General features: G+C 41.4%; 4 protein-coding genes, 1 long non-coding RNA gene and 1 pseudogene across 5 annotated transcripts; 4 read left to right on the plus strand and 2 right to left on the minus strand.

Annotated features, from left to right (window-relative positions):
* Nucleotides 1-15,144: 15,144 nt before the first annotated feature.
* LOC130690714 (uncharacterized protein K02A2.6-like) lies at nt 15,145-19,288 on the plus strand. Its single transcript, XM_057513646.1, has 2 exons — nt 15,145-15,796; nt 15,909-19,288. The coding sequence occupies exons 1-2, from the start codon at nt 15,145-15,147 to the stop codon at nt 19,286-19,288; spliced, it is 4,032 nt and encodes a 1,343-aa protein (XP_057369629.1).
* Nucleotides 19,289-22,701: 3,413 nt separating this feature from the next.
* On the minus strand, nt 22,702-23,161 carry LOC130690734 (pupal cuticle protein Edg-78E-like). Its single transcript, XM_057513657.2, has 2 exons — nt 23,124-23,161; nt 22,702-23,061 (listed from the first exon to the last, which is right to left on the minus strand). Exon 2 carries the CDS (start codon nt 23,007-23,009, stop codon nt 22,740-22,742), a length of 270 nt encoding a protein of 89 aa, XP_057369640.1. The 5' UTR covers nt 23,010-23,061; nt 23,124-23,161; the 3' UTR covers nt 22,702-22,739.
* A 723-nt stretch (nt 23,162-23,884) lies between these two features.
* LOC130690715 (ATP-binding cassette sub-family C member 2-like) lies at nt 23,885-24,982 on the plus strand. The gene is made up of 4 exons (XM_057513647.2): nt 23,885-23,893; nt 23,984-24,174; nt 24,265-24,562; nt 24,639-24,982. Exons 1-4 carry the CDS (start codon nt 23,885-23,887, stop codon nt 24,750-24,752), a joined length of 612 nt encoding a protein of 203 aa, XP_057369630.1. The 3' UTR covers nt 24,753-24,982.
* Nucleotides 24,983-25,544: 562 nt separating this feature from the next.
* Nucleotides 25,545-26,067, minus strand: LOC130690735 (annexin A8-like). Its single transcript, XM_057513658.2, has 3 exons — nt 25,988-26,067; nt 25,745-25,926; nt 25,545-25,648 (listed from the first exon to the last, which is right to left on the minus strand). Exons 1-3 carry the CDS (start codon nt 26,010-26,012, stop codon nt 25,598-25,600), a joined length of 258 nt encoding a protein of 85 aa, XP_057369641.1. The 5' UTR covers nt 26,013-26,067; the 3' UTR covers nt 25,545-25,597.
* Nucleotides 26,068-30,259: 4,192 nt separating this feature from the next.
* On the plus strand, nt 30,260-31,925 carry LOC130690716 (uncharacterized). The gene is made up of 4 exons (XR_009421834.1): nt 30,260-30,524; nt 30,604-31,038; nt 31,109-31,817; nt 31,892-31,925. It is a non-coding gene; the product is annotated as an uncharacterized LOC130690716 (long non-coding RNA).
* A 141-nt stretch (nt 31,926-32,066) lies between these two features.
* Nucleotides 32,067-36,014, plus strand: LOC130690717 (zinc finger SWIM domain-containing protein 8 homolog; annotated as a pseudogene).
* The last annotated feature ends 35,619 nt before the right edge of the window (nt 36,015-71,633 follow it).

Raw genomic sequence — 71,633 nt, forward strand, 5'->3', positions numbered from 1 at the left:
CAAATTATTTGGTAGAAGTTAGTTATTCCTTGAATTTATGTAACCCTAGAGATGGGGCGTATATCCTTCACGAGAGTATAAAACCCCACACATTTTTAACCCTAGTTCAGTTCTTGAGTTCTTAAGTTCTCTTCAAGTTCTCCTACAGTTCTCTTCACGTTCAAGTTAAGTAAAAATGTAGTTATTCTTTATTTCTGCTATGACTTGTATTTCTTCTTAAAATTCAATACAATTCATTAACAAAGTAAAGTCCAGTGTGACAATTGGTGGAGACACAGCTCGTTACCCGTAGTTAACGAATTAGTGCTGCTTTAAAAAATAGTCGATGCAGAAGAAGAATAGATCACGTTTACCTAGTTGCCCCCGGGATCCAAGTAGACGATTGCACCCGCTTCTTGACTTGCCCACTGCGCTGTCTGGTAACGAGACCACAGCAACTAACGAGGCACAAGATTCGGAAATTTCTACGTCAAGAGAAGATTTGGCGACATCAAGTTCAGAGACGGTTGGCCTGAGAGGGTTTGAAAATCCTGCAAGACAGTCAGAATCAAGCTCTGACTCTGAACAAGATTTAATAGAGCCCACCACACCCGGTTGTTCCTGTAGTTGAACAACGTGATTTTAGACCTCCAAGACAATTGCAAACGACAGCCATGGCAGCTGCACGAAAGTATGTAAGTCCACCTATCTATAGAGGTAGCCTAACCGAAGACGCTCGTCAGTGGTTAGAGTGCTACGAGATAATTGCTAACCACAACAGCTGGGGTGACGCGGACAAAAAAAAAAAAAAAATTTTGCTATGTACTTGGATGACGCCGCAAGAAATTGGTTCCTGTGTGCAAGAGTACCGAATGACTGGCAAGACGTGCCAGCTCAACCGGCTATTGGAGAAGAGCCAGCTAGGCCAGCAGTTCCTGGTCTTCGCTCAATATTTTTGAAAGAATTTCAACCAAACACGTATAGTCTGTTTCAAGAATCTAGACTCGGGAGTAGAACCCAAGGAGTGGACGAGCCGACCACTACGACTACGAAATAATTCATCTTTGCAGATCTGGTTGATCCAGATATATCGGAAACCACCCGACTAGAGCACCTTTTTAGAGGTTTCCGGGCAACACTTTTTAAACAGCTTTATCAAATGGAACCAAAAACGTGTGAACAATTTCTGGAATTAGCAAAAACCTACACGGAAGCATCGGTTATGTCCGATGCTAGGGGCTGGAGGGATCCGATGGTAGAAGTTCAGAAGCCAATTGAGCAAGTACCAAGTCTTGCAGTGGTCTACCCGGATCCGCAAGCAGATCTTAGAAAAACGGTGCACGAAGTCGTTCAAGAAATGCTTAAGCAAAATGGTCAAGAGCAAGTGAAATCACCATTCAGACCCGATTGGACCATTCAGACCCAAAGGACGCACAACAAGTGGTAAACCACAGTGTTTTTACTGCAAAAGAGCTGGGCACATTGCCCGAAACTGCTTCAGAAACCCTGAATCTGAGCAGTATAAAGGCCCAGCAAAGGACGCTGGGACCGGAGCAACATCAAGAGAGAATCCATCTGTAAATTCAGTGGTTCAAGAGTTGGTGATGCCAGAAGAAAACGAGGGTGGTTCAGAAGACTATATTCTAAATTTAAACCCTGCAAGATTGATAAAAGAAAAAGTGAAGAGCGGCAAAGAAACTGCAATGGCGTTGATTGATACAGGAGCTGCAGTTACAGTGATTTCCCCTGAATTGTTGAAAAAGACAGGATTCGTGGAAAAGCCCCGCAATGGCCCGAAGGTTCGTCTTGTAAACGGCCATACTCTGTCCCCACAGAGTACAGCTGACATTGTAGTAACCCACAAGGGCAAAACTATCAAAGGAAACGCGATAGTCATGCCAATGTCAGGTTTTGAACTACTACTGGGAAATGATTTCCTACAGCAATTTTGAGCAATCCACATAGACTACGAATCACAAGAATCGTCGCTTACGACAGGGAAGTCACCACTTGCAGAAATTTCGCTGATTCAAGCAGAAGAAGTCAAGGATAGCCGGCTGGTCAAAAGAGATCGTCAAGAGATACCAGCCTACTCAATCAAACAAATTTCAACAACAGTTTCCAGCAACATGGAAGGTTGCTGCATTGTGACTCCCTCAGAGTCATTGCTAGCGACAAGTAGCCTATCGACTGGTCATGCACTAGTACAAAAAGATTTAGAAAAAATCCCTGCTGCTAACTGGTCACCGAAAACGGTTTGGCTAGAAAAAGGAGTGACCTTAGGGACGTTAGAAGAACACCCTGAGGCAAAAGAGGTAGAAACAAGCCAAGCAGTCCTAGCAATGGACAACTCGTTCGAGGAACAAGATTTGAATCAATATGAAAAGCAATTGTTAGAACACCTAGAAGGAAGAATTGGAACGGGTCTAACAAAAGAAGAAAAAGAGGAAACAAAAAAAAAATTCTCAAAGAGTTTATCCATTGCTTCGCTCTAAATAAAGATGATTTGGGATACTGTGCAGTGGTCAAACATGACATTAACACTGGAATTGCTTCCCCAATTCATCAACTTCCGTACAAAAGTGCTTGGAAGGAAAGAGCTATAATTCAAAATCAAGTGGAAAGAATGTTACGTCGAGGAGTAATCGAACCGTCTGACAGCCCTTGGTCTTCCCCAGTGGTTCTGGTGAAGAAGAAAGACGGCACTTGGCGTTTTTGTGTAGATTACCGCAAGCTCAACGCGGTAACAGTTAAAGATTCCTACCCCTTACCACGCATAGCTGATACACTGAGTCAGTTGGAAGGGGCTACATTTTTTTCAAGTATGGATTTGCAAGCAGGATAGCACCAAGTTCCAGTGGTTAGCAATGATAGACCGAAGACAGCCTTCATCACTGCAGACGGATTGTACCAGTTTCGCACTCTTCCGTTTGGTCTAACTAATGCCCCTGGCACTTTTCAAAGAGCCATGGACATTATTTTGGCTGGACTTCGCTGGACAACATGCCTGATAAACCTGGATGACGTCATAATTTACTCAGCAACATTCCAGCAACACTTTGAACGCCTTCGCTTCGTGCTGAGTTGCCTTGTGAAAGCTGGTTTGAACCTAAAGTGGTCAAAATGCTCATTCTTGGAGCACACTCTGAAAGTGTTGGGACATCTGATTCCAAAAGACGGTGTAGCACCAGATCCTGAAAAGCTCGAGGCAGTCTCGAACTTCCCATCACCAGGTGAAACCATTCTACAGCAAACAAAGTAAAACGAGTGCAAAGTTTTTTGGGCCAATGTTCTTACTACCGACGTCATATCCAAGGTTTTGCTTCAATCGCTCGCCCACTCACATCACTCACGAAGAAAGAAATTCCTTTTGTGTGTGGGAGAAAATCAGGCTAACAGTTTCAATGCCCTGAAAAAAGCGCTCACCTCATCTCCAGTTTTGGCCCATCCCAACTACGACTTGCCGATGGATATTTTTCCTGACGCCTGCGGACGGGGTAAGAGGTGAACTAGCCCAGCGCATAGAAGAAGCAGAACGTCCCATAGCATACGCCAGCCGTCTACTGACTAAATCGGAAGTGAACTATTCGATAACTGAAAAAGAGTGTCTTGCATTAGTGTGGTGTCTCTCCAAGTTCAGATGTTTTGTGTGGGGCTGTAAAGTGAAAGTCGTCACAGATCATCAAGGTCTATGTTGGTTGATGAGCAAAAAAGACCTGGCAGGTCGTCTAGCACGTTGGAGCTTATCGCTACAAGAATACGATATCACGATTGTATATCGCAGTGGAAAAACGCATGACAACACAGATTGTCTTTCCAGAAATCCATTACCAAAAACGGAGGAGCAAGAAGACGATCGCTGTGTCGTCATAGGGGCACTAACTGATGACTCAACACTCTCCGAAGAAGAAAACGAGTCCCTAGCAGACAAGCAAAAAGCCTGCAGTAATTGGAATCAGCTAATTCAAAAAATCCAAAGTGGAAAAGCAAGAGTGAAAAATTTCGTGATGAACAATGGAAAACTCTACAAAGAAACTATAAAGAATGGAAAAAGTTACAGAAGATTGTGCGTACCTGTTGACTATCGTGAAAGAATCCTATACGCCTACCATGACGGCATCGTCTCCGGTCACCTTGGAATCGGTCGCACTCTACAAAAAATTTGTGATCGTTTCTACTGGCCGAAGATGACACTGGACATAGTTCGTCATGTGCAGAGTTGCGTACACTGTCAGAGCAGAAAAAGAAGTAGTTCCAGATAAACCTCCAGGACTTCTACAATGCATCAAAGTGGAAAGACCGTTTCAAAGAGTAGGAATGGACCTTCTAGGGCCATTCCCGCTCTGAGCAGTGGAAAGGATGAACCATACATTGGCAGCAACGCTCTCAATGTATGTCAGCAGTGATCAACGAGATTGGGATGAAACTCTGCAGTATGTTTGCTTTGCATACAACACAGCTAGACAAGAGTCTACTGGATATTCACCATTCTTCCTCCTCTACGGACGTGAACCCAGACTTCCTATTGACTTGGAGCTGGAAGCAGATCCAAACCCATTGCTGGAAGAAGAGGAAACGACAATGGGATATGCAGATCGCCTAATAACTGACCTAGCAGCAGCTAGAGAAAAAGTGAAAATTAGAATGGAGCGTGTACAGCAAAAGCAAAAAGAAACTTACGATGCACGCCATAGAGAATTGTCATTCAACGAAGGAGATTTAGTGTTGGTCTACAAGCCTGTGCGTAAAGTAGGAAAATCAGAAAAACTTCTTCATCGTTGGCTAGGACCATTCAAAGTGTTGAGACAGACCACACCAGTGAACTATGAAGTGATATCGGCAACTGGCCGAGGTAAAACAGATATCGTTCACGTGATGTGCGTATGAAATCATTCCATGAAGCTGTGTCGGGCCCTAGCATCACCGAAGAAACCTCAAAGAAAGAAAATGAAAATCAGCAGGAAAAAGAAACACAAGAGATAGCTGCTTTAAGTGATCCACAACCTCAGGCCGATCCAGAAGAAACACTAGTTGAACAGAGCAATGAATCACCGGACATCAAAGAAAATGATGTGGTCACGCCCACTCCAGAAATAATCACGCCAACTTCAAGTAGAAGACCCACTCGTAGCAAAAGACCTCCAGCCAGATATTTAACTCTATTGGTGCCGTTCCTCATTTTCCTGATTGGGCCGCTGTCAACGAACTCACTGATCCTGAGAGAAAATGCAATATTCAAACAGCAAACTGATGTGGCGTTCAGTGAATCATCGTGGACCATCGTAACAGACCTTGACTTGGGAGTAGCTGATACAGCAACAGCATACTTAAAGCAGAAGATAACCCAACAACAGGAAGTGGCAGAGAAGTTGAAGAATACAGGTTAACGACCACAACGGATAGCAGCCAGAAGAATCGCTAGCAGAACGGAAACAATCCTAAAAGGAATGGAAAATGTAGCAGATCGATTCATAAACATCAGAAAAGCCTTGAATACTAATCAAAGAAGTCGTCGAAGTCTCGTCGACGGTGGAGGATCAATCCTGAAATGGCTGTTTGGAGTTTCAACACAAAAAGATTTAGAAGAATTAAATAATCAAGTACAACTTGTTGCTCGAGATCAGATAGAAGTAGTTCACATCATCGATAAGCAAGCAACAATGGTAAACGAATCACTTTGGGAGTCAAGAACAAACGCAAAACTCACCAGAGAGCTGCGAGGCCAGTATTCCATGTTAAGCAATGTGACAACAAACCTCATGGACAGAATGGTGAAGATAGAAGAGCTAGAACTAAATCACTTCGAGTATTACATCCAAATGGATGAAACATTTGAAGCGATGAACCAGATCTTGCAGTGGCTACAACATTTGGCCGATAGTCTCGACGTCGGCTTTAGTCTGTTGGCCAACGGACATTTGGCACCACGAATTGTCTCTCGAGCAAGATTCAACAAAGTTATTAAAATAATAAACGAGAAATTACCAAGAGGATGGTCTATCTCAAGTGATGAGCTTTGGGTCGCCTACAGAGAATCACCGTCACCGTCACTGTGGCGGCCATGCAAAACTCGTTTCGCCTCTTCATAAATTTTCCCATCTTCGATCACAGCCAGCAGTACAAGCTCTTCGAAATCATCAACCTTCCGGCAGCTACAGACGATGGAACGCATGATGTCTTGTTTGGAAATTTACCGGACTACTTTGCTGTGTCTGCCGACCTCGAAACGTATCTGGAATTATCCAAAGAAGATGTTAAAGATTGCTCTAAGATAGGACGACCACTGTGTAAATTTCATACCGGCATCAGATAGAGAACAGCCCAAAAGTCTTGTGCAATAGCTGTCTTTCTAAATGATTCGGCCCGAATCAACACACAATGCAAAAAGAAGTTCACAGACTGGCGCGGACCTGAAGTGGTTTACATGGGATCCAATCAATCGGTCTATTCAGCAAAAAAGCCACACGAAATTGTGTTTTCATGTCCAGCAGGAGGAGAGCAGCCACCTTTGAGAACAACAACAATGTTACCAGCTGTAGGAATGTTTGAAGTACCTTTGGGATGCACCGCTCGAACCGAAGAATGGGTATACCCAGCCAGCATGGAAGGAAGTGTAATGGCGCCAAAACTACAAGCAATTGTTCTTCCAACAGTGAAAATTTTTGCTCAAGATGTCCAAGCAACGGATGGCAAAAAGCACACTTTCGTCGAGCTTCCACGAGAAAATACGTCGTCTGTAGACATTATTAGTCAGCTGCTTCATCGCAACGCACAAGCAACGTTGTGATCTGAAATGACTGGAGAGCAAATTCATAATTTAATTATGGAAAAAGAAAAACAAAAAGAGTTTTACCTTACCCGTTATCCTTACGAGTTAGTGGCTTCCAACGTTCTTCTAATGTGCGGAATAGCGTTCTTAGTGCTTAAATTCTACATGTTACATAAGCGTCTTATCGCTCATGAACAGTGTGAAAACGCTCCACCCGAAGACGGCGGGAGGAAGGAAATGGAGACTGAAAATCTCTAAAAAAGAAAATTGCTAGTGATAGAGTGAAAGAAAAACAACTGCTGTGTGAAAAGTGAAAAAAGTTTATTGTTAAAAAACAAAAATGTACAATTATTCTGCACGATTAACAGTATAATCTAAAAAATCGTGATCTTCGACGCCGTGATCTTCAGCTTCGGCGTTTAGAACATCAAGCTGAACAAGTCGGGCATCCTCCCTTGCTTGCATTTCAGCTTGGGTGACTTCCTCATAGAAGTCAGAGCGGTGAGGAGTCGGATGGTAAATGTCTTCATCGGACCCAAACCACCAAAGAAGACGCGCATGGAAATGTGAAAAATAATCCCGGTACCTGGCATAACCAGGATATGTGCTGAAAAGGAGGGAGAAAAATTAGTATGAAACAAAATAGAAAAAATTATGAAAGGATTACTACCTGTAGTAATAGTCATTTACCCATGGAGCCGAGAAGGGTAACGGAGAATCCAAAAGAACATTGTCTTTATACACTCTTGTGAAAATATCCAGAAACTCCGCACATCATACGGAGAAAAACGACCAAAACGGCTCCGATCACTGGGAAAATTACAATCAATAAAACACATAAGATCACATACAAAAAAGCGAAGCTTTTGAAGAATTAAATCGAACGTAAACATTTTTGGGCTGAGGCAAAAAACGAACTGAAGATGGATGCCAGCAAATGAATTTCTTATGCATCATAACGTTGTAGTTTATCTTTTTTCACACCTATGTATGAATTGCTAATTATAGTCGTCTTTCTTACGCTTGTATTGTTCCGTAGTTATAGCAAATTCCTTTTCGATAAAAGCACGTTGACCGCGCTTCATTGTATGTCTGACTTCTACTATAGTTGTCCCTTTACCTCTCTAAAGCGACCGCGCTCTATCGTATGTTTGATTCCTACTGTAGTTGTCCCTTTACCTCTCTAAAGCGACCGCGCTTTATCGTATGCTTGACTTTTGCTATAGTCCTTCCTTTACCTTAATAAAGCGACCTCGCTCTTTCGTATGCTTTCATTACTATAGCTCTTGATGAATTTTGGAAAATCACGGTTTTCCCCAATATTTTGTTATGCCATTGATTTCCTTTTAATGATTGTTAGTACAGTCGGGTCGCCTGTCTTGAAGAAGGGGGACCTGTCGCGAGGGGAAAATAGTGACGTGGTAGTCATTTCTGAAAATGACGTGACAACCAGTCAAATGGCGTACAATGCAGCTTCTCTTGAAAAGAAGTTGCAACACGCAAATTATTTGGTAGAAGTTAGTTATTCCTTGAATTTATGTAACCCTAGAGATGGGGCGTATATCCTTCACGAGAGTATAAAAGCTCACACATTTTTAACCCTAGTTCAGTTCTTGAGTTCTTAAGTTCTCTTCAAGTTCTCCTACAGTTCTCTTCACGTTCAAGTTAAGTAAAAGTGTAGTTATTCTTTATTTCTGCTGTCTTGTATTTCTTCTTAAAATTCAATACAATTCATTAACAAAGTAAAGTCCGGTGTGACAATATGATACTTCATGAATGTCACTTACCTAAGTACTGTTCTAGTAAGTCAATTCGACAGCAAGATTTGGTTTCCGAGCACTAATTGAGGCAGAGCGCCCGACTGCTTTCACACAAATTACAACGTATAACTGCAAAATGTGCATATAAAAACAAAATTCAGAATGAAATAATAGGCTGTATACATACCATGTTGCGGTGTAAAGTTGTAGCATCGAAATTTCAACAAAGCATCCATATGTAAGGCAATCCTTAAATTAGACTTCCAATGACACCACGCCAATGACACCTTTATTAAAAACGATAAATGTCTTAGAAGCTACTTACTGTGATTTCGAATCGAAAAGACTATCGAACCTCGCAGATGATGTGCAATGAAGCGTGGCGTATGAAAACGTTCCGCATATCTTTCAAAGCGTACTCTGGCAGCAATAATTATTTTGGTAGTCAGATACCAGGTGGCGTTTGTGACTTGTACGTGTTTTCAAAATTCCGATCTCATAGCTCCAATACACGGCTTCTCCCATTCCCCGCCAGGCGGCAGCATAGCTTTGGCGAATAGCTTTAAAAATAGCCTTTCGCGATAGCTTTTCTAATAGCCCGTTTGTATAGCGGGGTGAGGCATAGCATGCCAGGTTGAGGGGCGGGTGCTGGATAACATCCAAGGTTGAGGTGCAGGTGCTGGATAGCATGCTAGGTTGAGGTGATGGCTTATCAGGTGCGGGTGACAATAATGGCACTAAAAACTTGCCATAGTGATCAAGCTGCCGTAATTGCGTTTGGTTATGCAAAATGAAGCACGCAAAGCTACACAATGAGCGAATCGTCAATAACCAACAAAATGTACGTAACTGAAATAGGAAAGGGTATTTGGTAAAAAAAAAGTAAAAAAAGAAAGTTATTTCATTTTACTTCATCGACGCATCGCACTTCGTTTGAGCACAGTATGCTACATACGCAAGTTATGGGCCCATGATAGGAAACTTTGTGTGCAGTAAGTTTCCCCATTGTTCTTTTTACTATGATTTTTTTCTAGCTAACTTGTTGGTACTCGCTAAACAAATCTCCCCCTTCCTTTTAAAAAAATATGCTTAGGTAACGTATAGTATTGTCACACTGGACTTTACTTCGTTAATGAATTGTATTGAACTAAGAGGGGGAAAATACAATGCATAACAGAAAGGAAGAGTAACTACACTTTACTTAACTGAAATACAGGAACGTGAAGAGAACTCACTTGAGTACTTGAGAAGAACTTAAGAACTACAGAACTGACAAGAACTAACTTAGGGTAAAAAATGTGTGGGCTTTTATACCCTCGTGAAGGGTATACGCCCCATCTCTAGGGTTAAACGAATTCTAGGGAATGCCACACTTTGCTAATTATCGGCGTGTCGCAGCGTCTTTTTCAAGGGAAGCTGTATTGCAAACAATTAAACGTTGGCTGACGCCTTTTTTCAGAAATGGCAACCACAACGAGATTTTCCCCTCGCGACAGTATTCTAGTAGAAAAGGCACGGTGTAAACAAATAAAAATTAAAGACTTTATACCAAACATAACTATACAACGACAATGAAAATGTTATATTTATTGTGCGAAAAATCCTTTTTGTTAATTATTCGTGGAATCCAAAAACTAATCCATTGGGAAATAAAAGCGTCATCTACTCAGCACCACTTGGGTCGAATTAAAATGCCGTATAATGGAAACGAAGCCCGACTCCGAATCATGTGGATGTGTGGGAAATGTCTCCTTGAAAAAGTCCGTAAATCAATTTCTTGTTGACGTGTCTTTAAAACAAGCTGTACATAACTGTCTGTACTATAACTTTTTACAAAATGTATTTTTTTTTCTTTTTAACAACTTTTTTACAACCGGCAATTCCTGCTCTACTTTTAGTTCGTTTTGCAACAAGAATTGCAAAACCAAAAATTTTAACCTCGTAAACCTGTTTTATTTTCCTTAAATCGCTGTGCAATATGAGACTCTGGCCGATCATTTAAGTTGATCTGATAACGAACTTAACCAGCCACGCTAAGGATTTTTAGATTTTATCGATTTATGCTCTTCCTGCCTTTTTTCCTCACGCGGTTTTAGCGAGAGGCAATGGCGGATGAGAATGAGGATGGATTATGTGATGATGGATAGCCCGCTTGCCCTCCGCTCCCTCAATTGCCGCTAGAGATCAGCACATTCCATTTCCTAGATTTTCAGTGTTAAAAACCGTAGTTTTTCCTTAATTGGAAGCTTAGCTAAGGGTTGTAATTTTCCATTGAGCCATAAGAATAAAATTGTCAGCCACGCTTGCATTCTATACAACTGCGATTCCTTTGTATATAATTCTCCTGATTTATTCTAACCAATTATGAATTCAGAATTTACAGCATTCGTGCAATTACGACATTAGATAATCGGATTGATAATCAGCTCACAGGTTTTAATACTAGGAGTGAGGATCGAACTCACGTCTTCATCCGAAGACCAGATCTTAAGTCTGGCGCCCTAACCGCTCGGCCAACCTAGTGCTATCGATTTAGAGAAGTTTGATTCCTATTTTTGCATTCGTGATAAGAAAACTTAATTTACAGTTCATCATCAGCGTTTGGCTGTGTCAGACCTTTAACTAATGCAATTCCAAGACCAATGGAAATAAAGGAGATTAAACTATTATACAACGCACTGTAGTCCTATTTGCTTCTCAATTTAAAACCTTGAGATTGATAACATTTCCTTCCTGATATTCTCACCTCCAACGAATGTGTAGCACACCCAAAACGTCATCTCGTTTTACTTCTGTCTTGTAGAGCCTGGTTTTCAATGGGCCTACAAGATGAAAAAAACACTGTGCGATTGAATCAAGTAATGAAGGTTTAAGGAGAAAACAAAAATAACTGAAAGTGCAACGTACCTGCCTGTATCCGATTAAGCTTCAAAGGCTTATCAGTTAGAATGTCAAACATCTACATCATCCATGTGGCTGCTTGTTGTCCAGCAAAAAAAAAAAAAAAAAGAGGAGGAAGGGATTACGGATGAACTTTTGGCGAGACCGTGGGCAATAGAAGTGAAGAAGTTTTTAAAAATCATCCCCATGGTTGCGCTATTTCAGCCAATCCAGTTAAAGGCTCCCATGAATATGCAACGAGTATTTCATCAACTAAGAGGAAGTTACTTGCCGTTTTTTACCATCAAACTCGCAAAGCGTACAGAGTGAGCCACTGGCTACAAGAATTAAGTCACGGGTTTTATTTTTGTTACGGACGCAATGGCAGGGTGATTAAAGGAAAGGATACAAACTTGCTATTGCTTGCAACTGTTTCAACTTATATTCGCGGCAACATGTACCATTTTCTGCCACTTCATCACAAACCGACTAGGTCCGTGACGGGAGGCACTCACGCACGCTCATACCCCACCTAGGAGTAGACACCTACAACCACAAACGCACAAAATAAGAAAGAATAAACAAGCTATGCTAGATGGCTTTGCCTACTTATGACTTAGCAAATTTTAATAAAAACATTTTTTTTGCTTATGTTGGGGAATAACGTCGTTGCCGTAGAACTAAACTTCCTGTCCCTAGATCTTTGGTACCATAATCTCGTCAGTTCATCTAATTAATTGAATGCGAAGAAAAACAAGTTGCAAAACTAGGAAGCTTGTCACGCATTAGTTAACTAACTTACCTGCTCTGGGTAAAAGTTTGGAATTACAAGTCATGAAATGAGCTAGCAGTAAATAAGTCTTTGAATGCCAAATGATGAAGACAGGAAAATGGGCGTATTGGTTTGTCCATCTTTCTGAAGTTCCGCATCTTGCCTGTCCTTTTGGAAAACCCTGTTGGCATCAAATATCAGTAAAAAATCCGAAAAAATCCGTCACGCAACACCAAACGATTTCATATACCTTCTACAAGGTTTCAGAAAGTGATTTTGTTACTGCCACATCAAACAACAAAGAGCCTTATTTTATGCTAGTACAATAACTTTCACGAAAAGGCAATGAAAGAATTATTTACTGCGGACTTCAACGATATATGATTATCTTCTCCAAAAAAAAAACAACACAAAATGTAAAATTTTGAATATCATATAAAAATTGCGAATTACAAAACAACTGGCAGCAAATTCACATTGTTTTAATCAACAATGAATTTGCTTATTCGTCGATTAGGAAGCGCTTCCATCGGTCAGCTCAAAATGAAGAAAAAGAACTTATTAAAAACACACAAAATAAAACTAAAAAACACAATCACAGGGCGTCGCCGTTCCAATTGCCATATTGGTACATTGACGTGTAGAAATCGTACATCTCGACAGGTAAAGGGTCCAGTCCTCGTTCTTTCAATGCCTTGTGGGCGCTTTGAATTGATTTCAATACCAGCAAATGTTGTCTCTCCGAATAAGGATTCCTAATTGGCAAACGAATAAGTTAAAAACCATGATTGGCAAAAATAAACAAAAATTGAATTGTATTACTTTGGATAATTTTTCGAACGAGATTCGCTCCGTTTAAATGTGTTGTCCTGATTGTGACGAAGAACGCAATCTAGTCGATCTTTATTCACGTTTGAAATGCCCAGCATCTCGGCCATCCGCAACAGCTGCGGACCCGTGTCCCGATGCAGTTTCTCGTAGTAGACGGCGCCACCGCATTTCAATCATCTGATCCCAACAGTTGCCAACATTTCCCAACTAGCGACGCTGCGGCTGATGAACTGATCCCACGCTGAAAATCATCGTATCAAAATGTAGCTGTTAATTTCCTTTAGATTTAAAAGAAAAACAATCCCAGCTGATTGTGTACTCACTGGATATTTTTCGGTCTCCAATCCGTACGGGTTCAAGTCCTTAAGACAAAACTTCGACTGGAGCCTGATTTTCGGCTGCTACCATTGAAAATCTATTTTCAACCCAACGTTTTGGCAGTGTATGTGGTACATGTTGTATCTTACTAGTTAAGGACGTTTTACTTTTTCTTGAGGTCATATTAGGTTAGGTAAGACCGCATTTGATGAAACTTGCGATTGTGTCCATTCGGCTAACTGCGAAGAATCACTAGCTAGCACGACGTGTAGGGTAAATAAGTCCATTTGACCGTAGAAGTAAGGCAGGTACCAGATAGGACAAACAAAGAAAGACGTGGACAGACTGGAACAAAATGTGTATAGTAATGGGCAATGGTATAATATTTTGTGGCCTTTGTGGTGTAGGATTTTGAAGCCAAAGTATAATGCTAGGCGTGGCATACGTGGTATTAAGTTCAAGTGGACTATCAGCGTAATAGTTGGGTGCCGAAAAGTATTTTGCAGCTTCAGCGTAGTAAGTCGGAGCACCATGAGTAGTCTTGTTAGCTAGGCTCGACGTAGTGGGACGGGGCAGCGGTAGTGTATACGAACTCGGAACAGCGTAAATTGCCAAGCTGCAGAGTAGCCTAGGATGGCTCAGCGTAATATGTAGGTGTAGCGTCAGAGAAGGAAGTTGTGGAGATATGTTACTTGTCTGCTTCGGTGATGGTATGATTAGAAACTGTTGTGCTGGCGAAGAGCGAAAGCTTCGCGGAAGCTTGGTGGTGCAGTGGCTCTATTTGTTCGCCTTGTTCGTGTAGTGACAGGGAGCAGCATACAATGGTTGTCTATTAGGGCGCAAAAGTTGTGTAGGGCGTAGACGAATACGATCTCATCGAAACAACAATTGCATGAAGCCACGATCCAATTTGTAAGTACTAAATATTAGTTCAAATTTAACTAACATAATTCAGTTTTTTGTTTAGTAGCAACGTTGAATTCGTAACTATTTTTCTGACATTGCGTTGTATTTTTTCCAATTTTTAATGAAATTTAGTTTTATGATAGAGCATGAATGATTGCGTTATCAACGGTGTTTGGTACCTTAAACTTACGATAGGCTATATAATAGTAGTGTGCAGTTCTAATGGTGGCGGCACTTAAAATGACTGGGCATGGCACCCACACAATGATGGGATTGCTACTCCGAGTCTAACAATTACCCCTCGAAACGTATAGCGTTGGTATGGATTAGCCTACCATTGCAATGCAAGGCTGAATAGAGAGGTAAAAGATATTAGCTGATGTCATAATAGGTCCAGATCAATAACTGCACAATACAATCCGGACCATTGTGACCGTTCGTGACAGCTCTAGAGGATGTCATTCGAATGCTAAAGGGCAGCCTTTTTTTCTTTTTTTCAAACTCTTAAGTTATATAGAGGTCTGCCGGTGGGTTTGTCGTCGTCGGGATCCTACACAACTCCTGCGCCCTGCTAGATCAACATTGTATGCTGCCAACAGTCACTTACACCGCTATGTTTTGCTCGCACCGGATTCTGATGAAGAGTGATTCAAGAGTCTCAATGAACTAAAGCTATGACATATTGCGCGATTGAAACTGTTGTAACCCTAGCCTCAGGCTAATGACCGAGTTAGGTCATAGTGTATCGTAGAGGTAACGTTGATGACCCAACGAAGGTCACTGGGTCTTGGGGGTGTTCATCCTCAGTTGATCCTGGATATTACACCGAATAAGACGACTTAACCGCGTTCTATTCCTTGAGTAATTACGGAAACAATAAAGCAAAACGGAAGCAAAGACATAACAGTGGCGACGAGTAATTAAGAACCATGGGGGACGCATTATTAGAACAAATTCGTGACATTTTGAGGGGGAATCGATCTGGACCTACTTTTGGCCGTATCAGTGAGTTCGACTCTAGCAAGGTGTCGTGGTCAGTGTACGAAGAGCGAATGGACCAGTATTTTTCGGCAAACAAAATCACAGAAGAGGAGGACAAGAAAGCAGTGTTCATTACAGTTATCGGCGATGACACTTACACACTTTTGCGCGATCTTCTTTCTCCGGATCTACCATCAACAAAAACCTTCGACGAGCTCCGCACCAAGCTACGTGAACATCTCAGTCCAAAACCTCTGGTAATTGCTGAAAGATTTCGTTTTAATAATCGCGTACAAAAATCAGACGAATCCGCTAGCCAGTTTTTGGCAGCTCTCCGTCATCTTTCTCGTACGTGCGAATTCGGGCCATTCCTAGACGATGCCCTTCGCGATCGTTTTGTTTGCGGCTTACAAAATGAAAGCACAAAACAAAAGCTTATCTCCACGGATAGATTAACGTCGGCAACAGCATTAACAACTGCCGTGGCAGATGAAAGCGTTAGAAAAGATGTGTCGGAGCTACGTCTTCCTGATTCAAGCGTTACTCCGGGAGTAAACCGATTACAGCAGCAACGATCAGAAGCATCGGGCGGCTGGGAGTGTAGACGATGTTAAAGCGTCGGATTGCCCTTTCCTAACAGCTGAGTGCCACCGTTGTCATCGAACCGGACATATTCAGTCTAAATGTCGAACTAAGCTAGGCAATCAAAAAGACGAAGCAGAGCGGCAAGATGACAGGAAAAAGCCCAATAAGTCGGCCTTGAAGAAGAGTACTAAATTTCGGCAACATCAAGTTGAGGTAGATTCCTCAGATGAAGAGGATGACGACCGACCAATATTTCCAATTCACACCATGCTTGTTGAGGAAGCCGAAGCAGAGCCTCCGGTTCAACTCAAAGTGCTACTTGACGGTGTGCCTGTGGATATGGAGGTAGACAACGGCGCAGCAGTGTCCGTTGTTTCAAAATCAACTTGGATTCACTGTGGCAAACCTAGTTTGGAAGCAGTCGAGTTCAAGTTGCGGGCTTTCCGATCGTCTTTAACCATTCTTGGTGCGTGGCGCCCGATTGTTAGTGTTCGGGGTGAAAAGATGAAGCTGCCGATCGTCGTGGTAAAAGAAGAAGGACCATCTCTTTGTGGTCGAAATTGGATTCGAAAAATTTGCCCAACAATCCTATCTATCAACCATCAACTACTCGAGCAGCCATCGATTTCTTGGATCGAACGTTTTCCAAATGTTTTTAAGAAGGGCAATGGGACCATTAAGGGATTTGAAGCAGTGTTGGAGCTCAAACCAGGTGCTGTACCGAAATTCTTCAAGGCAAGACCAGTGCCGTATGCGATTATGCCGCAAATAGAAGCAGAATTGTTGAGAATGGAGCGGGAAGGTGTTATTGAAAAGGTCAATTTCAGCCAATGGGCATCACCGATAGTAGTAGTCCCAAAACCATCGGGCGACGTGCGCATTTGCGGCGACTACAAACCCACTTTGAACCCGCAGCTGAAGGTAGACATCTATCCCCTCCCCACTCCGCAAGATTTATTTGCAAAATTAAGCGGAGGTAAAGTTTTCACAAAATTGGATCTATCCAAAGCTTACCAGCAGCTCCGGCTGGCCGTAGAAAGCCGTGATTTAGTAACAATAAACACGCATAAAGGGCTATTCAGACCCTTAGTATTTCCATATGGAGTCGCTTCTGGCCCCGCGATTTTCCAGCTATTAATGGATACATTGCTGCAAGGTATTGAAGGAGTCTATGTCTTTTTAGACGACATTCTCGTGTCAGGAAAAGACGACGAGGAGCACGACAGTCGTTTAGAAGAAGTTTTCAAACGACTGAACGACGCTAGTGTCGTGTTGGAGCAAACGAAGTGCCTCATCAAGAAGAAAAGTCTAACCTTTCTTGGCTTTATTCTGGATGGGGATGGCATAAAGCCTACAGCGGCCAAGGTAGAAGCTGTGAAAGAGGTTGCCCGTCCAGAAGATGCCCAGCAAGTACGAACATTCCTGGGTCTTGTAAATTTTTATGTCAAATTTGTTCCTCGATTGGCGACTATAGCTGCCCCACTCTACGACCTTTTAAAGAAAGAGTCCAAATTCCAGTGGACGGAAGCAGAAGAAACAAGTTTCCAGAAAATCAAGACGATGCTATGTAGTAAACCAGCTCTCGTTCACTATGATCCAAAGAAACCAATTCGAGTATATTGTGACGCGTCAGCGGTGGGTGTTGGCGCCGCTCTTAATCACGTTTATCCGGACGGAAGCGAGAAACCAGTTGCCTATTCTTCTAAAAAGCTTTCTTCGACCGAGCAACATTACGCACAAATAGAGCGTGAGGCATTAGCTTTAGTTATTGGAGTTACAAAATTCCATCAATACTTATTTGGCAGAAGTTTTGAGCTCGTGACCGACCACAAGCCTTTACTTGGAATCTTAAGCAACTACAAACCGAGCAGCCCAATTGCTGTGTCACGCATACAACGTTGGTTTCTGGCATTAGCTAACTACTCTTACACACTGGTGTTTCGACCTACAGACCAAATGGGGAATGCAGACTCATTATCGCGAGCCCCGATTGGACGTCCTTGCATCGACGAGTGCAGTCGCGAATTTGCAATCTTGACTGCTACATCGATTGCTAAAATGAACCTAGACGCCAAACTAGTTAAATCCAAGACGCAGTGTGACCCCATCTTAAAAGAAGTTTTATTATTTGCTCATCGCGGTTGGCCTGAAGATGTTCCGGACACGTGGAAACCGTTTTTAGCAAAGCGTGATGAGATCGGCGTCTCGAATGGAGTATTACTATGGGGCGGCAGAGTTATCGTACCTCAAGCCATTCGCAGTTCGGTGTTGGACTTGTTACACGAAGGACACAGCGGCGTATGTAGAATGAAATCCGTAGCCCGCAGCACAGTTTGGTGGCCCGGATTAGATTCCGAGATTGAAAAGCGAGCTAAGGAGTGCGAAAAATGCGCAAAATTCAAAGAGAACCCTCCTGCTGTTCCGGTTCATCGCTGGATTTGGCCCGCTAAACCATGGTCCCGCATTCACATCGATTTCGCCGGTCCATTTATCGGCAAAATGTTTTTTATCGTGGTGGATGCTCATTCCAAATGGCCGGAAGTAGGCGTACTCAACATCGGTCAGACGACGACAGCTGCAGTAATAGCTGTTTTGCGTAACATTTTTGCACGCCATGGCTTACCAGACGAGATAGTGTCCGATAATGGCACCCAATTTACTTCCAACGACTTTGAAATTTTTTTGCAAGGCCTCGGCGTTAGCCATATATTGACGCCACCCTATCATCCATCGTCTAATGGCGAAGCCGAACGTTTTGTACGGGAGCTGAAGATAAAGTTGAAAATTTTAGAGACGACGCCGTCTACTATCGATGAGAATTTGTCGACGTTTCTTTCAACTTATCGCACAACACCACATACCACCACAGGCATTTCACCAGCAGAGTTGCTGTATGGACGAAGAATTGTCACTCAACTGGATAAGCTACGCCCAGCCGTGGACAAGAAGTTTTCGAGACAATTGCCCCCGCAATCGGCCGAGGAAACGAGAAATTTTTTAGCCGGCTCACCAGTATGGTTAAGAATGTACAATAATCCATTGTTAAAATGGGTCAAGGGGGTTGTGACAAAAGTTCTCTCCCCAGTTTCCTACTTGGTTCGCCCAGAAGATGGCGTCGAGACAAAGCGTCATGTAGATCAACTGATGGCACGAGCGGAAGCAACATTAGCCGAGATTCCAAGTGACCAACAGCCGTCCCAATCTACCAGTGTGGAGCGTTACCACCCCCCACTTCCATTATTGGTTAGTCCACAATATCTACCGAAGCAGCTGGAAAGTGATCATCAACCAGAACGAGGTCAAGATGAAGTTGGCGACAACACTGAAAGTTTTCCTTCCCATCCAGCCGTAGCTGAAGAAATTCCGGTAGCAAGGCAGCCACTTAGTTCAGGTGCGGCAGGTCATCCCGTTGCAGAGCCGTCGGTGATCCGGACTTCAAGCAGGCCAAACAAAGGATACTCATCTGGCAGATTTCATTACAAGCAGTTGGGAGTTCCTTCCCCTTAATTGTGTTTTTTTTATATGTTGAAATTTTGTTGCCATTGACGCAGTTATAATTGGAACGATCATTCATTATCATGTCATGTTTACCCTAATTGCTCCATGAGGAAGGAAGGAGTGTTGTAACCCTAGCCTCAGGCTAATGACCGAGTTAGGTCATAGTGTATCGTAGAGGTAACGTTGATGACCCAACGAAGGTCACTGGGTCTTGGGGGTGTTCATCCTCAGTTGATCCTGGATATTACACCGAATAAGACGACTTAACCGCGTTCTATTCCTTGAGTAATTACGGAAACAATAAAGCAAAACGGAAGCAAAGATATAACAGAAACCAATCAAAATCTACAGCTATATTCCACAACGAAGCTTCAAAGTACTACTCTACCTTAAGCTGCTATACCAAAGCTGCCTGAGTACTGCTGTACACAAGTACAGCACTGACAAACTACACTGAGATACCCTAGTACTGTTTGGCTGCAAACCATTGCCAAACAGAGGCTTTGTGGTATAGACCTACTACATCACCAATGCTACTTAATACTACAGCACCACCTATGCTGAAGACAGCCACTACACCGAGGCTCAGAAGTATTATCCCGACCCAAGCCACTACACCGATCCAGTCCTGAAATACAATTAACTTCGATTTATTTTTTAAATAACTGAATGATGATGAAAGTGCGTGTCATTTTACTATTTATCAGTTGTTTCTTCGTCATTGCATTCGTTTATCACAGTCGTTCCCGATTGAAATTCTGGTTGCAAAATGAGATGATTCATACAACAATTTTTTCGTTAACCATTCCTGTTCAGTTTCGTTCTCGTTACAAGCCGAGTGCACAAAACAAGTGTGGCTGTCTCATACCCCAGTAGCGTTCTGCATTTCATGCATGCGTGATGTGTTTATTTCATAAACGTGTACTCCAAAAACTTTTTACAGTATATCATCCAAGCATTTTGTGCAAATGTAAAACCAACGAGGCCCACAGTGATGCAGCCTTGCAGGTTTCACCAGCACAGCAGTGGACGGTGTTCTGGCGTATACGGTATGTAAGTCGACTAATTTCATCGAAGCCGTACCCGCATCATCATTCGTTCGTCCTGTCAGTACATTTGGCTTGCCATGCATCTGTACTAAAACTCGTACTAATAAAACTGTTTCTTTCCAAGACATAGTTTTTGACGAAAGAAAAGAAAAATGAGCTATGTCAAATATTCAACCACAACAAGCTATTAAATTTTTGCGGCTTTGCGAATCGCGATCATTTGATAATATTAAAAACGATTGAAAAAGTATAATAGATACAGTATTATTAATGTCAAATAAATAAACAAAAAACGAGACAAGATGCGAAAAACGTAAACAACCGTTTTCAAAAGGATTCTAAGAATTTGCTTGGTGAAGCATTTAGATTTAGGCAGATTTTTGTTCCTGACGTCTCCTCATTCTCGCTGTAATGCAAATGCCGAGAGAAAATATCCTCTTTTTTTTGTTTTTCGTCAAATCGCTGCAGTTTGTACAAATATGCTTTTCAACCGATCTTTTTTTATTTTCATTTTTAATGCCACGGCTTTAAGGTGAAGCATTTGTTGTCATACTTAAGAAGTTTCACACGGTAGTGTAAGCTTCCTTCGGCTGCGTTTGCTTCCAGGATACACTCACTTCTCTGCGACGGATAAAAAAAGTTGAACAAAAATGCCTTTGTATTCAACTTAATAGAACCAGTGAAACTAACAAAGCCAGCAACTGGAACAAAGAAAGAACAGTCGGGGTAATTAAAAAAATAAGCGTACGTCTCCAGCGCGTTGGCGTGGTGGGCTCCTAAATTCATCACGTTAGGACAGGCTACTACATTAGGCGGAGATGTTTCATACACCGGGTGTATAGTATGTAAAAAACGAGACGACAAATCACGGATGATCAGTTGCTTGAACGTTAAATGAAAGGATGTCACTAATAGTCGGATCTGAAGCGGCTTTGGCTGGCGCTGTGGGTGTCGCGTCCGGATCGCATGTCGGACAGAAATTGAGGAAACGTTATCCAACTGCCGATGTCCAAGTTTGCGCTTGGAGTATGGTGATCTGTGTTCCATTACTCTATTGGGGTTGCTACATTACATCAGGTCCTCCTGTGCCAATGTACGTCGTTCTCTTCTAGTGCCAGTGGTTCCTTATAGTCAATTGGTAAATCGTTTTGAATGTTACATGAACATCTATTTTCTTGTCTAATTCTCCGTTTGCAATTCTCTTGTTCAGGGCGTCCGCCGGTGACATCCTTCTGGTATTCTTTAAACCATTCTTATGGTTGGCTTCTCGTAAACCTAAACTATGTTGTTATGCTGTGATGTAGTCCGTCGTTATTCCAATGAGGCGTTCATCGACCGAAGCTTTTTCCATCCTTGTATCCCACGCGCTGGGCGATGCCGGATCTCCTTACGTCGCTGGATTCGTATACAGTGTTAAGGATTAAACGGAATCGAAAAAGTCATTGAATGCCGCGGAAGAAACAAGGATGTCATCATTTCATTACTATGGCGGTGCGATGATGCTGGACGAATCCTGCGCTAGCAACAACTGCACCGGTTCTTCATTCATCGACATGGAGACGATTGACATCGAATTTCCAGCACTTCTCTCTTTACTATTCATTACGACCATCCTTGCGGCGCTAAGTATCCTTGCGACCTATGCGACCTATCTTCTTCGCATACGCTTGGCAATTGTTATTATGTTTTTCTTGTTCTGGAAACCGAAATCAATCGGCTTGGCTAGGCATGCACATAATATAGGTAAGACAAGAGTTTCACGAGCCTTCTCGTTCCCGTATCGTGTAAATTATAATTCAATAATGATCCACCACGGTCGTTTTCCATTGTCTGGCGCTTTCTGAGAGAACGTTATTATCAGAATTGACCGCGTTGCTGAGACAAAGACAATATCGAAAACTGCTATATATCTGTTAACAGTTTCATTCTATTACTTACTATACATATCTATATCCAGTAAAACATCCAAGGACATTTTCTTGCCAGACAATAAATTTCATACCGAGCAAGTTGTGAAATGTTGAAGAATTAAGTCATAGGACATAAGGATAAATAAGGCGTAATCGATCGATCTTCGCGTACGTTGATCAAATTTTTTTTACAGATATTTTATTATACGCACGCAAATTGCAGGGTGAATTCTAAATGTGAAAAAAAAGTGGGAACAGTCGTATTACCGGCCGGGGGCACCGGTTCAAAATTTTCTTTAATGTCTTGTTTGTGTATTGGATAATGATTTGTCTAATTACCGAACGACTTGATGAGCTAACTTTTATCGAAATTCGAATAGAAATAGGATACAAAATTTTGTATTCAAAATTTGCTCCGTTTCCATCAGTTTATTCGAACATTAATAAGTTAGGCCTGCATAGTTCGGACCACACAGATATCACTAATGAAATACTTATATCTTAATAGCCGAGTCCGGTGCGCGCATAAGGGAGAGCAGGGGCAACTGGAAGTTCGTATTCGTGAACAGGAGCAACTGGGAGCTCGTAGACGTGGACGGGAGCGACTGGCAAATGGTCACCCTTGGGCTGGAATCCGGCATCATCAGCAACCCCCGTCAAGATGAATTTCTGGCCTTCAGGAGAAACCCAGTAAGAGGATCCTTTGTTGGTGTTGCCTAGGACTTCACCGTACGATTCTTTGCCGTAAGAATCATAGGTGAGTCCTTGCATCTTCTTCTGGACCTGAGACTCCTCACGAGTAGTGTAGTCAGACTGAACAAAGCTGCCGGTTGAAACTATTTTTAATCCCAGTGGTTTTGGTGTAAAAAAATTAAATTGAATTACCTCCATTGGCTGCTGCCATCGAGGTTTCGCTCGTCAGATTGGCTAGTGTAGTGATATCTGCGTATTTGTTATCCTTGTTGTAGCTGGGGGTAGGGTAGGCTGGTGCGGGGTAGCTAGGTGTAGAGTACTTTGGTGTAGTGTAACTTGGGGTAGGGTAACTGGGAGCTTTTATTCCGGCTTGCAACTGGAAGGTGAAGCGGCGGCGATAGCCAAGAAAGCTGCGATAAAAAACTACAAAAAGAAATCGAAATTTTTCGTTAAGTGACATTGTCCCCTACAATTTGAAAGAAATGACCTACTCGTTTCATGTTGAGTACTGTTGAGGAGCTGAACAACTAATGTCTTGAATCATCATCACGCGAGCTTATGTAGTTGGCAGAAAAGGGTGTGTCGTTTCTTCAACCTACTTTTGAAAGCGATGATCACGGCCTTTTAGTGGTTACCTATGGTTTACATTCCAGGCCATAGCTGTTGCAATGCAGTGATTGCATGCAGCGAATAGGTAGCAATATCGACGTGCTTATGCTTATACTTTTACTGTTGTTTATTGGGGAATTAACAACCTTTCTCTTGATTTCTGCAAACACGTTCATTTTGAAGGAGTACCGAAAATTAAAATGCCCGGTTTCAAGAAATTCAGTACTTTTATACAATATGCATTAACACGCTTTAGTACCTTTTGCTGAAATTTGGCTATTAAAACGTGAAAATATTGACTGTATGGCAGAAGAGACTATCGCAAGAAAAAGAAACATTTTATGATGTGGCTAGTGTGAAAAGTGAGAGTGCAGAGTTTTTTGCGCAACGCCCAAGCCTATACTACTTGAACATTGCATAACGTTTTTGCATTGCATGGCCAGAAGATCGGTATTTGCGGCCTCACGGGTAGCGGAAAATCCACTTTGGTCAACGCCATTTTTCGGCTTGCTGACACGGCCGCCGGTCATATTAAACTAGATGGCATCTATATCGCTACGCTGGAACCACATTACCTAAGATCTCGGTTAACAGTCGTTCCTCAAGACACTCTGATATTCACCGGTACTCTTAGGTCAAAAAAATGAAATTATCATTCATTTTCGATACTCTTTGGTTTAACCTTAAAATTTTAAACGGATTTGTGCATGCGATCGTCGTTTAGAGATAATTTAGATCCAGAACATCAAATACCTAATGTAGAACTATGGGCTGCTTTGGAGGCTGTACACCTCAAAGACTCTTTCAAGAGTATTGGATTGGATGGCGAAATGTTTAAGGGGGGTAGTAGCAGCCTGAGCGTCGGCCAACAACAGCTATTCAGTCTGGCACGGGCTTCCCTTCGTCCGTCAACGATCCTCGTTCTAGACGAGCCGAGTAGCGCGTTAGATGTGGAAGCCGAGCAAACTTTGCATCATTGCCTAGAGCATCTATTCGAAAATCGAACTATTCTCCTTGTGGCGGTATGATATTTGAAGCTTCTCGTCAATTCATTCAATTCGATTAGTATTAATTTCTTTCCGCTATTTTGTGCAACAGCATCGCCTATTGAGCTTGCGAAAATGCGACTGGATTTGCGTCATGGAAAATGGACAACTAGTACTACAAGGCACACCAGACCAAGTTTTAAACGAGCTGCCAATTTTTTATTGAAAACTGTTGTCATTAAACATAGCTTTTATTTGATCTAATAGACATTATCGCTAAGCCGTATTTTTTTATTATCTCCGGAAATCACGTCAAGTTGATCAACTGATGACCTTCTTCTAATTTGCGCAATGTGTAGCAAATAAACTGGGAAATTGATTTGCCGAATGCGAAATTGTTTGTGTGCTGTACATCCATAATCTCTTTAAAAAGCAAATAAAGCTGAACTACGAGTAGAGATGATCAGTGTTACCATAGACTAGCGCATAAGAAGACAAAGCGATAAAAAAAAACATTATTACATGGGTGCTTCCGAATAATAGAGGCCGAATAGTACTTTGAATCCTCGGCGTAGTACGCTGGTGCAGCATTTATTGTTATGTTGTAGCTGGACTAGAAGTAGTAAGACGGTGTATTACTGATGTAGTAACTGTAAGCGTTTTAGGACGTCGGATCATTAGTGTAGAATGTTGTCTCTGCGGAGTAAGACAGAGTTGCTTCAGTGCAGTAGAGTACGGATAACAGGTGGAAGTATAGCACGGAGCCGGAAAGGATTTGTCCGGTTCGGACGGGTCAGCGTCCTATAAAAATTCGACTTCGGGTGAATAGTATCATGGAGCCTTAATATTGTACCATTTGGAGCTTCAGCGTGGTACCTCAAGCTTGCGTAAGTTGTAGTGATTCACCAAGGATGATGAAATAAAATTCACCAAAAATAAGAATTTCGAAGAACTTTATTTCGTTCCCTAGCGAAGGTCCTTTGTATTAACTATAACCATAGAAATGCTGAAACAGGGCCGTGGATGTTAAATAAAGAAGAAACTAAAGTCCTGGCCGCCAGTATAAATTTTTTATTCAATCAATGCGAGCAACGCAGTGCGGTAAGATCCAGAAGTATCACGCTGTTATAAGAAAAGAAATAATACAAGCATTGTTATTCAATAATATTAAGGAACAGCATAATTTTTTTAAACATTTTATAGGTCGTTTTTACTTACCGAAACTGCGCTACTAAGTGATTCTCCGCATACTATTTGATATGCATTCTTGATATGACCGAGGTCAATCTCACTACGACTGACTGTTAAACGTGTCACGTCACGATCTGTTGTACCAGCGCCAGCAATAGAAGTGTGGAAACGAGACGAGAAGTAGAAGGCTTTATCGCTGCTGTATTGCACTGGGCAAAATAGAGATGGTGAATGAAGTGTTATTGTCGGTCGAAACAGCAGTATATTTACAGATGGATACGATTGCATTTCCCATATCGTCCGCAAATTCGGTGGTGACAACAGTGCTGAGCGGGATTTAAGTGGACTCGTAATGGATAGTAACTTGGTTCGAGTAAACTGCGCAACGCGAAAATGACGACGTAAATAACCTCGTTTGGTTCCTCGTTTTTGTTCTAAATTTATGGTGGACTGAGACTGAGACTAAACAGCTTTAAGTTTTTCTTAACACTTGAAGGGTCTTGGAACAAGTTAAAAAAATATTTAGATTAGCCATAATTGAGCGCCGTCGTGAACTACCCTCTAGGCCATGCCCGTGCACCTATTTGGCCAAGCTGACGAAAAAAGGCAGGACATTGCATTCGAACGGATTCGAATGCAATGAGCACTAAGTACGGTCACAGTATTGGAGGAATGACCGTGTGCTTGGTTCGTGATTTGGAGTCACAAGGGATAGGCTGCATGGCCCATGTTGCCGCCTATCACTCGAACCACTGCACCACCCTGACTTTTTACTTTTCTTACATCTAACTTACATCTAACTTATATCTAACTTACATCTACAAGCATAAGTTGTTTCATCGAATCTTTTATACTGTTCAACCATCACTGAAAAAAGGCTGCAGCTCGTTATGGCGTCCGTTGACCTTAAATGTTAAATTTTGCAAAACACGGTGAACTACATTGACGATTATGAAAAATCAGGTGTATTCGTTTCTTACTGTGTTATTATTATAGAAAATCCCATTTATACTAGATAAATTTTAACACGCCGAAAATAGTATAATAGAAACTGAAGCTGGTGCAATTACGGGTCGTGAATGGAACAGGTATACCAATCACGCCATTATATCTAAAAGCTACACTTCGGTTGCCACTAGGGGGCACTTGAGTAGTATGTTTCTATGAAATTTTTAATTGATTGGTCCTTTTTTTTCAACTTAATTGTTAATTCTAATTGAAAGTTAATTTTAATTAATTAATAATTAATAAATCTTAATTTTCATAATTTCTTAAAATAACTTTAAAGTAGTTTTTTTTTGGAAAATAACTATACTCAAGGGGTCCAAGGCTTATTTTTTATGTTGTTTTTTGTAATAACTTAATTTAATTAAAAATATATGATTTTTACCTTGAGTTAGAGGTCAAAGTATTTTAAGATTTTAATTAATAATAAATTAATTTTAATTCAAATGCACTTCTAAATAATATGAGAGGACCTCTCATATTATTAACGTAACGGTATGGTGCGGTACTGTAACGCGGGCTACAACTATTAAAAAATATTCCGTAAATCCAATTAATAATATAATTAATATTATTCAAATGCACTTCTAAGTAATATCAGGGATCCCGTAACACGGCATACGGTCATTAAAAAAAGCATCCCGTAATAATGCTTTTCCTTTGTTTTTTCTTATTTCTATCGCTATACGATCCGATGCTGGATCTCGTAATGAAAAATGCTTAATGGTGGCATGAACTAATGTTTTTTCTTCTATATGCGCATATGTTTCTATTTTATTCAAACTTGGAACTTGAGTTGCGCTGGAAATGCCAATAGGGTAGCCTAACAGAACGAAATCTTTATAGAATATCGTCGTGTACCATGGAAATTAGTTCAAGAAGCATTGGTGATGAAAATATTCATTTTTGTTTGTACGTACAAACCGTCGACATCGATGACATATTTCTGTACTGCTGTCACATTTAGAAGCATGCTTTCATCCATTAAATCCTGTCAATGATATGGAAAAAAATATTCGTTTAGATTAAAGCCGGTCAATAAGCTGATGATAATTCAGATGTTTGATTATGCCCTAATCTAACAGTGCTGTAAATTGTTACGACATGCAAAGGGAAAGGAATTTGTGGAGACACGTCATAACAATGCGTCTTTTCAAGGAAGGTATTTTTTGTTTCTTGAAAATCCGCCTGTTTCTGCTTCGTTCAACGAACTGGGCTAGAAGCCAAACTGAAACAAGTAAAAAAAAAAAAAAATAGGCATCCGCCAAACAGTAGAATCACTCTGGAAAAGTGATAAAAAATTGTTTGATAAACAACTTAATCACTGTGGTATTATATTTCTAAAAAAATTCTTTTTGAGAGTCTGAGGGCAGTGAAATACAAATTGCTACCTACCTACCGATTGGTAGCAACGTTAAAATACCCCACTAGCAATACCTCTGACAGTTCGGTAGTGAACGATTCATCCGGAACAGCGGCGGGCGTCGCGCTCTTTCTTTGCGGTGGATGTCACCGCTAACGCGCATCATCGTCCACGTATCTGGTCAGCTCGTATCTCCTCCACCTTCCTTAAGTTAAGAGGAGATTAGATTTTTCTACTTTCCTTAAGTAGAAAAATTAATACCTTCATTTTCCTTACTTACCTGCCTTATTCATCCGCACAAGCGCCATCCACATTTCCTTTCTCATAAAAGCAAGGACACCAGCACCGTAGGCGGAGGTCCTCGACGCACTGCTGCCGGCCTAGCCTTTGCTCTCACCGTTGTGAGCGCAAAGGCAAAACAAAAAAGATGGATTACTGTCAAACTTAAAGGCCATTTGCAGTTAGCTTACTTTCAAAAAAATTAACTACGCCTAAAATTTATCTAATACACTTCATATCTAACGTGTACACTAGTCCTTAGCCGATGTCTTAACGATACGGGTGTCTCGTAGCACACGTTGGTATTATAGCCTCGCTAGTATAATTCTAACCCGTTTATTGCTACTCGTCACCCAGTACAGGGTTTCCCCTCTATGAGCTTACTACTTGTTTCTTCATCGTTTGAAGGCATATCGTGATGATTAGACATATTGTCGCGAAGGAAAAGCGATATGGTTGTCATTTCTGCGAATGACGTGATAACCAACGATCCAATGGCGTACAATGCAGCTTCTCTTTTGCGACACGCCAATCATCTGTTAACACTTAGTTATTCCCTGAATTTATGTAACCCTAGAGATGGGGCGTTTATCCTTAACGACGGTATAAAAGCCCCCACATTTTTAACCCTAGTTCAGTTCTTCAACTCTTAAAAGTTTCCCTACAATTCTCTTCACGTCAAGTTAAGTACAAAGTATAGTTATTCTTTATCTCTGCTATGTCTTGTATTTTTCCTTAACGTACAATACAATTCATTTAACAAAGTAAAGTCCAGTGTGACAATATTAATTGCCTAGCATTATTGCCTATTTATTGCCGTAATACTTACCGACTGTTATTCTGTTTACTCCACAATAGGATAGCCTTTCGCCTAATCTAAAGCAGGGTCCTAAAATACAGGGTTTCCCGTCTCTGAACTTGCACGGGTTTCTAACGGGAGGCCCTGTATTCATAGTGGTAAAAAGTGCTCCTTGACTTCAACAGGCTACGTTAGGTAACTACTAAAGCCCCGCATCCAAAGCATCTGTGACTTAGTTTAGGTAGATGAACTTCATTACCACTAGGGTAGATTTCTTCTAACAGGAGAATCAACCAACACCACCAGGCTGATACTATCAACTTGATGATCCCTCCCAAAGAAGCCTAGTCTATAGGCCATCAGATACTTTGAACAAGCTTTACTATTCGTCAAGGCGGTTATGGAAGAAGTGTAAATCCGGTTAGGTTCTCAATGCTCAATCTCAACGCATGGAGAGGCCCTTTTACTTGTTTCTTCACCGTTTGAAGGCATATCGTGATGATTAGACATCTCAATATTGCCTAGCACCTTATTACATGAGTTTGTTTCAGATGCATGCCGATGACACCTCATATGGCGTAGCAGGGGGAAACTCAACTCACGCGAACCGTAACGGTGACGCAATGCGTTGTGAACCGCGACTCACAACTGGATCACGAGATGGCCACCACGGCTCCAATAAGCAGAGGCACACACAAGTGCTTTATACGTGTCTTTCTGCACGAAAACTGCGTTTGCAAGAAGTTGCGGGAGTCCCGAACAGTGATTCGTTTTTAGTGTCAATAAATGAATTTCGTGAGAAATCGTTTAATGAACTTTGTTTGAATTTTCATTTTGATTTAAAAAATACAAATAGTTTTGAAATTGTCTAATTGTATCTTTTTATCATTATAAGATAACTGATGGGAGCCCCACCTTCTTGCTCTTCATCTTCATCTTATTCGTATGATAAAATATTCCACGATTTCACCAAATTTGTTCCGCGAAAACCCTTCCGGTGGTGGTTTCCACAATTGATGGCGCCTCGATTTCCACGGTGATTTCCTCGCCATAGCGTTCAACGTTCCAAGTATACACGATAAACACGGTACCATTTCGACTACCACAGCTGATTTCAACTGATTTTGGCAGAAGGAATCACACCTGACGTGCTAACTGATTCGAAGTCGTATATCAGCTAATGACATTCTAAGTACAATCCACCGGCGAGTGTTTTGAAATTTAGATCACGAAACTGGCTATGGGAAAAAGTTACAAGATTTGGCATAAAATTAATGGGCAGGGACTGTACAGTGTTTTGCTTGAACAACGAAACCGAGACGAAGTTCTTCTCTTTGAATCTTTAGTTATTGCTGCTTTGGGTAATAAAACTAATTGTTTTCACAAAAAAGCTAACAAACAAACCAATAAAATTGCATATAACTGCTAAATAGTTGCCAGGTCCTGCTGAGGTTGACGTAATAAAAAAGTTGTATACAAAACTTTATGACACATATGGATGTCTTGGTGAACTATTTATAGTTAATACAGGTTTTTCAAATGAACTAGAATAAAAATTGAAAATAATTTTCAACTTTGATACTTCAATCTATTTCGGAGATGGGTCCTTGCAATATACCTAGTCTTGGTTACAGGTTGTGTTTCTGTTGGAAAAATGGGGGAATCAGAAGTGTTTCGAATCAATCAAACAAGCTTTATACCCTTAAAAGGACCACAGACATTAGAAGAAGAAAGAGTGCCTGAGCTTTGGAAGCTGTTTAACTCTGGAACATTGTATTTCCTCTGGTCATCTGATGACTACCCAATTGATGCTACATTATGCACCCAAAAGCTCCAGCAGAATCGTGGAACAGACAACAGATTCTTCTAGAATAGGTAGATATTCCCTATAGGCTGGTTCACTGTGCATTTATAATTTAAAAAATGATCCTCTTAAAATTGACAGGCTTTTGCACTTACCATTGCAACACTATGGAATTGAGTGTTCTCACTGGCTGTTACGAGTTATACGTGTGGCAGTGTTGAAATCTGACCTGTTTATGCTGGTCATTGTCAGTTTAAGGCAGCTATCATCTCCCGTCTTAGTTGCAAGCGGGCCGGTGCACGATTCAATGTACTGTACGTGGCGTCAACGATGAAGGCCATGTTACAAATTTCGTCGAAACGGAACAGCTAATCTATGGCGATCAAGGTGATGCGTCGCCTTTTCTTCAAACACGTGGCTCTGTCCCTATTTTCTGGGAGAAACCAGGAGTTCAAGTACGGTCGCACAAATTCAGATTCTCACGCGGTCCCGAAGCCTCGTCACCAGCTCTAGAACGCCATTTGAAGCTCATGCAAGAGCGTTATCATGACACAGCTATCGTGAATCTACTCGGTCTCAACATGGTTGGTGCTAAAGAAGGGAAAACTTCACTTAGTCAATTCTTCCAAGCTGACCAGAAACGCTATTATGAGTCGATGCCTCACATCATGTTCGACTGTCACCAAGAATCCAGAGGTGGTAACCTCCAGAATATCGCAAAATTGAAACAAAGCCTGCAGCCTATCTTTGAGAGCCATTCCTTCTTCTTACTCAAAAATCAGCAAGTTGTATCTCAACAAAAAGGAGTTATCCGAACCAACTGCCTCGACTGTTTTGAGCGAACAAACTGGTAAAAATTACAAATTTGAACGGTAATTTTAACGTGACGCGATTTTTTGAATATTGTTACAAGCTTGTAAATAGTGCGCAGACATTCATCGGCTTAGAGATGGCAGCGAGCAGTGAGAACGCAAAAGCCTGGGCAACTGAGTACAAAAGGTTTTAGTTCACATGAAATCAACCAATTAGACATTCATTAATGTGTGAATGATTTCGTTCAAGGTGCTTTCACGGGATCGCTCATTCGCGTTATTGACCTATGTTAACCTTGTTGGCGTTATGTCGCTACGTTTTTATTCAATACGAATTAGCGGCTGACGTGCGAGACGTGGCCACCGATTCAGTCAAAACCGACCTTGGTGGTGTGATGGGAGATAAAAGTGTCGTACCTATCCGCTTTTTGTTGCGCAACACTTCGTTGTGTTTTGTCTGCAGCCACTTTGCCGGTGGCCAATCTCAGTCGGTTGAGCGCAATACTGACTACGCAGAGATCACGCGACGCATCTCTTTCCCTCATGGAAAGAAAGTGGAGCAGCATGATTTCGTTTAAAAAAATTCAACAAGCGGAAGGCATTCGTGAATTACGTTGAATGTGAATTCAGCTTTCGCCAACGTACAAATACGATCCTTTCTCTCGCGATTATGACACCCCGGCATGGATAGATCGTGTACTATTACGCAACCGACGTGATCATGGTCAAACTGATCGTGATCATGAACTGCCTGTTACGGTCGTGCAGAACTAAAACAGCGATCATAGGCCTGTGATGGCCTTCATAGACATAGAAATTCTTGCTACACGCATAGAAAAAACTCGATGGGTCTTGGAAGACGTGGTTGGGAGGCTCTGATCCGATTGCGGGTGCGTCTGCTAGTGAACAGACGTCATGGTGCCTCGGTGAAAATACACTTCAAGAGAATATTCGGAAAATCCTGATTAAATTTTGCGGTACCGTCACCGACGGTATTCAGGTAATAAAATTTGACGCCGTTTTTTTAAAGAGTTTTATAAGAAACTAACGGTCTAGTTTTCATACATCAGTGATGTAAATTACTTGAGCTCGACCGCACCCCTCGCTGCGGCTGAATGGAGCAGCCTGTTGCGCCCATTAAGGGGTCGGGAGCCGGAAGGCACGTGGAACTTGCTTTCCATCGTCCGCGAGAAATGTTCAAACGCCATGACCGCAATCCCGTTTCACGTTTGGAAGTTTTAATCGAAGAGACTATGTCGTGTGAACAGGTAGTGATAAACAATTAACAGCAATAGGTACAAAGTGTTTGTTAAATTCATCTTTTTTTTATATTTTAGATTATGGTCTGGTGGTTTAACACCAAGGTGGCATTACACAATGGAAGTGCAGCTAGATACGGTAGCGGTATCAAATCAAGCAACCTGGGAAGCCAATCGCAAGCTTCTCAGCACACTTCCCCTTCTTTATGTGACGAAGTGGTTATCCTTTAGCGATTGGCTGCACTCAATCCAGGCCTTTCTGGAGAAGAACGCGATCTACTTCGTCAACATTTCAGCGAATGGCATATCAAAGTCCTTGACAAGGTCACGAAAAGCAAAAGGTTAACAGTCAGTGCCACTCATGGCGCACCCCCATGTTGCTGGTGGAAATGGTTCCGGACCGTCCACACCTTGTCGTACTAGCCAATCATTTAAAGCAGAAGTTAAGGTGTTTACTGGATTCAAACCTTCAGTTGAAGCTTGCTATCTTAGCTGGGACGATTACTCCATTCCCGTGTCACCTACACTCAAGGCCACCGTCTTTACCATTGTCCTTTTACCTGCTTTCGACACACAGAGGCTCATGGTCTCTTTGATATCGGCCGTCATCACCAATGACCTACCCGTCCACATGCTCCAAAGACGAGCGGCAGTGCAAGGCGATTATGCCCAGGCTATGGACGACGTACGTCACGAAAGGGAAAGGATTGGCGGATTTCACCCTGCATCACCTCTTGTCCGGCCAGAAAGAGAAATAGATCAAGCGGGCAAATAGAAGTAGCGTTAGCAGCGAAGGTTTCTGCGAAAATGAAGGCAATCCAGCCGTCGAAGCGTTTGAGCCGGCGTTTACCCAGCCCATCAATTCGCAAAATCCACGCAGTCCCATCAGGGCATTGCAGATGTGCACGTTTCAGATTGGCCTCTACGCTTTGGGTCTCCACAATTGCGTCAGTGCCAAATGGTTGAGCCGCAATTATTCATCTCATCTCTCTTGGATTACAGGTATTATTTAAATGTCTTAAAAAAACATTTCATCAAATTATATGATTCAATATTTTATTTTCAAACCAGATCAAGCTATGGAGATTGGTTGGCAAGCCCTCTGGTTCTTGATTAGTACCTGGGAAGGACATTTAACCTCTCCGGAAGTGGCAATTATAGCCGATCAAGCGTCTCGTGGTCAGGAGGCGAATATGGTCCGACCAGCAGCAGAACTAGCCCTTCCTGCTTGCCACATGCGCACGCATTGAATCCCAATGAAATTCAGCGAGCTATACTACAATGCAAAGAACAGAGTAGCGAAATGCTGGAACGTGCGTGCCTGGCCGTCGAGAGCGCGGCTAAAGGAGGTGGAGTTTATCCAGAAGTTCTTTCCGGCGTAGCCCGTTGCTGGCACGAGTTGTATTGTACGAGCAGCGTATGCCTAGTGGCCGTAGAGGTGCTCGGGTTTTACCCAGCATCGAGCAACCGCCACCACCAATGCCGTTCCATGTGCCACAGTGTTCCATGCAGCAGCCTCAAGCCAATATGGCCGGCGTCGGTGTTCCGTTGCAATATGCTATGACATCTATTGTTCCCTTTCCGTTATCTTACAGTTTTCTTCCTGGTACCGCTCCTGGACCTAATCCACCTGCTCAGATTTCAGGCGTTCCTTTCAATTTTTGGCGGCAGATGGAGCTGCTGGCGCCACTCCGAATGCGACGTTTTCGTATGCTCCTCCTATACCAGGGGCGCATTTTGGCGTCAACCTTTTGTTGAACCTTTTTAGTTCAACTTTTCGTCAAAGTTGACGCCAAAATGGAAGTTCATCGCTACAGTTGAGAAAGGGGAGGAGTGGCAGTTCAGTTAAAGGTCAACGGTGGTCTGGACCACCGTTGAAAAAGCTCAACTGTTTCAGTTGAACCTCCCACTGGCGTTGTCGCCAAAACGGTCGCCTAGTTGAACCATCTACCGGGCAGTTGAAGCAAAAATACAATTTCACTACAAAAGTTGAACTAAAAGTAGACGCCAAAATGTGCCCCAGGTCTGCTGTACTTTCCTTCAGTTTTACATGCCCTATGCCGATTGGAGCGATATCGGCGCCTCCAAATCCTCCTCCAGGTCCATCTCCGTTGTCCAAGGGACGAATAACACGACCGTACGCAGGCTCGCTATCCGCGTAAACCACCCTACGGTGAAGATGTAAATGGCTCCTCTCTGTCGCCAAAAAAATTGGTAATTATATTTCATTGAAAAATTTCTTTGCAAAAAATACAAGACGTTAACGTCGGTATTTTCAATAGGAACGGATTACCTCCAGCAGTTCTGCGTCGTGACGGCGAACAGCGTTGTAAGCCCATTTGTACTTCACGAGATTGCTGTAGAGGCAGCCCATTTCTTCGCCTACACTGGATCATCACCACCCAATCCGTATACGCAGCACTTGCGTTCGCGAGTCTTGACGCCATTTATTCAAAAGTGTCATCAAATGTAATTTTCATTTACAAGATTTAATGCTTTCTTGCGTTACATGATTTGTTTTCTCTTTTATGTAGGTACATCCAGTGCATCAACCACAAGCTTTAGCACCTCAATCTTACCGATTACAATGACTTTCTAACGATAATTCAAACAGCAAGAACGGCTGTTCGCCTCATACCAACCGGTTCGATAGCTGTAATAACTGTAACTGTCACCAATGAATTTCTGCAGCCTATTCAAAAGTAAGAACCTTTTTTATTATCATTTATTCTATTTTTGTCATGTTAAATCATTCGTCTTTCCAAACCAAGGTCGAAATCCTGCACCAAAGACATATGGGGCCGTCTAATGGCCATCATTCATCAACCAGCCGTTTGACACAAAATCATTGAAAGGAAAATGTTTTTAGGTTGCATCTACCTCCACAACTTTTTTCGTCTCGCGTGAAAACAAAAATTGTAAATAGTACATTGTCATCCGTCGTATCGTTTAGATTACCTCGCTCGTTTAAAATCTCTCCCCACTTCACGTTTAATCCAAACCGATGAAAAATATACTTACTTCGCTCGTGTCGCAAACAGAGATAAGGAGATGGGATACGACCGTGTTAACGCCGCTATGACACTTTTTGGGGCAGCATCTAGCGGCTAATTCCCTCCTTTCATCATTAGCAGACGAATTCCCTGCAAGGAACCAATGTGACAGGCGGCAATTTGAATATGGGAAAGGAAAGTCGGACATTTCGCCAGATAAAAACACACAACGAAAGTTCTGTTACTCGGAGGGCATTGAAAACTCGGAGAATCAAAAGGGGTCGATTTTCTGGAATTTTTGGCTTACAAATACTTTCCATTCCAGTTTCCATTGAATTGTTTCCAGGGAATGTTAGCTAATTATCAAATTTTATACTGCAAAATACCCAGGCTCAGTTTACAAGTTGTTACGGTAGTAGTTACAATTTACTTTTAGTCATGAAACTTTCTTTTATGTGCTATTAACTGGCGCATTGTCTAACTCTCCGTGACCATTTCAAATCATCCGCCTGTAACAATGCTTTTTTGCAGGGAATTCGTCTGCTAATGAGAAAGGGAGGGAATTAGCCGCTAGATGGAGTGCCGAAATCTGTCATGGCGGCTTTCCCTATTCAGTGTCCCATCTCCTTATCTCTGGTCGCAAAGTGATTGATGCCCGAATCCAGACTTGCCGCGATCGCGATCAAAAATTGATCGCCGATCCGATCTCCGATCAAAAAATTGATCGCCGATCCGATCTTTTGAAAAAGATCGGAGATCGGATCGGCGATCCCAAAAAATTGATCGCGATCCGATCGTTTTTAGCGATCAAACTTTTCGCCATCTAGCTGTAGATTTTCAGCCGCAGGGTTCTATTTCACTGCTATTTATGCGAATGCCAATTGAAGGAAACTGTTTAGTGTTCACCCTCAATGGCCGCCAGTGACTGTCGCTGTGACAGCCAATGCTATTTTCGCGAAACAGTGTAAATTTTTACCGTTAGATGCTGCACAAAAATGATCGCTAAAAATGATCGGCAAAATTTGATCGCCGATCCGATCTTTCGCAGTTTGATCGGATCGCCCGATCCGATCAAACTCAAAAGATCGGATCGGAGATCGCGATCGGAAAATTGATCGGCGTGGCAAGTCTGCCCGAATCGATAGTTTATTCTCCTTATGTTCTTTTTTTTAACCAGACTCGCTTTAATTTTAGATGAAAAAACACACACATTAAAACAGATACCAATTTAAAAATTAAATTTGCTCACCCCTGCTCGAAACTATTACTGTACGTTTTTTTTTCATTTTCACCTTTCCATAGACCGTATCAATATTGTTCACAGGCAGATAACTCTTAAGGAGGCTCTAACTAAAGGAAGGTGGTTGTCTGAAAACCATTTTTTTTCTATTCATCCGATTCTCAATCCGCATCGACGCCGTTGACAAAATGCTTCTCAGTTTCCAGGCTTCGATCAAATTTGCAGGAGACAAACAATGACACTTCGTACGGCAAAAATTTTACAAGAAGAAAAAACCGCGTTAGTTTTAAATTGAAACACAAAATAATAATAAAAAAGAAACTGAAAACTAAAAGACCAGGTTTATCAAACTAGCTCAAAAATTTCTTTGAAGTTGTCATGAATGAAATGATAGATGAGATAGGGGGAATTGTGTATGTTATTTATCAACCTTTGAATTCCATCAACAAAGTAACTGGTAAAAATAAACGGTTTTCTCGTTATGATTGTAATGACCTCTTTATTTGGAACAACTAATGATATTTATAGAATAAACAGTGCTATTTCTTGTATACGGTATTCGGAAGAGATAAGAACAGGATAGAAAAACGAACAGCTGTTAATTCATATTCACTGGGAAACGTGGTGAATTTGGCGCCAATAATTTAGTTTTTTTGGAATAGTCGAAAATTTCGATTATAACAATGGACAATGTTTTTCACGTCGAACTGCTTAATTTTATGAAAATATGTTGAAAATGAGTCACGAGATTATTACAGGTGATAGCTGTATTTACCATCCCCTGGTCTCAGTCTTCTATAACTGATCATTACATATTTAGATGATTTCACTCTTTTTCCGTTTCGTCATCTATAAATGATCGTTAGACATTTAGATAATTTTCTTTTTTTATTCATTTCATTCTTTTATAAGGCCAATGGATTTGGACCATAAGAACTGATATCATTCTTGACGGTAAACAATCATCGTAATCGCATCTATGGCCATGAGAGGAAACTGTAATGAAATAAAGATAAACAAGTAAGTCTTATCTGAACCGGGAAAAGAACCTTTTTAAATGAACCAAAGATTTTTTACTTCAAATTTTCCACGATCATGGAAAGCATGCCAGTGTATTTTTATACAAAACTATCACACGTTTTGCACATAACAGAACAGGAGTTACACATCCAAGAGTCAGTATCGCTCATTAATGCGATAAATTGGCCTTTTTTCCTCAGTTTAGGTTCTTTCTTTTCATTTTTCTTAATGTCGGCTTTTCTCTTTTTCTGTTCTTCGATGCATTCGTCCACTTCTTTTAACTTTGTGATTTGATTTTATCGCGTTTTTTAATTGATTTAGCAAGCAATTCACATCGTCTTTTACCTATTGTAATACAAAAAGGTAAAAATTTTTGAAGATCTTAAATTTTTTTTTTAAATTCGCTTAAAAATTTAAGCGAAACGGCAAGCCTGCTTCCAAGATTTTCACTTTTTCTTTGACGTTTTTTTAAAATTTTAATCATTGCTGCGTTTGGATCTAAAGCGGTCTTTTTTAGAATGGGTAAAAGATAATTAGTTCTCCAAAATCAAATTTGCTGAAAACCAGGCAGCCTTCAGTGTTAAAAATTGGCTTTGGCAGTGTACTTGTAATTCTTGGCTCAGAAATTTCTGTTTTGACAAACTCTGTATGACCACAGGTTGATGACAGATGCTGCCTTGGTGGTTTGTGAAGGTTTTGCAATTTTGAAGTCATCTTTTTATTTTTCCTTTTTAATTTCTTCTTCTTCGCTTTATCTAACTTCTGTTCAAGTTAGGGTTTCATTTTCTCCCTGAAAATAGCTGATATCAGATGGCTGGCTGGTCTTCCTTAAATACAAAGATTAACATATACCTGTGAATTATGAGAGCTTAGCTGCTAGACGATCTTGCAGTTATTTCAGGATTGGAAGCATGGTGCCTGGTGTTAATTTTTTGGTTAGAACTATTGTGGTCCCACGCCAACTTTGTTACTATCGAGATCTTGAACTATAGAAACACCCCGAGTTGGAATATTGATTAACAAGCTAGAAATGAAAAGACCTTCAGAAGAGTTACTTTTTAAGAGAAACGATGTCAATTGGTCGTCTATTTTTATCAGGCTCTTGATTTTTTGGCTCAATTTTCTTCAAATTGTGGTTAGACCACACTTTCAAGTTCTTGTTTTCCGTTGTAAGGTTCTCATAACCGTTTATTATACCCCAGTACAAGTGCACACAGTGAGAGAGCAAAGGCAACTCTGATGAATGATTAAGAAACACGGGTTTATATAGCAGTAAGGGGCTACAGCAGCGCACGTCACGGTGATAATTAGCATCACGCTTAGACGGCGGGGGCGTGACAAGGTCATGGCGCGATGGCTGTATACCACGCGCCATACCCAACTCCGTGTCATGGAGGCGCTGCGCTAAACATACTCAGAGCGGCTCATATTCGATAGGTGGTGACGTAGTGTGTACACTACGCGTCACACCTACGTCAAGGATAGCATAGGCTACCGTCAAGTATACATGAAAGTGTATATTGACTCATTACATTCCTCCCCCCTTTATCGATAAGAGTTGGTCCTCCAACTCCATGCTACACACTAGATATTACTTATGCCCTAGGCGTGTACAAATGGAACTACACACTTCAACATTGTTTATACGAATAAGCTTTCTTGGGTTACATTTTTTTCTTTGAGGCTAAATCTACGTTCCAAGATATCTAGGATGTATTTTTTTTTTTAAATCAAAATATTGTACTCTGGGTTCTACTTGGTGGGTGCGGCGATTCTTGTAGTTAATCTTCTTCCGATGGTGAACCGGCTCCTCTCCTCCTCTTGCAGCTCCTTTCTCGGTCGTAATGAATTATCAGCGTTTTCTGGCCTTTTCTTCTCGGTTTTATATTTCTGTTAAGGAATACTTTAGCTATTTCTTCTCTCTCGCCGATGTAATCCGTGGCATAATTTCCAAGATAGTCTGGTTCGTCATATCTTGCGCCGTTCCTTAACAGCACTTCAACTATCTCGGGGTTCCCATATCGTACGGCTGCAATAAGGGCCGTTTCACGGCGCGTCAGAGATTTCTGGTTGACGTTTACACCGTGCATGCATGCCCAACGCTTTCATGTATACTTGACGGTAGCCAGCGCGATGTCCGTTCACCGCACTGTCCCGTAATGATCGTGTTTATCTCCGATGTCGTTAGACACGTGGTGGTTCTTCGGATTCGCAAGGTGTGGTCCATTAGGTATTCGAAGTCTGTTCCATAAGGTAATTTTTCGTCTATGTCGAATTGGTTATGGGTGGTCACTTGTTTTTGGGTGTACATTATCTTGATGTAAACGATTGAATCTTGTTTGCGTATTACGCCGCTTTCTTCTATCTTTGTTAGTTTTGGATGGCCTAAACGAATCCATCCCCAAGCATAAGAAATGCTGTAGAGTCATTTTCCCAATTCAGCTTCTTCGAGTGGATCGTTTAAAAGGAATTCGACTTCTTGCTTTATGGATCTTTTCGTTTTACTATTCTTCGGTTCTGCAAACTCATTGCATGACCATGAGTCGATATTGGTTTGATTTTTACAGGAGGGTAGGGTGTTTTTATGTATTTTGTATAACTTTCTTGTTGTTTCGGCGGGGAATATCAAAAAGGTTAGGGGGATGCCGACTACTTTAAAGCTGGGTTGAGCTAGTTCTTTATTATTATTATCAGGGGTGTTAAAGAATGATATTTCAATTTGTCTACTGGTATCTAAGAGTCTACTGGTATTTACGATTTCTGTGGTTTGGGTCAATTCTAGATATCCGATACCTTTAAGGATTATTTGGGAATTGGAAACATTACTAGATTTATCTCCCCATACTATTGTATTATGATTTTGAATGATTTGGCCGTCTTGTTGGGTAGCATTTAAATATCCAAAAGGGCTTTCAATTGGGCTTTCAGGGGTTTCCTGTCTTAATGTTATCTCTTCTGCAAGGCAATTTAGGACGCGATATTCTTTAATGGCATACCACGCACCCTCTCCCGTTGGGGTTGCTGTGAAACTTAATGAGGTTGGGGTGGCCTGCATAATATTGCGTCCGCATCTCTTATCGTTAACCATTTCCCAACATTCTAACGGTGAAATCAGTTTTGTTTCTTGGGAGAAAACCGTGTCGAATGATCCAATCCAAAAGGATCCCGTAATTTTTTTTGTTTTTATCCATTGTTTACAAGTCCATCCTTTCCATGTTCTAATGGGTTTTTGTTTTGTCATTAAGGTATAACTAGTGGGGAAACGTGGGAAATGTACCCTGGTTCCGACATTTTCTTTATCGCAATAATAGGGTGAATTTATATCCAGTATGCCTCTTGTTTTCACATTCTTACAATCGCATACGGACACGTAAATTGTTTGGGAAGTTTCAAGGGTAGTTAACACGCAAATTACTAGTAGGATTATCTCCATCTGTTTTTAAAAAAAAAGTAATTTTATTACTACAGGTTTTTTTTTTTTTTTTTTTTTTTTTTTTAGTTTTGCTTAATTAGTTCTTTTCCTAAGATTATAGCGGGCATTTCTCGAATTGGTTGGGGTGCTTGGTTCGGCATAGGACATTCTTTGGTTTGTTATCCGGGATAAAGGGTTCGTGGGGTTCATTTCTTTTTTCAAATTTACGGGTTTAATCTCTGTTGTTATATTTTTACGTGGTCTTCCAGGACCTCGTTTGTTTTTACTTTCGATTTTCACGTTTGGATTTAGTGCTTCTGTGGTGTTTGGTACACTTTCTCGAGGGATATAGAGTTTCAGGCGATTAGAGTGAACGGTTGCTTTTTGTTTTTTATTTTCAATGTTTTCGACCTCGTAAGTTATGTCTGAGAAGTTTCGTGTGATTCGGAACGGTCCGTTCCATCTGTTAATGAATTTACCTGCTGATGGTGGAGCTTTTAGCATTACTAAGTCACCAATTTTATATGCAATTCCTTTTGCTCTTTCATCGTAGTATCCTTTCTGTTTAGTTTGTGCTTTGAAGAGGTGACTTCTTGCCAGGTCTTGAGCGTTTCTCCATTTTTGATAGTATAATCCACTACTGCCTTCGTCGTGCTCGAAGTTCCGATTTATTTTTATGTCGTTAGGTAGAATTGGTTCTCTTCCGAAGAAAAGGTAAAATGGGGTGTCCTTTAGCGTGGCTTGTTGCGATGTGTTGTACGCTAAGGTGACAAATGGTAGGTATTTGTCCCACTCTTCCGGTTCATCTACTACGTAGCAAGCTAGCATATCGCACAGGGTTCTGTTGAATCTTTCTACTAGTCCGTCTGTTTGCGGGTGGTAAGCGGTAGTTCTCATCTGCTTGATTTTAAAGAGTTTACACATCTCTTGAACAAGACTTGAAAGGAAATTCGTTCCTTGGTCGGTTAGCACAATCTCGGGTGCTCCGTATTTCGTTATCACTTTATTTACCATAATGGATGCAATTGTTTGGGCTGTTTGGTTCTTCATTGGAAATGCAAAAACGAAACGACTGGCGTAATCAGATAGAACTAGAATATATTTATATCCCTTAACACTTTCTTGAATTGGTCCTACTATATCCATTGCAATGCGTTGCCATACTCTGTCAACTGGTGGCAGAGGTTGCAATGGTGCTATCGTTGCGCCGAAGGCTTTACGCCTTGCACATCTTAAGCAACTGTTAACGTGTGTCGTAACATCTGTTCTCATGTTTGGCCAAAAATATTGTCTTTGTAGTCTCGCTAAAGTTTTCGTTATTCCTAAATGTCCTGCTAACATGTGATCATGATTTTCTTCCATTATTTCTCTTATTTTATTTCCTGGTACCACTAGTCTTCCATATTTATCTACTAATTCACCTTTTTCGTTTATTTTATATCCATTTATATTCTCTCCTTTTCTGTTTCTCTGTTTCTTTTTTTCCATTAAATTACCTATAATTTTTCTGCAATTTATATCGTTATGCTGTAATCGGACCCATTCGCTTTCCTCTTGTTTAATTTCGCTTTTAATCCTCTTATGTCTACACTAGCTATAGTTGCTACTGGGGTACGACTAAGGGTATCCGCATTTTGGTGCGATTTACCTGGTCGATATCCAATTACGATGTCATATTCTTGGATTTTGAGTGCCCATCTAGCTAGTCGACCTGCTGGTTCTGTCTTACTCATTAACCATTCTAACGGTCGATGGTCTGTGTATACTGTAAATTTACGTCCGTATAGGTACGTTCGGAATACGTCGATTGCATGAACGATCGCATAAGCTTCCTTCTCTGTGGTGGACCACTTGGCTTCGCGGTCATTCAGATGTTTGGAGCTGTATGCAATGACGACTTCTGTGTCGTCTGATTCACTGGGAACTGGTTCGTTAGTCTCACCTGAATCCGCTGATTGAGGTAGAGATTGTATTTGTGCCAAGACTGCACCTATCCCGTACCCAGAGGCATCCGTATAGATGATAAAGTCGCGCGAAAAATCCGGATAACTCAGGATAGGTCTAGTGATGAGACAGTTCTTTATACAATTAAAGGCGTCCCCTTCTGACTCTCCCCATTTCCATTCTGCTGACTTTTTCGTAAGTGCAGTCAATGGATGAGCTTTATCAGCAAAAGCTCTGATAAATTTCCTGTAGTAACTAGCCAAACCTAAGAATGAACTCAATTCTTTTGTATTTTTGGGAGCGGGGTAATCTATAATAGCTTTTAATTTTTTCAAATTTGGTGTTATCCCTTTTCTAGAAACGATGTATCCAAGATAGTCCAATTCTTCTTTAAAAAATTCACACTTCTTTCTTTTTAGTTTAAGTCCCGCAATTTCCAGAAGCTCGAAAACTTTATCTAGGTGCGATAAATGTTCCTTAATCGATTTACTAAATATAATTATATCGTCTAAGTATACTAGGGCGAATTTGTACAGCACGTCTTTCAGAATGTTATTCATTGCTCTTTGGAACGTACTTGGTGCGTTTGTTAACCCAAATGGCATTCTGTTAAATTCGTACTGTCCAAATTCGCAAATGAAAGCTGTTTTATATTTATCCTTTTCTTCAATCTCGATTTGCCAGTATCCGCTCAAAAGATCCAATGATGAAAAATACATAGACCCGCACAATGCATCCACAGTATCGTCAATTCTTGGTAAAGGGTATTTATCTTTAATTGTTATTTTATTTAGCGGCCTATAGTCGATGCACATACGCATCTCTCCATCCTTTTTGGGTACCATTACGATGGCTGCGGCAAACGGGCTGTAGCTCTCCCTTATTATCTTATTTTTTAGCATTACTTCAATTTTAGATTTTACGGTTTCTTTCAGTGCTTCGGGTGTTCTACGGAGTCGTTGATTAATCGGGATGTCATGTCCGGTATTTATAAAATGTTTTACTCGTGATACGAGACCAAGGTCTGATTCCTTGTCCGCAAATAATTGCTCATGTTTGTTAAGTAAGTTTTTTACTTTCGTTAAGACTTCAGTTTCAAATTCTGGGATATTGAATTGTGGTGGTTGGCTATCTAGCGCTTTCGTCTTGTCCTGTTTCGAGATATCACACTGGCTAAAAGGTCCTAAGTTACGGCGATCTTTTGCTGTTAGTTTTCCCTCTTGATTGTTAGTAAGTACTGGTATTATTGGTATGGTAATTCCCGCATTCTCGAAGGTTAGGTTATATAACGGTATACTCTGCCTATAGCTATGTTCTACGCCTAAATGGTCATAGCATATTTCTCTATTTCTAGTATTAATTTTCACGTTATTATTAGATAGAAAATCTAAGCCTAAAATGCAATCTTCGTTCAGCTTTTCTATGGCATAGAAGTAATGATTGATTAAATGATTATTACTTATGGTAATTGTTAGTTCATATTGCCCTATTGATTTTAGTGTCTGACCGGATACGGTCCTAAACGTGGGTGTATTTTTATTTTTTATTTGTTTTAGTTCTTTTTCATTTATGCTGAGTAAGGTATCCGCGGAAACTAGACTGGCTGCTGCTCCAGTGTCTATCAAAGCTCTAAGTACTATTCCATAAATTCTAATGGGTATGCGTATTAGTTGGGGTATGTTAAAATCTAATTTATCCGATTTTATGCTACTGCGGGTTGGTGCCTTATCTATTCTATTGGTTGGTGATTCGCATAATTCATAAGTGCCATATTGGTCCAACATTCTCTTGCTACGTGTCCCTTTTTGTTACACTTATGACAAATTATATCTCTGTTTACTGGGGTACGGACTCCTGTACTGCGATATTGGCGGTTGCTATCGTTTTGCTGCGGGTACCTGATATCTGCGTGGTTGTTAGTCCTGAAAGGTTGTTGGTATCTTCCCGGTTGATGTGTATAGGGGTGGTTTCGTTGGTGTCCGAAGCCTGTTGTATATGTTGGCTCACGATCCCTTATTGGTGCGTTACGCCTCCAACGTTGTGTAGGTTCGTTTCTCCTAAACGGGCTCGCTTCTCTGCTTTTTGAAAAACTTGGTTCTCTACTGCGTGAATAACTTGACGCTCTGCTGCGGTCTAAGGTATCTCGGAAACGGACTCTGCCTGAGTACTGTTCTCTGGGGTAACCTGGTCTACCCTGGCGTATGTTCGACTGCCGTCCGCTGTTGCCGTAACGGTCGGTGGCTGCAATTTGCACACTGTTTTCCTGTGATGATTCACGATCTTTATTAAAACATTCCAACTCTAATAATCTCTGGCTAAGTTGTTCTAGTTCAGTTTTTTGTTTAGACAATTCGTGATCTTGTTCTTTCTCACGGTCTGTAATTCCAGCAATTACTGCCGTTATTTCTCTATCTTCATTATTTTCCTTTTCGTGCAATATCTGTTCTGATATGAACAGTTGTTTGCAAAGCGAATCGAAGTCGTCGGATTTTTCTGGCATTCTGAGGTATAGCTCCACTTTTACTTTGGGTAAGATCCCTTGAAGTAATATTTTTATCTTTGTCGTATCCCTCATCTTCTTTACTTTATTAAATAGTTGATCCTCTATTATTGTTTTGTCGTGGTCGAGTTTTTCTTCCTTTCCCTCTATGGTGTCGTATAGGCTGTTTAATCTCGACACGAAAGCTCTGCAATTTTCTTCAGGTTTCTGCTTTAGCTTCATTAGTTTTTTCTTCAGCGCTGCTATGTCAAATGCATCTTGAAATCTTTCAATTATTGCTGCTTTCCACTCTCCATATTCCAGTTCGTCTCCTTTCTCGTCGACGTAAGCTTCGTGCCATTCCATGGCTTCTCCTTTAAGTCGGTCCGAGAAGAATCGTAGCTTTTGCTCGTCGTCCCAGTTGTTATTTCGGGCCACGTGCTCAGCTGCTTTGAGCCATTCGGTTATTAATTTATCGGTGCTTTTACCCTTGAATGGCGGGATGGATTTCTTGTCTTCCCTCGAAAAAAGTTCTCCCAGCACTCTTACAATGGGTTGAGTGATGCTCATCATGGCCTCTTCTTCAGCGGTATATTTTCTGCTTCCTAGATCCGGTCTGGTGGAATCGTCGTGGTGTTTACCCATGGTCCTTTTGAGATGATAGTTTTCTTTTTCCAAGGAGGTTATATTTTTACTTTGGGATTCAACTTGTTTTCCCAATAGTTCGATAACTTTTTGCAGTTCTATTATTTGCTCAGCTTCAAGTTCAAAATGTAGTGATTTATCTTGCACTTCACTTAACGAGGATAGGTCGTGTATTTCATTAATTAATCTCGTTACTTCCCCGGGCTGTTCCTGTTTTGTATGGGTCTCTTCGGCTTCGATGAATAGAAGTTCTCGTTGTTTATACTCTGCGATACGATTCTCCAGGCGGGATATTTTATTTTCTTGTTCTGCTGTCTGCTTTTTTATTTGCTGAAGTGCTCGATCCAGGTCTTTATTTTTAAGAACAGTTTCCGCTTGCGTCTTAGTTAGCGTGACTTTTTCTGCTTTTGACTTGTCCAGCTGAGTTTTTATTTCGTTTGTAGCTGCTTCTAATTCTTTTATCCTTTCAACGTTTACTGTTATCTGTTTTCTGGTACTGTTTAGTTTTTCTTGTAGTTGGATATTTTCTGCTTCGAGTTTATTAATTGTCTCTTGACCCTCTCTTTCAACGTTTTCGGTAATTTCTTCTCTCTTTTTCAGCCGGTCTTCGAAATATTTTTCAGCTTCTTGTGATTTTTGTAAGTCACTCTCCAATTCTGCAATTCGGGTATTTGCTCTTTCAAATGAATTTTTCAAGGACTCGTTGTTTTCTTGCAGGCGCTCTAGGGAACTGCTGAGCGTGTACTTTGAACTCTTTGCCTTTTTCTTGTTGCTCTCGATCTGTTTTCGTAGATTGGTATTTTCTGCGGTAATCTGATCTTTTGCTTGCTGCTCTTCTACTTGCTGGTGTAGAGTTTCACTTTGAAGGACAGCTAACGTTTGGCTGAGGAATTCTTTTTCTTTGCCGTGGACTGTTTTTAACTGGTGGATAAGAGTGTCGACGAAATTATTTTCTTCGCCAGATTTCGCTAGTTGATTTTTTAAGGCTTCAGTGGTCTTGCTGATTGACTCGTGTGAGGTGGTGTCGTCTTTTGTCTCGAGATTTTGCTTTATTAGTGAGTGAGTGTATAGTTGTAGAGCGTTGTTTAGCTCTCTGTGGGAGAGTTTTCTCCTTTCTTCCAATTGTTTTATATTTGTTGTTGTTGAAGTTGTTTGGTATGTTTTAGTTTTCTCGAGGAGATAGTTATATTCTAGCTCTACGAGCTCTTTCCACTTTATAGCAAAATTTTCTTTGAGGGTTTGTGTCTCAGAGTTTTGTGTTGGTAAGGTAGGATATAGTGGAGGTAATGTTACGACGGGTAAGTCTGGGTAGATCGGGTTGGTTTCGAGAGTTGCCACTACTTGTATATCTTTAAAAGTGCTATACATTCGCTTACCTCGTCTACGTCAACTTCGGACTTGTATATTTTGCTCTTACTTCATGTGGTACGCATGTACTTTTAGGGTTTATTACGGTGAACCTTTTATATATCTGAATGTCTCGTTGGGACCTCCAAATGTAAGGTTCTCATAACCGTTTATTATACCCCAGTACAAGTGCACACAGTGAGAGAGCAAAGGCAACTCTGATGAATGATTAAGAAACACGGGTTTATATAGCAGTAAGGGGCTACAGCAGCGCACGTCACGGTGATAATTAGCATCACGCTTAGACGGCGGGGGCGTGACAAGGTCATGGCGCGATGGCTGTATACCACGCGCCATACCCAACTCCGTGTCATGGAGGCGCTGCGCTAAACATACTCAGAGCGGCTCATATTCGATAGGTGGTGACGTAGTGTGTACACTACGCGTCACACCTACGTCAAGGATAGCATAGGCTACCGTCAAGTATACATGAAAGTGTATATTGACTCATTACACCGTTTTTCCATTTACCAAAGCTGCCTTTCATAACGTAACCTTTAAATTCAATTATTATTTACTTTAGTCTCTCAACATTAGAACGATCACTCCATAGATCAAACTGTACAAACCTATCCTATTCTTACTTTCTTTAGAAAACGACATTTTCAAGCCAAATCTAGCTTCAGGATGCCACAAACTGCCACAAGCAATGGCGGTTAATGGAAACTGTTTATACCTAAAGTAGTGATCACAACCTCCACTAGATGGCAGTATAATCAAAGTAAGGATCCAAAAAATCGTAGGAAGGGTACCCAAAATTTCTGCGTCAGCAGCCCATGTTATTTTTCTTATGGAGATAACGAACCAGTGGTCTTTATCTATGGATGCGGCGCTCCAAATTTGCCCTATCGCACATTTTGCCTTCTGCTGTCTGCTGTCTGCTGTCTGCTATATATGCGACTGGTGCGTCTGCAATCTGCATCAGCTTCCCGTGGTTGCCTAGGGAACGGACTTACTTGTGCACATGGCCTACTATAATAACGGCCTAACAGCGCGCAATAACTCCAGCGCCTAAAATTGCATTGCCAGAGGGGCGTAATACCCCAAACCGAGCTCCACTTTCCACTGTTTGGTAACTAATGCAGAATTGAAATGTGTGGGAAAAACAGTGGAAAGGGGAACCTAGCGCCGCGCGTGGCCAGCTTACGGTAGGAAAGGAAAAAAAAGGAAATGTCTGAGGCTAGTTTCGAACTCGGGTCTCCACACAGCAATCGGAACCCTTGCCCACTAGGCCATTCTATTCTTATTAGTTTGGTATCTAGTTGATAGTATATCGCCTCCTTTGCCAATCAGTGGCAGAAGCCAAGCAAATCGGAATGGGTGGAATAAGGCTGCGGCAAGTGGAATTCGATTTGGGGTATTTACCCCTCTGAAAATTTCAATTTTAGGCGCTGGAGGTATTGCGCGCTGACAGGCCGCTATTATAGTAGGCCATGCTTGTGCATGACTTGTTATTTTTGATAACGTCGACTGCAAAAATGCTTGTCAATTTGAATATAGTTATCATTTCGGCCGTTAGGTGGCGCTGCTTTTTGTGCTGTTTTAGCGGGTATTTATCGCACTTTTTTTTAGCGTAGCGGCAACTCCCGCTCAACTGGTTAAGCGGTTCAACCTTGCCGCTTAAAAATTTAAGCAGAGCTCAAATTCGCTCAAATTTTGTGCGCGCTCGCGGCAAGCCTGGTTCAATGTAACGAAAGTAACTTTACGAACCCCCAAAACACTAAAAACAATTGTAATTAATCTTTCTTTGGATTAGGATTCAACTAATAACTTTAACAGTTTACCCATCATAGGGGGAGAACGTACATTCACCAAACCTTCTCCGTTAGCTGGCTACCAAACTAAAACTAACTAAAAGGATTATTTTTTTAAAGATTTTTTTTATTTTTGAAAATATGTTTAAAAGTTGTAACGTGATCGCTACAGCCTACAGGTGATAGCTGCATTTATCACAACTGTTCTAAGTCATCTTTAAGTAATCGTTATATATTTAGATGATCTCCCTTTACTCTTCATTTCATTTTCTGGAAAGGCCAAAGGATTTGTGTGGGAACAACCAAAACATTGTTGCCGGTAAAATTAAGCTTGGCAATTTGTTATTGCAAAAACAAAATACCGTTCTTTGCATTGGAACAGCTGTTGCTCCCACGATCAACCGTAGTTCTGGTCTTGCACGAAACGTATGATAGGCAAAGAATCCAATCCCTCCCCAGATGGCACAACTATCAAATCCAAAGAGTCAACTTACAACACACCGAGGGAAAAAGCGAAACTATTCCTAAACCTCTTTAGCAGCGTCCATCCGTCAAACATCCCAGAGAACAAATCCTTCGAATCACTGATTAACGGGAAAATATCATCCTGCCACCCTAGCGTTCCTAATGACCCAATAACGATGGACGAAATAAAAAAAAGCCTCCCAAAAACCAAAAACAAAGCAGTGGGGGCAGATCTTATACACAACTCTATGTTACAGGACCAATCGGGAAAGAATAAAGGCCACCAAAACAAAACAGTTGCCAGAGCAACTGTTTAATACCTTCCTTTCTAAAGGCTACGTCCTAGACCACTGGAAACAATCCATTGTCATCCCTCTCCTGAAGCCAGGCAAAACACAATAAACCACAACAACCGACAACAACAACAATGTTATCGTTCTTTCCACACAAATCCTTTGGTATGTTAAGAGATTGAAATGAAGAAAAAGTGAGATCATCTAAATATACTGTATAATGATCAGTTATAGATGACTTAGAGCAGGGGGTGGTAAATGCAGCTATCACCTGTAATGATCAAGTGACAAATTTGCAACATATTTTCATAAAATGAAGCAGTCCAACGTGAAAAACATTGTACGTTTGTGATGATCGAAATTTTCGACTCTTCCAAACCCCATCATCAGTATAAATATTGCCATTCCGACGAAGAGTCCATTTTCCGCGATTCGTGGAATCTTAAGCGATACGTAAACAATTAATTACTTGTAAAATTGGCCAGACTCGGAATCTCGGGCCCTATCCTAAACTTTATCTCCGGACGAAGTAAGTTCGTTAGCATAGGCGAACAGATCTCGCAATATAACAATAGAAAATGGAGTGCCACAAGGAGGCGTTCTAAGCTCTACCCTCTTTAATGTAATGGTAACCTCCCGACATATCTCCTTCTACCAAAACCCTTCTACAAGCCGACGATATTACAATATACACGTCAACGAGATCCCCGGTAGACGCAGAAGTTACGATACAACCAGCAACAGAAAAACTGCACCGCTGGATTAGGCAATGGGGACTCAACTTTGCCCCTGATAGGTCAACCACCGTGGTGTTCACTAGGTCATATAAGCCAGAAGCCGACCCACTACTGTTTCTAAACGAGCATCGCATTCCCTCCCAATCATCGGCTAAGTTCTCCGGGATGTTGTTCGACCAGAAACTACGCTGAAAAACCCATATCGAACGGGTCACCAAACAATGTATGAACCTGAAAAGTCTGTTTAGAATTATAACCAACACAAAGCATGGGCCTTCAGGCCAAACCTTGTTACTCCACTTTAAAAATTTAGTCCAGAGCAAAATTAACTATTGGCTGGTTGCCTACGGCAATGCGAGCAAGAGCAATTTTCCAAAATAAACGTCGTCAGCAGGGCAATAATCAGAAACATACTAGGATCAAAACCATCTACCCCTACCGAAATAATTTATGCGGAATCTGGCACAGAACCTATAGCAGCCAGAAGATGCTGGCTAACCAGTAAATATATAGTCAACCTCGGCCACAAACCCACCAACCCAAGGTACATGACGGCCCGGAGGCTGCACGACCACCCAGTTAACCCCACGAGGAGCGCTCCATGTCTTACGGAAGGAATAGAAAAAATTTAAGGTCTGGGTCTGGATACCTTCCCACACACAGCGCCATTACCATCGCACTATAAATATCCTTCCCCAAGCTGACCACCGACCTGTAATATACTGTGGTCCCCACTCTCGAAAAAACCAGTTATGGAATGCCAAACCCAAACGGTATTTGTTGTAGACGCTTCAGTAGTTGAGACAAGACTGTGTATTCTTGGTCGTGGGGTATTCTTGGTTACAGGGGTATGCTAGGTTGCCATTTACTACATCTTCCTTTATCGTGGACGATTTCAACTTTAAACTTCAAAAGCATGAGGTGCACATATATCACAAGCATGAGGTGAAAATATGATAACACTATGAGGTTAGCATGGTTCCTTTTAGGACGGCAGAGATGGTCGGGGAAGTAAATGGACTAAGTGACAGATGCAACGGACGGATGTGGGGAGAGAAAATTCAGGCAAGTGAGAGCATTGGTATGTGAGACACTTAGCGTGTAAGCGGGGGTAACGAGTGGAGGTTGGCGAGGTAGGGCCGTCCGAAACGGGTGGCACCACGCGTCTCCGATGTCTCTTGGCCAGGGCGGTTCTTGTTGGCGATAAACAAGCAAGTGGTTGCAGGAACCATGTTTTGCGGTGACCTTGTTGGTACGGATAAACAGCAGTCAACTGTGTGTGCGTGTATGGAATGGCAGGTGGAAATCATGTTGTGCGTCTTCTCTGGGCTTTTATGATCTCATGGGTTATGTGCATCCTGCTGGTGTTATGGTAACTTGTCATCTAATAAATTCTACTACCACTGCGAACTATGTAGGACTATTCATTAGTATAAGATTAATGTCTTCAACAGTTCTATGGCGATGTGGCGACTGCGGGGGCGACCGATGAAAACCCGTGAAAAGGACTCTCGTCAGTCAGGTGGGTTGTATACGTCTATGGTGGTAACCATCCATCTTGGGGCAAAGCTGGAAAATTCTGGGACACCACGGCCTGCGGAGGTGGTTTTGCCGATGACTGTAAAAACGGTGACGAATGTGGAGAAGCTGGGCTGCTTCCTCGCTGTGCATTGATGGCTCGGCGGGTCCTCCTGAAGTTTCGCCCATCTCGAGTGTGGACTACATATGCATGGGGCTCTGCAAATACCTTTGTAACAGTGTCTGGAATAGTGTTGGCGATTATCTAGTTCTGCAAGATACAAATTATCTACGCCCACTTTTAGATAACGATACGATTATATATCTAATCGACATCTAATCGACGAATATCTAATAACCTCCATCTACCGGCCAAAAATAGCACTGCACAAATGATAGGGGTTAGTCTGTCGAGTTTTTATCGATAATTATAAACAATAACCTTATGCGGCAACCATCGTCTCCGAAAACATATGTCATAGCGCTGTGGATATAGACAGCGCTTGTGGCACAATAGTTCCGAAATCAACGCTAGGTACGGATGAATGTTTTTATCAATTTTTTTGTTGCAAACAGTGTGTTTTATGCTTTGAAAAGCAAGCAGACGACTGAAATATTAGATTTTCGTTGTCGATTTGTATCGATACTATTCAACAACAATGCATTTGGATTATGATTCGAATTGTGACAAATGTGCTGGCGTAGAGCTATAAGGCGAGGTTCATGACACAAAGTTCTTGGGTTCAAGCTCAATCGATATTTTTTTCCACAATTTTTGGTTGCGTGAGAAAAATTGCATCAATGCTTTTACAAAAGAGTTTTTTAGAAGCGGTAGCATTTGTAAAGTTTCGAACCTCGTGTATTACCAGTGGATTTGCTGAAACAATTCCCAATTACAAGGTACAAACATGCTGTATTTATACTACTAACTAACACACATATTGAAGGTAAAATGGGAGGGGATACGTTCACTTTCACTTGTGAAACGCTTGAGGGATGTAAAGGGTGTGGTTGTCTTCGGATAGCCTTTGGGCTCGTTACACATTTGTCCTTTTTTTATAAATATTTATAATAATATATTACGAAACTTAAAGCACTGATAAATTTGATGGCAACAATCCTGAATAATGAAAAATTTCACTGCGCAGATTCGTAAAATTGAGCAGACGACGATAAAATTAGATATTCGTCTGCAATTTGTATCGATACTATCCCACACTAACACCACCTTGCTGTTTACGAACTTTTAAAGAACGTCATGACTAAGTGGAAGAAGATGTGGTTCAGGATATAAAGGTGCGGAGTTCAACCCTCAACGGAGACATAGGTTTTCACTATTTTTAATTGTTGCAAAAATATGTTTTAGATGGTTTTTAACGGGAATTCAAAAATATTATGCATTGCAGTCCTATATAAATATTGCGACGTTTTTAATAGTTAATTTGCTGTAAAAGAATAATATTAATTGCGGTGGCAACCCTGATATTGTCGCGAGGAGAAAATAGTGACGTGGTTGAAATTTTTGAAAATGACGTGACAGCCAACGATCAAATTACGTACAATGCAGCTTCTCTTGAAAAGAAGTTGCAACACGCAAATTATTTGGTAGAAGTTAGTTATTCCTTGAATTTATGTAACCCTAGAGATGGGGCGTGTATCCTTCACGAGGGTATAAAAGCCCACACATTTTTAATCCTAGTTAGTTCTTGAGTTCTTAAGTTCTCTTCAAGTTCTCCTACAGTTCTCTTCATGTTCAAAGTTAAGTAAAAGTGTAGTTATTCTTTATTTCTGCTATGTCTTGTATTTCTTCTTAAAATTCAATACAATTCATTAACAAAGTAAAGTCCAGTGTGACAATTGGTGGAGATGCAGCTCGTTACCCGTTGTTAACGATTTAGTGCTGCTTTAAAGATAGTCGATGCAGAAGAAGAAGTTACGTTTACCTAGTTGCCCCCGGGATCCAAGTAGAAGATTGTACCCGCTTCGTGACTTGCCCACTGCGCTGTCTGGTAACGAGACCACAGCAACTAACGAGGCACTAGATTCGGAAATTTCTACGTCAAGAGAAAATTTGGCGACATCAAGTTCAGAGACGATTCGCCTGAGAGGGTTTGAAAATCCTGCAAGACAGTCAGAATCAAGTTCTGACTCTGAACAAGATTTAATAGAGCCCACACACCCGGTTGTTCCTGTAGTTGAACAACGTGATTTTAGACCTCGAAGACGATTGCAAACAACAGCCATGGCAGCTGCAAGAAAGTAAGTAAGTCCACCTATCTACAGAGGTAGCCCAACCGAAGACGCTCGTCAGTGGTTAGAGCGCTACGAGATAAAAGCTAACCACAACGGCTGGGGTGACGCGGACAAAAGAAACAATTTTGTTATGTACTTGGATAATGCCGCAAGAAATTGGTTCCTGTGTGCAAGAGTACCGAGTGACTGGCAAGACGTGCCAGCTCAACCGGCTATTGGAGAAGAGCCAGCCAGGCCAACAGTTCCTGGTCTTCGCTCAATAATTTGAAAGAATTTCAACCAAACACGTATAGTCTGTTTCAAGAATCTAGACTCAGAAGTCGAACCCAAGGAGTGGATGAGCCGACCACTAGGTACTACTACGAAATAATTAATATTTGCAGATTGGTTGATCCAGATATGTCGGAAACCACCCGACTAGAGCACCTTTTTAGAGGTCTCCGGCCAACACTTTTTAAACAACATTATCAAATGAAACCAAAAACATGTGAACAATTTTCGGAATTAGCAAAAACCTATACGGAAGCATCAGTTATGTCCGATGCTAGGGGATGGAGGGATCCGATGGCAGAATGTCAGAAGCCAATGGAGCAAGTACCAAATCTTGCAGTGGTCTACCCGGATCCGCAAGCAGATCTTAGAAAAACGGTGCGCGAAGTCGTTCAAGAAATGCTTAAGCAAAATGGTCAAGAGCAAGTGAAATCAAAAGGACCATTCAGACCCAAAGGACGCACAACAAGTGGTAAACCACAGTGTTTTTACTGCAAAAAAGCAGGGCACATTGCCCGAAACTGCTTCAGAAACCCTGAATCTGAGCAGTATAAAGGCCCAGCAAAGTACGCTGGGACCGGAGCAACATCAAGAGAGAATCCATCTGTAAATTCAGTGGTTCAAGAGTTGGTAATGCCAGAAGAAAACGAGGGTGGTTCAGAAGACTTTATTCTAAATTTAAACCCTGTACGATTGATTAAGGAAAAAGTGAAGTGCGGTAAAGAAACTGCAACTGCGTTGATTGATACAGGAGCTGCAGTTACAGTGATTTCCCCTGAATTGTTGAAAAAGACAGGATTCGTGGAAAAGCCCCGCAATGGCCCGAAGGTTCGTCTTGTAAACGGCCATACTCTGTCACCACAGAGTACAGCTGACATTGTAGTAACCCACAAGGGCAAAACTATCAAAGGAAACGCGATAGTCAGGCCAATGTCAGGTTTTGAACTACTTCTGGGAAATGATTTCCTACAGCAATTTCGAGCAATCCACATAGACTACGAATCACAAGAATCGTCGTTTACGACAGGGAAGTCACCACTTGCAGAAATTTCGCTTATTCAAGCAGAAGAAGTCAAGGATAGCCGGCTGGTCACAAGAGATCGTCAACAGATACCAGCCTACTCAATCAAGCAAATTTCAACAACAGTTTCCAGCAAAATGGAAGGTTGCTGCATTGTGACACCCTCAGAGTCATTGCTAGCGACAAGTAGCCTATCAATTGGTCATGCACTAGTACAAAAAGATTTAGAAAAAATTCCTGTTGCTAACTTGTCACCGAAAAGAATTTGGCTAGAAAAAGGAGTGACCTTAGGGACGTTAGAAGAACACCCTGAGGCAAAAGAGGTAGAAACAAGCCAAGCAGTCCTAGCAATGGACACCTCATTCGAGGAACAAGATTTGAATCAAGATGAAAAGCAATTGTTAGAACACCTAGAAGGAAGAATTGGAACGGGTCTAACAAAGGAAGAGAAAGCACAAACGCAAAAAATTCTCAAAGAATTTATCCATTGCTTTGCTCTAAATGAAGATGATTTGGGATACTGTGCAGTAGTCAAACATGACATCAATACTGGATCAGCTTCCCCAATTCATCAACTTCCGTACAAAAGTGCTTGGAAGGAAAGAGCTGTAATTCAAAATCAAGTAGAAGGAATGTTACGTCGAGGAGTAATTGAACCGTCTGACAGCCCTTGGTCTTCTCCAGTGGTTCTGGTGAAGAAGAAAGACGGTTCTTGGCGTTTTTGTGTAGATTATCGCAAGCTCAACTCGGCAACAGTTAAAGATTCCTACCCCTTACCACGCATAGCTGATACACTGAGTCGGCTAGAAGGGGCAACATTTTTTTCAAGTATGGATTTGCAAGCAGGATACCACCAAGTTCCAGTGGTTAGCAGTGATAGACCGAAGACAGCCTTCATCACTGCAGACGGATTGTACCAGTTTCGCACTCTTCCGTTTGGTCTAACTAATGCCCCTGGCACTTTTCAAAGAGCCATGGACATTATTTTGGCTGGACTTCGCTGGACAACATGCCTGATATACCTGGATGATGTCATAATTTACTCAACAACATTCCAACAACACTTGGAACGCCTTCGCTTAGTGCTGAGTTGCCTTGTGAAAGCTGGTTTGAAACTAAAGTGGTAAAATGCATATTCTTGGAGCACACTCTAAAAGTGTTGGGACATCTGATTTCAAAAGACAGTGTAGCACCAGATCCTGAAAAGCTCGAGGCAGTTTCGAACTTCTCATCACCAGGTGAACGCCATTCTACGGCAAACAAAGTGAAACGAGTGCAAAGTTTTTTGGGCCTATGTTCGTACTACCGACGTCACATCCAAGGTTTCGCTTCAATCGCTCGCCCACTCACGTCGCTCACGAAGAAATAAATTTCGTTTGTGTGGGGAGAAGATCAGGCTAACAGTTTCGATGCCCTGAAAAAAGCGCTTACTTCAGCTCCAGTTTTGGCCCATCCCAACTACGGCTTGCCGATGGAAATTTTTCCTGACGCCTGCGGATACGGGATAGGAGGTGAACTAGCCCAGCGCATAGAAGAAGCAGAACGTCCCATAGCATACGCCAGCCGTCTACTGACTAAATCGGAAGTGAACTATTCGATAACTGAAAAAGAGTGTCTTGCATTAGTGTGGTGTCTCTCCAAGTTCAGATGTTTTGTGTGGGGCTGCAAAGTGAAAGTCGTCACAGATCATCAAGCTCTATGTTGGTTGATGAGCAAACAAGACCTACCAGGTCGTTTAGCACGTTGGAGCTTATCGCTACAAGAATACGATATCACGATTGTATATCGCAGTGGAAAAACGCATGACAACGCAAATTGTCTTTCAAGGAATCCGTAACCAAAAACAGAGGAGCAAGAAGACGACCGCTGTGTCGTCATAGGGGCACTAACTGATGACTCAACACTCTCCGAAGAAGAAAATGAGTCCCTAGCAGACAAGCAAAAAGTCTGCAGTAATTGGAATCAGCTAATTCGAAAAATCCAAAGTGGAAAAGCAAGAGTGAAAAATTTCGTGATGAACAATGGAAAACTCTACAAAGAAACTATAAAGAATGGAAAAAGTTACAGAAGATTGTGCGTACCTGTTGACTACCGTGAAAGAATCCTATACGCCTACCATGACGACATCGTCTCCGGTCACCTTGGAATCAGTCGCACTCTACAAAATATTTGTGATCGTTACTACTGGCCGAAGATGACACTGGACATAGTTTGTCATGAGCAGAGTTGCGTACACTGTCAGAGCAGAAAAGGAGTTCCAGATAAACCTCCAGGACTTCGACAATGCATCAAAGTTGAAAGACCGTTTCAAAGAGTAGGAATGGACCTTCTAGGGACATCTCCACTCTCCAGAAAAGGAAACAGGATGATTATAGTGGCAGGGGACTACCTAACCAAATGGGTAGAGTTAAAAGCTATGCCCACTGGATAGGCAGATGACGTTGCAGAGTTCTTCGTTCAACAAATCTTTCTACGCCATGGGGCTCCAGAACAAATCATCACGGATCGGGGAAAGTGCTTCATCGCCGATCTAACTCAAGCTGTCGTCAAGAAACTACTCACCAACCACAAGACGACTTCCAGTTACCACCCCCAGGCAAATGGAGCAGTGGAAAGGATAAACCATACATTGGCAGCAATGCTCTCAATGTACGTCAGCAGTGATCAACGAGATTGGGATGAAACTCTGCAGTATGTGTGCTTTGCATACAACACAGCTAGACAAGAGTCTACTGGATACTCACCATTCTTCCGCCTCTACGGACGTGAACCCAGACTTCCTATTGACTTGGAGTTGGAAGCAGATCCAAACCCATTGCTGGAAGAAGAGGAAGCGACAATGGGATATGCAGATCGCCTAATAACTGACCTAGCAGCAGCTAGAGAAAAAGTGAAAATTAGAATGGAGCGTGTACAGCAAAAGCAAAAAGAAACCTACGATGCACGCCATAGAGAATTGTCATTCAAAGAAGGAGATTTAGTGTTGGTCTACAAGCCTGTGCGTAAAGTGGGAAAATCAGAAAAACTTCTTCATCGTTGGCTAGAACCATTCAAAGTGTAGAGACAGACCACACCAGTGAACTATGAAGTGATATCGGCAACGGGACGAGGTAAAACAGACATCGTTCACGTAGTGCGGATGAAATCATTCCATGAAGCAGAGGCGGGGCCTGGCATCATCGAAGAAACATCAGAGAAAGAAGATGAAAACCAGCAGAAAAAAGAAACACAAGAGATGCCTGCTTCAAGTGATCCACAACCTAAGACTGACCCAGAAGAAACACTAGTTGAACAGAGCAGTGAATCAACGGACATGGAAGAAAATGATGTGGTCACGCCAACTCCGGAAGTAATCACGCTAACTTCAACTAGAAGACCCACCCGTAGCAGAAGACCTCCAGCCAGATATTTAACTTTATTGGTGCCGTTCCTCCTTTTCCTGATTGGGCTGTTGTCAAGCAACTCACTGATCCTAAGGGTAAATGCAATATTCAAACAACAAACTGATGTGGCGTTCAGTGAATCATCGTGGACCATCGTAACAGACCTTGACTTAGGAGTAGCTGATACAGCAACAGCATACTTAAAGCAGAAGATAACCCAACAGCAGCAAGTGGCAGAATAGTGGAAGAATACAGGTTCACGACCACAACGGATAGCAGCTAGAGGAATCGCTAGCAGAACGGAAACAATCCTAAAAGGAATGGAAAATGTAGCAGACCGATTAACAAACATCAGAAAAGCCTTAAATCCTCACCAGAGAAATCGCCGAAGTCTTGTTGACGGTGGAAGATCAATCCTGAAATGGCTGTTTGGAGTTTCAACACAAAAAGATTTAGAAGAATTAAACAGTCAAGTACAACTTGTTGCTCGAGATCAGAGAGAAGTAATTCACATGATCGATAAACAAGCAACAATAGTAAATGAATCACTTTGGGAGTCCAGAACAAACACAAAACTCATCAGAGAGCTGCGAGGCCAGTATTCCCTGTTAAGCAATGTTACAACAAACCTCATGGACAGAATGGTTAACATAGAAGAGTTAGAACTAAATCACTTCGAGTATTACATCCAAATGAATGAAACATTTGAAGCGATCAACCAGATCTTGCAGTGGCTACAACATTTGGCCGATAGTCTCGACGTCGGCTTTAGTCTGTTGGCCAATGGACATTTGGCACCACAAATCGTCTCCCCAGCAAGATTCAACAAAATTATTAAAATGATAAACGAGAAATTACCAAGAGGATGGTCGATCTCCAGTGATGAGCTTTGGGTCGCCTACCGAGAATCAACTGTCACCGTGGCGGCCATGGAAAACTCGTTTCGCCTCTTCATAAATGTTCCCCTTTTCGATCACAGCCATCAGTACAAGCTTTTCGAAATTATCAACTTGCCGGCTAATGGAACAGGCAGCTACGGCTAATGGAACACATGGTGTCCTGTTCGGAAATCTACCAGAATACCTTGCTGTGTCTGCCGACCTCGAAACCTATCTAGAATTGTCCAAAGAAGATGTAAAGGATTGCAGTAAGATAGGGCGACCACTGTGTAAATTTCATACCGGCATCAGCAAGAGAACAGCCCGAAAATCCTGCGCAATAGCTGTCTTTCTAAATGATTCGACCCGAATCAGCACACAATGTAAAAAGAAATTCACAGACTGGCGTGGACCTGAAGTAGTCTACATGGGATCCAATCAATGGGTCTACTCAGCCACAAAGTCGCACGAGATTGTGTTTTCATGTCCAGCAGGAGGAGAGCAGCCACCTTTGAGAACCACAACGTTACCAGCTGTAGGAATGTTTGAAGTTCCTTTGGGATGCACCGCTCGAAACGAAGAATGGGTATTCCCAGCCAGCATGGAAGGAAGTGTAATGGCGCCAAAACTACAAGCAATTGTTCTTCCAACAGTGAAAATTTTTGCTCAAGATGTCCAAGCAACGGATGGCAAAAAGCCCACTTTCGTCGAGCTTCCACGAGAAAATACATCGTCTGTAGACATTATTAGTCAGCTGCTTCATCGCAACGCACAAGCAACGTTGTCATCTGAAATGACTGGAGAGCAAATTCATAATTTAATTATGGAAAAAGAAAAACAAAAAGAGTTTTACCTTACTTGTTATCCTTACGAGTTAGTGGCTTTCAACATCTTGCTAATGTGTGGAATAGTGCTTCTAGTGCTTAAATTCTACATGTTAATATGTGTGAATTGCTAATTATAGTCGTCTTTCTTACGCCTGTATTGCTTCCGTAGTTCTAGAAAATTCCTTTTTCGATAAAAGCACATTGCCCACGCTTCACCGTATGGTTGACTTCTACCGTAGTTGTCCCTTTACCTCTCTAAAGCGACCGCGCTTTATCTTATGTTTGATTCCTACTCTAGTTGTCCCTTTACCTCTCTTAAGCGACCGCGCTTTATCGTATGCTTGACTTTTACTATAGTCCTTTCTTTACCTTAATAAAGCGACCTCGCTCTTTCATATGCTTTCTCATTACTATAGCTCTTGATGAATTTTGGAAAATCACGGGTTTCCCCAATATTTTGTTATGCCATTGATTTCTTTTTAATGATTGTTAGTACAGTCGGGTCGCCTATCTTGAAGAAGGGGGACCTGTCGCGAGGGGAAAATAGTGACGTGGTAGTCATTTCTGAAAATGACGTGACAACCAACGATCAAATGGCGTACAATGCAGCTTCTCTTGAAAAGAAGTTGCAACACGCAAATTATTTGGTAGAAGTTAGTTATTCCTTGAATTTATGTAACCCTAGAGATGGGGCGTATATCCTTCACGAGGGTATAAAAGCCCACACATTTTTAACCCTAGTTAGTTCTTGAGTTCTTAAGTTCTCTTCAAGTTCTCCTACAGTTCTCTTCACGTTCAAAGTTAAGTAAAAGTGTAGTTATTCTTTATTTCTGCTGTCTTGTATTTCTTCTTAAAATTCAATACAATTCATTAACAAAGTAAAGTCCATTGTGACAATATCAATAGTAAACAAATCTTTAAGCTAAGACGTTGCAGACGACACCAATGTTAGATTTTCGTCTGCAATTTGTATCGATACTACCCGATAACAATTAATTGTTTGGAATTTGCACGTTACACAATATTGAAGTGGCCCAGTGGTTGAAGATACAGTACTCTTCAAAATGGAACCGTGTTCGATCCCAGCATATGGCTTTTTTTATTGGTTACCTTACAGTTCTGAAAAATACTTATTTGACAGAACAAAGATTTTATAATACATAGCTTTTAATTCCCATAAAACATAAGACAGAGAATATAGAAGTTCATGGCAGCAGTTGTATTTTCTTCTATACACAACACATTAACAAAGGAACACAAGTAATTAAAACACGAATTAAACCAAAATATACACATTACTAGGCTTTTTTATTAAGAAATAACAACATGTTTACATTGTCAGGACTCAACCAATTTCTATTTTCAGATATAAATTCTGAAGCACTTGAAAACAATTGTTCGGATGGGACAGAGGTACAGGAATTAATTAGAATTTTATTGCAACTTTGGGAATAGGAAGCAGCTCACCACGGCTTCTTTTCTCCTTCCAAAACTTCAAGGGGTCAGCAGAACGGGGCTGTAGAGGCAAGTGCATCATTGTATTCCGCAATACAAATGATCTTGTTTGCCTCGTTGCTTGGACCTTGTCCTTCTCGGTTGGCGTTTGAAATGGTCATGGCGTAGTCGTGATCATTCCAAATCGAGTTCTTTGTCGTATTCGAAATGGCTGTTACGGGTGTTTCCACTGGAGGCATGCTTCTTTTCGACGTTAAATCAATTTGAGCCTTCGTCCGCCTTTCAGCTTCACCCGAAACGTCTTTGGGGAAGTAGAGGGTCAGCTTCTTGAATCTAAAGAAAAGTTACAATGTTTACAATTTGATACTAGTTACCATAAAACATTTAAGTATTACCTTGGATCCAAATAAGTTGCAATAAGATGAGGGGTTGAATATTTCAGTGTTATGCTGAAACGAGTATTGAACCCACTGAAAAGATCCTCATTCAGCTGTTTACGACATGTGATGTGGATGTATGCCTTTCGCCGATTCAAGAAATGCATTACCAATCGAATCGAAGGAATAACCTTCGAAATCGATGGGTAATACTGGGACAAAGGTAAGAGGTAACTTCGTCAAATGGCTGCAACATTTCCATAGCTGAGACAAGAGCTTGGTATGTGCAAAGCACGGAATGTGTCGCCATTCGCGATGTGCCTTTTTGACGATTTCTACTTCACGAACGATGTTGTAGGCATTGTCAGTGAAAACCGCTACCACTGTCAAATCACAAAATTAAGCGTTTTATACTAGAGAATCACAAAACTACAAAAAGAATTTCAGATGAACCATGCTTACCCTTGTCAATGATCTGCCAATCGACAGCAATCTTCTTCAATCGTGCGGCTAGGTTCTCGGAAGTGCAGGATTCTTCGATGTGTTCTGTTGCCAAAACACGTGAAACCATTGCCATCGACGAATTGATGAAATGAACAGTGACGGTGAGGTAGTGGCGATTATTCCGGCACGTCCATGCATCCGCAGTGAGTGAAACCCACTCTACCAGGGATAACTCATGGATGAGCTTGTCGGCGGCTTCCTTGTACAGTTTCGGAAAGTAGTTGTGAGTGATGGCGCTGCGTGACGGTAGTTTCACTCGCGGATCGATGGCCATAACAAAAGCGTTGAAATGGACATCATCAACGATAGAGAGGCAGTGCATTCCCCTCACAATAAAGAGCAATAGCTGGCGTACAATGTAAGCCGGCGTATCACCCCCTCTGGGATAAGGAATGGCTCTACCCTGTCCAACAAAAACAATAAATGAAATCGGAAATAGAGCGAGCTAATAAGTTGCATTACCTATTAGTCGAAGTTGATGTCGAAGGAGCTGAGCTAGATGAAGCGGATATGCTTTCTTCACTACCTTGGTGAGAGATAGACTCGGTCGGTACAACAACTTCATCGGCAATGCCACCTGTCACGCCAGAATCATCTAAAAAAATAATATTTAAAGTATTAGTCTTTTTAATTAAATAGGAAAATGTTACCGCAATTATCTTTGTCGGTGCTTTGGTTATCAAGCAATCTTCTTGGTTTCGCCTTCGCTGCAGTTTTGGGACGAGCCTTGTTAATCTTCGAACGCACAATGATATAAAGATCATTATGGTGCGTTTGCAGATTTCTCATCATGTTGGATGTGGTCCCACAAAACGGCACTTTAGTGGGACAATGGAAACACTGGCAGACTTTCCCACCTAAAGCTCCAACTTTTTCAAAATAAGTCCACACAGGACTACGGGTTCGTTTTGCATTTTCAGACATCTGATATGAATAATTAAAATAAATCATTAATAAATACCATACATAATGTGTATACATTGTATACAATGCACAAAAAGGTAAATTATTAACATAAATGGGTGCGTAATGAGCTTACCTTGACGAACGTGGTATGAAGACATGATGGAAATAAAATGGAACAAAATGGAAACAAAAAATCTTTCAACTACGAAAACCTGGATTCGAAGAGAAATTGGTCGCGTTCCAATTCAACATCAGCTTCTCCATCTGATGAATTTAGTTCGTCATCATCATAAATAGTAAATTAGTTTTATGATTTATTTTTTTCCTAATATAAATAACCTTTTTTTTCTTATAGAAATAAGAACATCTGGTTGGCAAGATGCCATATAGCGCTTTATGTTCCCCAGATTTTAATTTCTGTTTTTTATAACGGCATATCGAGGAAACCGGAATTAATTATCCAACCCAGAATCAACCGCCATGTTACAACTAAGTCAAAAGGTAGGTTAAATATTATACATCGAACCAACTTTTTGTATGTCCCGTGCAACCTTACCTGTTAATTAACTTACTTAATTTTCCTTTTTTCCTTTCTTATTTCTTTTTTAAGAAAATTCCTTACGTTGTTTGAGGAATAGCTCAGTGTGTTATTATATGTAATGTTATGTATTATTAGAGGAAAAAAGAATACAAGCAACGCGTAATTGAGCGTTTGGGCGGACCATTTGGTTTCACTGCGAGGGCCAATGTGTAGTTTAACGAACGCTTTTAATATTTTTTTTTTTTTAAGAATGGCCGTCTTGTAATTATAGGTTATAACTATGAGACGTACGCTATTTGTATGCGTAGCGTACGTGTGTCTCTTGTTTGCGATAGTGACGGGGTGGCTTGTCGTTCTTAAATAGATTTTAGATTGTCGTTTTTAGTCAATCATCTTTTGTCTTCCTCCTTCTTTTTGTTATGGATAAAGAAGAAGATGGTTGTCTGTTTTACATTTGATTTTAAAGGCAACTATTTTTTATCTATGCCGGTGCGAATGATACCAATCTGACGGCGTGTATCAACTGTTTTTATATTTGTCTTTCTTTTGAGTTGTCGATTTTTTTTGTTCTTTTATGGTTGGGGAGATACGAGGCCGGCCGTCGAAAGAGATTTGAAGCGTTGAAGCTGGACGACACACACACAAACACACGGAAGAATATAAAGGGAAACGTATACAAATCAAAACCAAACAAAAAAAGGACAACTTGTTGAATGCATGGAACGAAGCCTATTATTTCTAGAAAGAAAGAAAAAGAAAGGGAAGGAGGATTGAAATAGATAAATAAATAGAATAAGTGGTGGTATGATGGAAAAAGAAAGAAAGAGAAGATACCTTTTTGCCGCTTTGCTTTGAAAAACGTCTTGACGGGGTCTTGTGTCCAGGGTCACCTGGCCCAGCAAAAGAAGGGACCCGCACGTCACTCTGAGGTCGGCTGGATTTGCTTTCATCTTTATTTCACCCTTGTCGGTGCGCCGGATCCCACCATTCCATTTTCTTCCGCAACGTAATAAATCTGTAATATTGACATTAATTAGCGCCACAAGCTGTAAATAAATGATATTTACCATAATCTCCTTTCTGGCGTGTTCGGCTTACATCCAGTACATCTCTTAGAGTGGTATTTCTACTTGACACGCCTTTTGAACGATCTGTAGCTGAGAAATACTTCTAGATTAACGACAGCAAGATCCTTTTCGTGGGTGAAACCAACACCGATAGTTCATCTTGGCTATCGATATGCTCAAGTGTCTTTCTAAGACGAATCACGATGCAACGACATTTAATAAGAATAATACATTTAATAGTCATCAACAACTGTGAGTGATAAACAATGAATAGTTTTTAGTTTTTTAAATTAGTAATCAACCTTTGTTATTTCATTATATGGAATCGGAGATTTGCTGACGTTTTATTTCAGCGAAGTGATCAAAAATACCAGGGGCGTAAGGAAAGTTATTAACATTGCAATTAAGGGCGTCTTCGTCTAGCTTTCCCCCGTAGAATAGATCTCCTTGTTGAATACAAATATTATGCAAAATACAACAAGTAACAACGATATCAACACCTTTTTCAATATTAGTGTTAACATCTAAACATCGCTTAAATCTATTTTTATATCCCCAAACACAAGTTCAATAACCATTCTGGGAGAAGAAAGTTTCTTATTGAAAATCTTTTTGGCAATAGGTAGCCGACCATTAATTTTTTTATATGGAGTTATTAACCATTGTTTTAAGGGAAACGCGCAATCCGCAATGATGTGGTGTGAGTTTTGACTAAAAAAGCGGTGACATTCGGTATCTAGTTGATGGAATAAGGAACTATTTTGGAATACAGTGGAATCATGGACACTTACCGGGAACCCACAAAAGACATGAAAATGGTCGGTCAGGTAAAGCAGCAGTCATAAGATTGAAACTACAAAATTGCTTGTAGTTTCGATATGGTACCTGATTTGAGGATTTTGGTGAAATGTGGCAACTATCAAGAGCAGATACCGCACCAGGAAAATTAGCCTTTATGCGAAACGAACTCGAAACTGCAGGTATTTCCTGTATGCTTGGCCACTTAATAAAATCACGCTGCCTTTGGATGAAACCTACAAAACTAGGCAACTATGTTACAAACTGAGAGTCCGTTCTATTGAACTTATCAGCCAACAGTCTAAGGGAAACTTGAATTTCTAAGTACTGAAGGTTTATATACAATATTTCATAGAGAGACATGGGTTCACATCCTCCATGAGATCTGATATCAGAACGGAAGTTGCTTTCTTTTAAATAAGCCAATATGTATTGGAAGTTTGTTATCGTTACCCTAAAGTGTTTGAAGAAATCTGCATCTGAGTACACAGCTATAACATTTAGGTAGCCCACTTGACAACGATGACGCTCCATTTCAGTGGGTCCGATAAAAGTCAATAATTCATCATCCACTGAGTCAGAATCACTTTCCTCACTGGATGATTGAATGTTATTGTAAATATATTGCGACAGAAGAAGACATAATGTTCTTTTAGCTGCCATTTTACTTAAATGTATATAAATGTTATTATATATAGTTACTTCAATCAATAATATAATACTTACAAATATTTAGGGTGGAGTTTTTAGAAAATAAAATGGTTGTATTAATTGTAACTTTGATACTTTTTTTGTTTTTTCTGCAGACGAAGCCGATTTGCAGTAGGAATCGGGTGTTACAGAAATTTTGGACTAGTGTCCATTGCCACCACCAGGCTGTTTCCGATCGTTGTCAAACTTGTCGTATAAGCTGTGCGTAGTGGATGTTGTTTAGACTTCAAGGTACAGTTTGGATTGGAGAAGAAAGTTGGCAAGGTGATCTCGGATGAGGAGCAGCGAGCCTTTGTGGACTTGTTGGTTTAGGCCAAGAATATTGACTGTGTATCAGGTAAGATTTAGTTGTGAGAGAAGTTGTTTAAGAGGTGTGTAACATGTGGAGAGATGTTCGCAGGCTGTGAGGACATGGCCTACATTTTCGATTTCAGGGCAGCCATGGCGACAGTGGGGCTGTGTGTCATATCAAATTTGCTCATATGTGCATTTAACCTGTTGTGCCCACTTCTGAGTCGGTGGAGTGCTGTGTTGACCATTCTGTTTGGATGATGATGCCATTCTGTGATTCCAAGCCTGGTTTTAGAGGTAACACATAGTTTCCCACATTTTTTAAGATCGTTGAGGGTTGATGTTGACCATTTGTTTTTATACAAGGCTATGATTTCGTGTGTTGATAAAGGATTGCTGATGGAGTTTTCAAGAGTGATATTTTCTGTTTCATTGGCCAGTTTGTCAGCCTTTCCGTTGCCAGTGATGCCAACATGACTGGGGATCCAGGTAAGATGAGTAACTGTGCCAGATAAGATGAGTAATTGTGCCTGCCGCCTTAAGTCCTAATAACATGTTCCATATTTTGAGCAAGATTGGATTAGGTACAGTCCTTGGGGTAGCATCGATGGCTAGGAGGGCAGCCTTAGAGTCTATGAAAATGTGTAGTTTAGTTTGGTTGGAGTCATGGAAGTAGCATGCATCGAGGGCTGTCAGGATGCCATACAGTTCAGCTGTTTGGATGTTAGAACCTCTAGAGAGGTGCCAGGCTTTGTTCAGATTGATGGAGGGGAAGGTGAATGCACATGTAGTGGCATTGTTTTTGATTGAGCCGTCAGTGTAACCTGTCATTGCAGTGGAGGAGATTTGTGAGGCAATATTTCTAAATGTTGCTCGGGCTTTCGGTTGGTTGCAAGAGGCGTCCGTTTTGTTCATGGGGAACCATGTCGTTTTGTGAGTGGGAATTGACCAAGGGGGCGGATTTTTTTGTTGGGCAGTGTAGCTGGGGTCTTTCTTAAAAACTTTTTTCTCTATTGTCATGATGCCTTTGATATGCGAGACTAGGCTGAGAATGCTTCTGGGTGGCCAGGGATTGGGGTTTGTGGCGTGGAACTGTGCGCGTATGTAGGCTACATAGTATTTTTGTTTTTTTCCCCGAGTTTTATGAGGTATCGGGCCGCTAGTCATTTCATTCGGGTTTTTGTTGGTTCTATTCCTAGTTCTGAGTATAGTATTTCAGTAGGGGTGGATTTTATGGAACCCAGTATTAAGCGGATGATTCCACGGGTGATTATGTCTTTTTTTGAGATGTTTGAAGGGCTGGCTCCACCATAGGCGAAAATTCCATAGTCAATCTTGCTTCAAATTAGGGTTTTGAAGAGGGTTGCTAGGGTTTGTATGTTTGGTCCATATTTTTGATTGATTATTATACTGAAAAGATATCTTTTTATTTTGCAGCTGGATATTACTGCGTCAATGCTGGCTGACCACTTCACGGCAAAAAGCTGCATTGCAACGCCTCTGGTGACCAAGTGTGAAAGTACACTTTCCGCCCAAAAACTTAGAAGGGAGTTAACTTCAAGGGATAAGGAGGGGTATTGAGAAAAATTATTTTTGAAAAAATAACATTACATCTATATTAAGTAAGGAATGCTACATCTTTTGGGAAAAAAGAATTTATTTAGCTCAATTCTAAGTATTTTATTTAAAAATTAAAAAAACCTAGTCTTAGCATTACGCTTATGGGGAAAAACCGGGTGTGCCTATTTCGTGAACAAGGACCTAGAGCCTTAGCGGTAAGTTCTACAAAAAAACGAAGTGTTAGTGAATTGTAGATCACGACTTAATCTGATCGGCAAAAATTTAAAAAAAAATCTAGCTTTATCCATTAAATAGCAATGGGAGTTTAAAAAACACAGTAGCGCCATAAGAATACACGTAGATGGGGGAGGTGTGCCTAATAATTTGGTGGGTACTGTAGATTGCGACATCATCAGCGTAGTGGAGGGCGGTAATTTCGGGTGGGGGGAGGGGCAGGTCACTCATCATAACATTAAATAGTGTGGGGCTAAGTACAGCTCCTTGGGGGACCCCTGGGACGAGATGGCCTATGTCTGAGAGGTTATTTCCTATTCTCACTCGCCCACTCCTATCTGTGAGGAAGGATTGGATCCAGCTGAGGATAGGTCCTGTTATTTGCATCTTAGAGAGTTTGAACATGACACCATCGCATTGAGTGCGGTCAAACGCCTTGGCAATGTCGAGGAATACCGCATACGTGGAGAAGCCCTTGCTAAAGCCAGTGCTATTTTCAAGAGCTAGAATGTGATCCAAGGTGCTTCTACCAAGACGAAAACCGGCTTGCGATGGCTGCAGGTGGTTATTTTCTTCGAGATGCCAGACCAGCCGGCTCTTAATGACTCTTTCCATTGTTTTCCCTGGACATGATGTGAGGGATATAGGGCGAAAGGACGCTGGGTCTTCTGCATTTTTGTTGGGTTTGAGGATCGGGATTATTAGGGCTTCTTTCCAGTCATTTGGGGTACAGCCGTTTGCGAGGAGAGTGTTGAGTAGGTGGCGAAGCACCTCACGGTTGTCGTATGTGAGGTTAGATAGCATTTTATTATGCGTGAGGTCTAGGCCCATTGAGTTACTTTTGCGTCTTTTAAGGGCTTGTGTTATTTCACCTGGTGTAATAAGGGAGTTGAGAGCGCTGAGGTCTGGTGACTCGATGGCGGTCCTTATGGCTTCTTCTATGTTATCTTGTTCTTCTGGGCGGTTATTGAAGTTGTCTATGAATGTTTTTAGGAATATATTAGCTCTTTCTTCGGGTTCGTCTATTAGAGTCCCATCAGTCAGGCGGAATGAATGCCCGTTTGCGGAAAGGGTGTGTCCACGGCCGGTCAACGCTTTGGCAATTGCTGACATGGTATGTTGCTCTTTGTGGGAGCTGAGGCTAATAATGAATGTTTGCCATGATTGTTTCTTGGCATTGATTAAGGTTTCTCTGTTTTGGGCCTCAGCTTTTTTCCAGGCGATCTTTTTGTTATCCGAGAAGGGGTCTGAGCAGCCAGAGAGGGCCTTCCTGGTAGTACGGACATGGTTATTGCAGTCCTTATTCCACCATGGCTTGCTTGGTTCTGGTGGGGGGACTCGGCCTAAAGAATGTGTGACTGGCAACCATTAGGGAATCATGGAATAGCTTGTATGTTTCGTCTGGGTTTGTCTTTTCAGTGTAGTGTTTGTTGAGGAGTATATATATGTGGGCATTACAGTCAGTCCATAGCTCGTCGCGGAATATCCATCTAGGTGGGGGGGCAGTTATTTTTTGGGGGTAGTTTTGGTTTCCATGATGACCGGGAAATGGTCGCTGCCTAGGTATGGGCCTAGTGTGATGGTGGAGTCTCAAGCGATTGGGGGGGGGGCA

The sequence above is a fragment of the Daphnia carinata genome, chromosome 9 (genome assembly GCF_022539665.2).
Source record: "Daphnia carinata strain CSIRO-1 chromosome 9, CSIRO_AGI_Dcar_HiC_V3, whole genome shotgun sequence".
NCBI classification, from domain to species: Eukaryota; Metazoa; Arthropoda; class Branchiopoda; order Diplostraca; family Daphniidae; genus Daphnia; species Daphnia carinata.

Bases quoted from the DNA above. Each gene is read 5' to 3' on its own strand.
- LOC130690714 (XM_057513646.1), top strand. From the start codon at position 15,145: ATGGGGGACGCATTATTAGAACAAATTCGTGACATTTTGAGGGGGAAT. The intron at 15,797-15,908 runs GTAGACGATGTT...GCAATCAAAAAG, and splicing joins AGCATCGGGCGGCTGGGAGT to ACGAAGCAGAGCGGCAAGAT.
- LOC130690734 (XM_057513657.2), bottom strand. From the start codon at position 23,009: ATGCAAGGACTCACCTATGATTCTTACGGCAAAGAATCGTACGGTGAA.
- LOC130690715 (XM_057513647.2), top strand. The intron at 24,175-24,264 runs GTCAAAAAAATG...ATCGTCGTTTAG, and splicing joins ATATTCACCGGTACTCTTAG to AGATAATTTAGATCCAGAAC. The intron at 24,563-24,638 runs GTATGATATTTG...TTTGTGCAACAG, and splicing joins GAACTATTCTCCTTGTGGCG to CATCGCCTATTGAGCTTGCG.
- LOC130690735 (XM_057513658.2), bottom strand. From the start codon at position 26,012: ATGGGAAATGCAATCGTATCCATCT. The intron at 25,927-25,987 runs GTAAATATACTG...TATTTTGCCCAG, and splicing joins AAATGCAATCGTATCCATCT to TGCAATACAGCAGCGATAAA. The intron at 25,649-25,744 runs GTAAGTAAAAAC...TTCTTATAACAG, and splicing joins CACTTAGTAGCGCAGTTTCG to CGTGATACTTCTGGATCTTA.